This window comes from Protomyctophum bolini (genome assembly GCF_963924005.1).
Source record: "Protomyctophum bolini genome assembly, chromosome: 16".
NCBI classification, from domain to species: domain Eukaryota; kingdom Metazoa; phylum Chordata; class Actinopteri; order Myctophiformes; family Myctophidae; genus Protomyctophum; species Protomyctophum bolini.
The window spans coordinates 42667129-42739217 of NC_137877.1; the positions used below are offsets into that span (position 1 = coordinate 42667129).

At 41.2% G+C, this 72089-nt stretch overlaps 1 protein-coding gene and 1 long non-coding RNA gene across 4 annotated transcripts; both read left to right on the forward strand.

Moving 5' to 3' along the window:
• Positions 1-9633: 9633 nt before the first annotated feature.
• Positions 9634-18383, forward strand: LOC308330662. The gene is made up of 3 exons (XR_013965512.1): positions 9634-9688; positions 12531-12633; positions 18296-18383. It is a non-coding gene; the product is annotated as an uncharacterized lncRNA (long non-coding RNA).
• A 162-nt stretch (positions 18384-18545) lies between these two features.
• LOC308331198 (uncharacterized protein) lies at positions 18546-37933 on the forward strand. Of its 3 annotated transcripts, none has more exons than XM_080786471.1 (17): positions 18546-18651; positions 20334-20447; positions 20649-20762; positions 21024-21137; positions 22814-22927; positions 23129-23242; positions 23504-23617; positions 25296-25409; positions 26779-26892; positions 28603-28661; positions 28961-30237; positions 30562-31064; positions 31686-31859; positions 32344-32517; positions 32599-32754; positions 36189-36238; positions 37202-37933. In XM_080786471.1, the coding sequence occupies exons 1-17, from the start codon at positions 18584-18586 to the stop codon at positions 37888-37890; spliced, it is 4062 nt and encodes a 1353-aa protein (XP_080642597.1). In that variant the 5' UTR covers positions 18546-18583; the 3' UTR covers positions 37891-37933. The 3 variants fall into 3 exon arrangements, with proteins under 3 accessions (XP_080642597.1, XP_080642599.1, XP_080642598.1); XM_080786473.1 differs by having other exon boundaries at positions 23507-23617; XM_080786472.1 differs by having other exon boundaries at positions 21027-21137.
• Positions 37934-72089: the final 34156 nt, after the last annotated feature.

The following is a 72089-nucleotide window of genomic DNA, read 5'->3' on the forward strand; positions in this document are numbered from 1 at the left end:
TCGCACTCAAGCTCCCCTTGAGTGTGATCATGCTGTTCTGCTGCGTTGCTCTGCTGCCATTGGCTTAGGCAGTGTGATTGGCTGCCACTACACTCCCATTGGCTTAGGGCCGATTCATACTCCTATTTTACCGCTGTTTCGGCGCTGTAGTGCCGAAATGATTTAGGCTCGTCAGAAATTTTCAGTAGCACCGAAGAGACGACTTTAGGACGGTACCCGCCCCCCCCCCCCCCCCCCCCCCCCCCGAACCTCAAATGACGTCACATTGTAGGCTCTACAGAGCCGAACCGACTTTTATTCGGCTCTAAAATAGGAGTGTGACCCTTAGGCAGTGTGGCAGCCAATCAGGCTATGTCGTCAGTATGACTAGGATGACGATGTCGTCTACATTTCATGAGCTTTCATTAGTCAGGTTTCACCTGACAAAAAGGGAACATTCCCTGATGGACAGCAATTAATAAATTGTCTAAAATATTAGGTAAAAACATGTCAAATCATGTGTGCATTTCCACCTGACCTGTGGCATAATTGACTCTAATTAGTTATCTTCTACATTAGATCCTTTTTTTCTTTTTTTTGCAATGTTGACCGCACAATTAGCTAAATATTTACCCAGGGTTCTAGCTGAGCACAGGTGCTCATTTTCAGCAATGTTTCAGTATGTATGTAAGGTTACTGAATGATTTCTTTTCTCTTTATCATTCCCCTACTGTTGATTTTCTACAGACTACCACAGCTACTGATCTACAGTATCAAGAGAGATGGCCGCCAAAAAATATGCAGCAATGTCAGAGTACCGGCAGGAGATGGACGAACGACGTGGACTGTTTTATGCGATGTTTCAACCCGTCGTACACTTGAACAGGATAGGTATGTAGCGTTTACATTACTGGTGGTTTTAAGCCTATAGTAAAGTTAGCTAGCTGCAGGTGTGTGTATTCAAGCCTGGCCTGAACGAGTTGAAGCCTCGATCGAAACATTCATTAATCAACAAAGTCCAACCCAGACGAAAATAATAAATAATGCTACAAACGGCTGCGCGTCGGCAGAGGCTCAAATCACTTCAGGATGCGAGAGACGGTAATGTGTTTGTGTCTAACCAACTTCTAGTAGGTGTCTGTTCGGCACTCTGCACAAGCAGTGGGTATTGCCGGCAACCTCACGATAGATATGTACAGTATCACGATACGGCTACAGGCTTTAGTTTAGACATATACTGTACTATTGGTCCGACTGTCATTAGATCGACAACCTACCTCAAACCCTAACCGAAAGCCTGGGAGCACCGCATGTCTGACCGTTGTTTCCGCATGGCGGTCCGTTGGTGTGTCTAAAGATGAATTGCGTATATCGTAACTGTCAGGCAGAAACTGATTCTGATGTTTGTTTAAAAGCCGCCTCACACACAGCATTTCTTGCCATATCAATATGGTACGATAGGATTATCAGCAAGGAATACAACACGATTATTGCCATATCAATTAATTGAACCCACACCTACTCCGCACACATTATAAAACATCCATGACAATAAAAACAACTCGCCAGCCACTAACGGACGAGCAAAACATGTTAGTGGTGTCAACAATAATCGATTCAGCAATGCGATGCGATTCGGCCGTGTGCGATTCTGCATCGGTGCAGCAACGGACAATCGATTATAGCAAAGTCACCTTTTTTGACCCTTGGGAGCATCCGTAGGTCTCTGTTTGTGCATCTAAACCAATCACAGCAACCGGGGTGGGGGGGGGGGGGTGTCCAGGACAGTCTCGTTTGGGATTCGCTTATACAACCATCTGTTTAGTGTAAACACAGAAGTCACACTGCTACATGACACCGGGTGAATAGGGAACTAGGGTCCAGTGCATGTCACTTCATTATTATTAGTCTTCTTCCATGTCAAGTCAAAGTCCATATTATCTTTATTCTTATTATCCTTATTCTACTGCTTCATTCCAGACAAAATTGTGGACCTTAAACAGGAACTTGTAGAACACCTTAAACAGGAGCTTGAAGACCTTAAACAGGAAGCTGAAGACCTCCTTAAACAGGAACCTGAAGACTACCTTAAGCAGGAAGATGAAGACAACCTTAAACAGGAACCTGAAGACCACCTTAAACAGGAGGCTGAAGACAACCTTAAACAGGAACCTGGAGACCTCCTTAAACTAGAACCTGAAGACTACCTTAAACGGGAACCTGGAGACCTCCTTAAACGGGAACCTGGAGACTACCTTAAACGGGAACCTGGAGACCTCCTTAAACTAGAAGCTGAAGACTACCTTAAACAGGAACCTGAAGACCACCTTAAACAGGAACCTGAAGACCACCTTCAGCAGGAACCTGAAGACCATGAAACTGAAGACAACCTGGACACCAGTAAGTTGACTGCAAATCAAAGCTGAGTGCACCTCAATCCATGCCTGACATATAACGCATGTTATAGATATTTGTTTTCTTGTCTGCAAGTTTGCAACCATGCATTTATTAGCTTCCCTCCAACATGGCATAAATAGTGGATCTACCGTTCACAACACGTTGCCACATGACGTTTTGTGAGCTTGTAGGTCGACTTATTGGAAAGTGGTAACTTATTTTTGCCGAACCCTATTTCTTCCTGAAATGAGGGTTCTGGGTGCACGCATAGGTGTGTATCTGGAACTGGAGGAGTTGAGGAACAAGCTAGGGATTCTTTTTTATAATTTATCGACTATCCACGACCATGACATTTCTTGACTAAATCAAACGATTATTTTAACAATTATTTTTAATTGCTGTGGTTTGTTTCTGTATTGTATCAATGCCCTCTGCAAAGGTTTAATAATGTGATTAAATTATCGAGCAGAACACTAGCAGTGTATTGTTGAAGCTCTTCAGTGTATGTAAGGTTGCTGAGTAACTACATATATATATTTATCTAATGGTGATTTCCACAGAGCACCACAGGGAGAGGTCTACACTAGTATCAACAGTGCGACGTGGACTGTTTGATGCAATGTTTCAACCTGTAGTGCAGATGCACAGGATAGGTATGTATGTTTAGATCTAGAGCTGTTCCGATTCCAACGTATTCACTTTCAATACTGACACTACAGCCAAAAACTCTGTAACGACACAAGTTGGGAATGTATGCCCCACCCTGTTATGCAATACTCGTTATACCCGTTGTGTATCGAAACTACGCGGCCCGGGGCTAAATTGTTATTTTCGTTGTAAACACTTTGGGTGCTACGGTATATAACGAATGAGGTGTCTCTTTAAAATATCCACTTGTTTTGTGTTCATTCAACATGTACAGAGACTGCAAACTCGGTACAACAAAAATGTTCTTCTCTCCTCTCTGCACCACAATGTTCAATGTTTTCGTCTCATTTTATATTTTGCCTAGACGTCCTGAACCTCCCTTTGTCTAAAGAGCTTTCCCCTGAAGAGGAGAGGAGCTCCAGTCTGGCCCAGGAGGAACCAGAGCCTCCACAAAATAAAGAAAATCCGGAGGGACTACTTCAACAACCTGAGGAGGCTGCTGGGTTGACATTACTAGCAGTGGAAAGTGAAGCTGATGATGATGAAAACATACAGACGGAGCCTGGAGCCAGCACCTCAACTCAACACACAGAAACACAAGATGATGTAGAGGACGGTGGAAATTCACAACCAACTGCTGATGACCATCTTCTCTCTTCACACGGTTCTGAAACGGCAGATAGTGACGAGTGGGAGGAGACCAGGGAAGGTCAGTCAGCGTTAAACGCACTGAGGTCACACACTAGTCAAGATGCGGAAGGACAGCTGTCCCAGGACCAGAAATCATCAATACAAACTAAATCCATAGGAAAGAAAAGGTTTAGTTGTACCGAGTGTGGCAACATCTTTAAACATAAGAAATCTATGGAGAAGCACGCTAAGATTCATACACAGCCGAACCGCTTTAGTTGTACAGTGTGTGGCAAAATCTTTAAACGTAAGAAATGTATGGAGCAGCACACTAGGATTCATTCAGAGCCCAACCGTTTCAGTTGTACAGATTGTGGGAAAGTGTTTCAAAGCAAGGAAAATCTGGAGAAGCACATTAGGAATCATACAGAGAGGAAACGTTTTAGTTGTACAGAGTGTGGCACAGTGTTTAATCGGAAGGCCGATCTGAATGCACACACACCGATTCATACAGGGAAATATCCCTTTAATTGTACAGTCTGTGGCAAAGGATTTACTGGAAGCAGTCATCTAGAAAATCACATTAGAGTTCACACAGGGGAAAAGCCATTTAGTTGTACAGTTTGTGACAAAGGCTTTACTCAGAGAAGTTCTCTTAAAAGCCACATGATGATTCATACAGGGGAAAAGCCCCATACTTGTACAGTTTGTGGCAAATGTTTTACTAAAAAGTTCTCATTGACAGAACATATGAGAACTCACTCGGGGGAGAAGCCAAAGCCCTTTACTTGTATACATTGTGGCAAAAGCTTTAACGGAGTGAGTGGCCTAAAAACACACATAATGTCTCACACAGGGGAAAGACCCTGTATTTGTACAGTTTGTGGTATAGGTTGTGTTAGGAACAGTGATTTAAAAAGGCACATGAAGATTCATACAGGGGAAAAAACCTTCCTTTGTACAGTTTGTGGCAAAGGCTTTAGCGAAAAGGGTGATCTGAAAAAACACATGCGGTGGCATACAGGGGATAAGCCCTTTAAGTGTACGATTTGTGGCAAAGGCTGGGTTACAACTGGGTTACTAAAAGCGCACATGAGGATGCATACAGGGGAAAAGCCCTTTACTTGCACAGTTTGTGGCATCACATTTAGTCGAAATGATCATTTAAAAGCACACATGAGGGTTCATACAGGGGAAAAGCTGTATACTTGTACAGTATGTGGTAAAGACTATACTCGAATGGATGTTCTAAAGACACACATGAGGACTCATACAGGGGAAAAACCCTTTACTTGTAAAAGTTGTGGTAAAGGCTTTCGTGCAATAGCTACTCTAAATGGACGCACTAGGACTCATACAGGGGAAAAGCCATTTAGTTGTTCAGTTTGTGGAATAGGCTTTAGTCGAATGGATGTTCTAAAGACACACATGAGGACTCATACAGGGGAAAAACCCTTTACTTGTAACATTTGTGGTAAAGGCTTTCGTGCAATAGTTAATCTAAATGGACACACTAGGACTCATACAGGAGAAAAACCATTTAGTTGTACAGTTTGTGGAATAGGCTTTAGTCGAATGGATAATCTAAAAAAACACATGAGGAACCATACAGGGGAAAAGGACTTCACTTGATCAGTTTGTGGTAAAGTCTTCATTTGTAGACCTACTCTGAACAGACAGAACTCTGGTTCAAAATGGACATCTTGAAATACGAAGGTGCTGCAAGTTGAACAATATATCTTAGTTCTTTAACGCTGCTGTCTTCACAAACATACAAGTTTGCAGTCATTCATTCTAATCCAGGATGGAAATGACACGTCATATGAATCACATAATCTAATCTGACAATAGCAACATGCCTAAATAAAACAATTCTATAGACTTTATTCTCCAATTGATAGCTGTTCACTGTGTTGACATGTTTGTCTTGTTTAAACTGTTACATTATCATAACTCATATGGGCAGTGGCAGAGAGACATTTCTTTTTTAGAATCAGATTATTATCACTTATGTGTATTTTATAGGGGTTTTGTGAAAGCGGCAACACACCAAACTGGAATTTTACTTACGCTTTTCAATGGGAACGGAGTGTTTGTTGCCATGTGTGGATTTCTGCATCGTTATAGAATAGATGGATACTTAAATTAGTTGTATTCTGTTTTGTTAATGGATAATTCCGCAGTAGCTGTTTCTTTATCTCAATCTGACGTTAGTATATCTAATAACGAGTGGTACACATTAACCCATTCTGGGCGGGAACCCCTTTTGGTGTTAGCATTACGTTACGCTTTAGCTATTGAAAAATAACAGATCTACAAGCTCATAGCGCGCCACTCGGTGGCGCGCTATGAGCTTGTAGGTCTGCTATTTCTGAAAAATCGAAGAGCGACTGACATAGAAGACATTTTTTGAATCTGATCTCGGGTCAGAATGAAAACTGTCGGGATGTAGAAGACATTTTTAGAATCTGATCTCAGGTCAGAATGGGTTAAATATTACATAACATCCAGGGCGCAGTGCAGCTCAGACCGGCCATGCTGGCCTGTTGGAATGAGACATGTCTGTACGTCTTATTACAAAAGACATGTAGAAAATAATTCGAGCAGTGTCCAAAAAAAAAATATATATATATACATTTCCGCTCAATCTAAGCGATTTTGCCTAAGACCATAAGCACGCCCGGATCTAGATTAACGTCAAATTGCGTTTTACGAAAATGGCTATTCCGGAATGTAAAGGTGCGTTCAGACTTGGATGTTTAGAGCGGCGCGATTACATACAAAATCAATGCAAAAAAGGGGCGAATATACATATTCAGGTCTGAACGCAGCTTTAGAAAAGGGAAAACGAGAGGGACATGTGCATTTTTCTGTTATTTTATTTTAATAAACAAGGTTTCACATTACGTCCTTACGTGTTTTCTATATCCTTAACATTTCTGCTGTTATCTAAAGGTGTGTCGTTCACCCCCTTTAATTCTAAATATGTTGTACTTGTGGGGGCGGGTGGGAGCAGCTCGGGGTGATGTCAAGTAGTGTGGGCGTGTCTCTGGCGTCACAGTTACCCCATTATCACCCAGTGCCATCCTTTCTTTTTATTTATTTTTTTGCTTAGGCCTACTTTAAGTAGTCACAGAATATTCATCTCCACTCCACTGCTATCGCTTCCCCAAACGGAAAAATGAAAAGTTTGAATCATGGGTTTGTCTAATAACTATAATGCCTGTAGGACTGTTGGTATGTCTAACCCATTCTGACCGGGAACTCATTTTGGTGTTATCATCATGTTATGCTTCAGTCTAAAACTGTTCAAATTGAATTAACCGAAACTAGAAAACTAAAACTCAACAACTCAACATAATGCAAATGTAATAAGACTAGAATTAGGCCTACATTTGTTTTCCCACCATTACGGCATCGGCAGTGTGTAAACATTTTCTATTATTGCCTACACCTTTTTCAGCTCTTATAATTCAAGGCATTCCGTGAGAAGATTGACAAAATGTTTCCTACAGTCCTATTTTTACTATTATAAGTTCTTAACGATATTTTCTAATTATGGTCTTGTCACAACACTTAGCCATCAGACCCCATGAGAGAACATTTGTATTGTTACAATGTTTCAACAGAATTTAAACTTTCATAATTACTTTTTTTTTCAAAGCATATTGAAAATAGTAGATGAAAAGCTGACAACGCTGAGAAGCTTGATGAAAGATAGAGTTTCTGTAGATTCAGGTAGATCAGAGGACTGGCTAGCATATCACTCTTTAAGAAACTAAGTGAACACATTATTAAATAAACAGAAAAAAGCCTAAACTACCAATCTAGAATTGAAGAAATTATACATGATGGTAAGAAACGCTGGAGTATTCTCTCTCAAATCATGAGTAGAGATACAGTAAAAATGAGCAAAACACCATCATTTATTGAATCGGGTGAACGCTTCATCACCAAGCCCCAAGAATTAGCTGATTATTTCACAACAATTATTTCATAAGTAAAGTTGATCCTTCACTTTTGTAAACAAACTATAGAAACTATTACCTAAACATAATTCACTGTATGTACATTTACCGTGGCCATTCAGTGTTGTTTCATTTCCAGAGGTCTCTCCCAGCTCCTCTCCTTTGAAAGGTAGGCCTAATCATCATTACTAAGTCCTAATCTGATGCATTTACTTCATATCCTTCAAACCTAAATGACACTACAGAGGAAAAACATACCTTTTATCTCTAGGAAGGTTCCTGGTCCAAACTCAAGGGAACGTACACCCATTACTCCACAAAAGTATCTTTCCAGTGTCCCCTAGCCTCTGAGTTTTTATTTTAAGATGACATGATTTAACTAATTTGTCCATATCTCCACAAAAACACGAGCCTCATTGTCACAACTGTAATTGGAATTGTCAATGTTGTCTTGGTATTTTGCTATTATACATTGTTTAGTAAAAGTAGTATTTGCTGCTGTCAATAAGTTGTACTAACAACTTGCGAGACTTGCGTCCCCTTCAATGTAACATTGAAGTGTAACTTCCTGGCCCAGCTGTACTGCTTGATGTGAAAGCGTCTGAGAGATACCCGCTTGTTGAGCCACACCTGCAACACAGGAATAGGTTAAAAAAAACATTTATGGGGTTCGTAATAATGCTGTTATTTTGGCCAATTTGTTCTGCAAATTTGAGTTTCACATAAAACAATAATAAGATAAAAGACCCTAAGCCATCCAGCCTGTCAAAGTGGGCACTGGGTAGGGGTGAGTTGGGTTCGGGGGGGGTGAGGTCAAGTAGAGAGAGAGAGAGAGAGAGAGGAAGGAAGGACAGGCCAGTTCTGATGAGTCAGATTAACTGACTGTAGTTTAAACTGTAGTTTTACAATGAGTCCACTAGGTGGTGGACCATGAACACATTACATTTAAAAAGAGTATATAGCCTACATAGGGACATGTAAAAATGTGTTTGTAAGAATAAGAGCCATTTGAGCCACCATATTGTTTTCCATGATTCCTGTCAATTTGCCAATCTATGTTGCCATGGTTACAGGTATTTAACCCTGGCCCTAATCAGGCACAGGTGTTACCAGTGGCAGAGGTAAACCAGTTTTTGACTGTGTTCATCATGAGGGCTGGTGATCTGTATCCTCTCCTGTGCGTTTGATGATTTACGTTATGTTTATTTTGTATGACAAAGTATAGGACTTTAAGCAGCTAATAAATATTAATTTCTACTCAACAGACACTTTTGGACATCAGTTATTTGATCACACGTCTGAACTTCCTCGGCAACCCAGTATCACCCAAGTATAGATACAGTGTTTTTACAACCAGTATCACCCAAGTAGGCCTATAGGTTACAGTGTTTTTACTTTAACCAGTATCACCCAAGTATAGGTTACAGTGTTTTTACTTGTGGGCCCGGACCGGTATTGACCATTTGCAGACCCGCAGTCATGTTTCCATCAGAGTTTAGAAGCACTCGTTTTCCCTGAAGCAACGTCCTGCTGCCTCTTGCATTATGTGCTAATTCAAAACAGGTGGTACCCAGGGGCAGTTGAGTGATGTCTAACAAGCGCTTTCAAACTCCAGCACTTAGAAAAATAAGCAGCTGCAAGGACCCAAAGTAGCTCATAACAACATGTCTACAGTGGACTTTTATGAAACAAACACACAGCTGCAATGTTGGTGAGTTTGACGTTGTGTAATACAATCAGAGAGGACTTTTCTGTTTGGATGAATGGGCTGCCATTGCACCTATAGGTAGCACGTTGCCATTAACTTTAATATAATATGGTAAAATGGACGCGGTCTGCGTGATTCTCTCTCTCCCTCTCTGTCACGTCGCAGCCATCAGATCTACAAGCTCACAGCGCGGCGCGATGCGACGCGCTGTGAGCTTGTAGATCTGCTCCTCTAGTGTGGGCGGAACGAGGAAGTGTCTCGTTCCATCCCCCCCAAACAGTCTGAAGATCATTTGGGCGATGTTTTTCCTCTGTGCTCTCCAGCTCTGCTCTGCTCAACAAGGACAAGGTGTACACAGGTATATATAAAAGTATATATTTATGCCGTTAGTATGTTGTGTTTACACTTAACCTGTGGTTAAGAATAAGCCTATACTACATGTATCTCTGAATATTGAATACTTTAGTGTTTCCAATACTAAACTAAGCAACAGCTACATATCCTTAAATATTTTCAACAGCCTGTATTGTATTATGTCTTCTGTAATCTCAGCATCATTGAAATTTTGAAAATGAAGACTTTGTCCTTTTATAAGAAAACAAATAAAGGTTAAATGTACTTTTCTGAGTTTAAGTTAGTTACAGTGCAATATATATATTTTTTAACAATGTATTTATTTTCCTTTTTTACACACACAACTGACAATACAAACATACAAAAAACAACAATGAACATTACAAGACAATTACTGGTATAAAGAAAGCTCCATCCATTAAATGTGACACATTTTTGTTCTTTATATAACTTATATAACGCCCCCACACCTCCTGAAACTTTTCTTGTTTGTCCTTAAGAATGTAATGCAATCTTTTCCAAAGGTAAACATAAACATAATTCCTTGAACCGCTGTGTGATACTTGGTTTGTCTGGCCTCTTCCAGGTCAATGCTATCCTTCTCTTAGCTTGTAAAAGACATATATCGATAAACATTTGTTCATTACTCTTTGTGACAGTGCAATATAATTAGTATTATACACCAAAGACAAGCCCCTTGGCATTTTGTCTGTTGAATTATCCTCCATTTTCAATTAATCTGAACATTAAAGACATGACATACAAATACACACTTCTATGAAAAAAGGAATAACTGTTAAATGAAGTCTGTCTGTCTGTCTGTCTGTCTGTCTGTCTGTCTGTCTGTCTGTCTGTCTGTCTGTCTCTCTCTCTGTCTGTCTCTCTCTGTGTCTCTGTCTGTCTGTTTCTGTCTCTCTCTGTCTCTCAATTTTCAACAGGCTTTATTGGCATGACATTTTACAAGTGTTGCCAAAGCACAATCACAGATATGACAACATAACAACATAATATCAATGAAAAGAAAATAATAATACTTGTTACAGGAATTGACATATTCTGCAGCCAAAACTGCACATTGTTTCTGTTCCCCCAGAAGGAGTGGTAATTTCTCCCTTTCTGTCATACTTCGGAATTCTGGGAAATTTGTTTCAAATTTTGGGAAAAACTCTTTGTGTAGTTTTTACATTGTGTTAAGAAGTGTAATTCTGTCTCTATAGCTCCGTCATCACAGTGTGTAGTTTTTACATTGTGTTAAGAAGTGTAACTCTGTCTCTATAGCTCCGTCATCACAGTGTGTAGTTTTTACATTGTGTTAAGAAGTGTAATTCTGTCTCTATAGCTCCGTCATCACAGTGTGTAGTTTTTACATTGTGTTAAGAAGTGTAATTCTGTCTCTATAGCTCCGTCATCACAGTGTGTAGTTTTTACATTGTGTTAAGAAGTGTAATTCTGTCTCTATAGCTCCGTCATCACAGTGTGTAGTTTTTTTTTGGAAACAGCACACGCAAGTGTAAAGGAATGGCATTTAGCTTCTCTTGCCGTAAAATTAACTGAAATAAAGCGTCATTTAATCGAGGCTTTATGACAGCAGCAAGACGAGTGGTTGCTGCGCGAGGCGCAGCCGCACCGCTCGCTCAACCAAAAAAGCGTCTCTGTCTCTGAGAGTGCAATAAAATTAGGGATGGGCAACTTTGACGGTGGAGAGAGCCACTATATTCCCACACTTACTCCAGAGGGCCACATTGCATATTACTGTCGTAGCAAAAACAGCTGATCTACGGCGACGCGTTTTGAGCTTGTAGATCGGCTAATTTTGAGCTTGTAGATCAGCAATTTTTGCTACGACAGTAATATATGCAATGTGGCCCTCTGGAATTGAAATACTGAATAATTTTTAGCTTTTGTTTTATTAGAATCCTGAAAAGTAAAGCAAAGTAACAAAAAAATTATCGATTTTTCAAATGCATTTAGTTTTAGTTACGATATCTTTATGAACTAAATACAAATACATTGGACACAAAAAGACAATACTAATAATACTAGTCGTTAAGTACTAGTCATTTAATACTAGTCATTAAGTATAATTAAAGCGGGTCATGTTTACATGTTTGGAATTGCAAACAGCTGAAATCAATAGTATTATATCAGTATTCTGATATTAACCTGTGGGCCGCATTAAGTGAAGGTGGGGGCCGCATGTGGCCCCCGGGCCGCCAGTTGCCCACCCTACCGTACTTATTATATTAGTGCAGAAAAGAGACAATAAATCCCGCTTTGGAGAAGATGCGCTCCGAAGGGGTTGTAGTGGCAGGAATCAGGGATGGATAGAATCCTCTTCGCTATAATAGGTGCCAACTTTGCATAACTATTTTTCCATCAAAGTGGTCTTGGACTTCTTGACTTCCTTGTTAACACGTGAGGACGGAGGGGCCGGCTCGCGGACCAAAAGGGGCAGCTTTTCTTTTTAATGACTATTCGATTTTTTTATTTCAAAATCGACTCCCGTGCTTATCGATCGAATGTCGATTAATCTGTTTTTTTGGGGTCAGCCCTACTGTCCGTGCACATTGTCAAAGTCTTTCTCAGGTTTGTATCAGTTACTGTGGTTAGGTGTAGTCTGCCACAGTATACTGTCTGTTTAGAGCCAAATATGTTTCTAATATGTCTCTGTCTCTCTCTCTGTGTCCCTCTCTGTCTCTCTCTCTCTGTCTGTCTCTCTCTCTGTCCCTCTCTCTCTCTCTGTGTCCCTCTCTCTCTGTCTGTCTCTCTCTCTGTCCCTCTCTCTCTCTCTGTCCCTCTCTCTCTGTCTCTCTGTCTCTCCGCCCATCTCCACTTTATCTAATCAGGACACAGAAGTCATTTTATTATCCAGTCCAAAGTCTACAGTACAGAAGCAGAACCAAGGGTGGTGTACAGTACAGAACCATGGGCGGACGGGATTCATGACAGGTAAAGATTCAAACAAACATTTGATGACTACGCATAACATCTTTGTGGTGTGAATTTGGAAGGAAGATGAGATTTCATAAGTTGAAGCAGTGAATTATTATTCATAACTGGGCATGTAACATTTTATTCAAAGGATTTACTCTTGTTTTCTTATTTAAGATTTATGTTCTGGGGCTTTTATGCCTTTATTGATAGGACAGTAACTCACAGCATATGGGGAGTAACACGCAGCAAAGGTCGTCGGGATCGGGATTCGAACCATTGCAGCCTAGGGCGCCCGTACCACCACACCGGTGACCCGGGGTGTCTTGTTTGTCATTTCTATCGTCTACTCGTGCTTATGAGAAACACCACAGACAGTTTGAAGTTGCTCGAAACTCCTTCAACTTGTTTTGTTTCATAAATATGTTAGTAACAACATATCAAAAGGTCCTATAAGAAATCCCAGTGGCGGAACATATTGAAAAATGCTGAAATAGGTCATGAATCACTCATCATGTACTTAATTATCTGTTTTGAATCTCAGGTATGTTTCCATTGGCATTGCATAGTTGACTCATCAACATACAGTACAGTACAGTACAGTGCCACACCTTAATGTTCTGACAACAACTATTTAAGCTACAAAACTAGTTTAGCCTGTAGAACTCTCCTCATGTCCCCAAGTAACACTGTCCTCTGAAAGGCCATCTGCAATAACCTAATATGAAGTATTACTGCACACCCATTCAGCTTTAATAACCTAACCTTTAAATCTGCATTTCACGCTTTGTTTGTATGTACAGGATTTACTACGACGTGGCTCTTTTGTTAACCCATTCTGACCTGAGATCAGATTCATACGAGGTTTCCACTGGACACACACTGGTCTGATTAACCCATTCTGACCTGAGATCAGATTCTAAAAAATGTCAGTCGTTCTTTGATTTTTCAAAAATAGCAGACCTACAAGCTCGTAGCGCGCCACTCGGTGGCGCGCTACGAGCTTGTAGATCTGCTATTTTTCAATAGCTAAAGCATAACATCGTGCTAACACCAAAATGGGTTCCCGGCCAGAATGGGTTAATAACCTAATATGAAGTATACGGCACACCCATTCAGCTTTAATAACCTAATATGAAGTATACTGCAGTAACTGCACACCCATTCAGCTTTGCAGCCAAGTGTCCCTTTCTCTTGCAACTGTACTTACTGTATAAGACCCTTTTATTGAAATCCCAAACATGGAATGTACTGTACTTGGACCATGCATTATGCCACATACAGTAATGCCTGTCTCAGGACGGCCACCTGCCAGTATACAGTGGATAACTTCCCAGTCTTGCTGGGTAAGTTAATTGGGTAACTATATATCTAACTACTTTAACCCTGACATCCTGATTTTGGGCATGTCATTATAGGCTAAGAAGAAACTAAGAAAGGACAATTGCTGATCTACATGGTCACAACATGCCGTAATGTGTTGTGAGCTTAGTTGTAGATTGGCTTTTTTTGATAAGTGACTTATTTTAAAATGTGTAGCGCAGTGGAATAGAGTAGACAATATATGCCACGTCAAGAGTCTATTAGTACTGTAGGCTATACATTTGTGTTCTGGTAATATCATTGATCACTTAATTGTTTTGCATGTCCGTGGCAAAAATAAAACATTAATGCAAATGTCGATCACATTCACAAGCTGGCATAGTGAGGGTGCAGATAGTGCTGTACTATCATGGTTATTGGTGGTGAAGGCAATATACTAATAATGTTAGTCTGGATATATCAAATCCTGTGTTGAGGATCACATGCACTTTATGAACAAAATAACACCCAAACCAGACAATTAATTAAAAGGTTTCATAATTACAGTCTGCTTGAGGTGTAATGCAGCTTTAAACAACATAGCAGACAGTGGCACTGGTACATATCTGAACTCATCATCTTCTCCTCCTACAGTGCGTGTCAACCACATTAATCCCCATAGCAGACATCGGCATGGCCCTTTTGTTTTTCATACCAATCGTCGCATAGAAGCGTCATGGTTTTGTTATGCGTACACACCCATGGCGCTGTGCCAAGATAACTCACAAATCAAGACAAACGCACGCACACGCAGTCAAGTTGTCTACCGATGTTAACCATCTCAAACCCTCACCCTATAACCTAACCTCCCACGGGACAGCACACCTAAACCTAACCTAACCCTTAACGCACCCCTCAACAACCTTAACCCGGTCGTCTTAACGCACCCCTCACCAACCTTAATCCGGTCGTCTTAACGCACCCCTCACCAACCTTATGTCTAACCAAAGGATGTCTCCCGAGCCACTTCCAATGTGATTGAACTAGCCATTTTGTTTCTTAACTTTGTGTCTTATATCTTTATGGGTCCAATAAGCCGTGTCGGTCTGTCTCTGCCCCAAAAAGCAAGAATTTCAAACCCACAAAACGTATAATATTTGTCTCTTTCCTTTCGTTATTTTAATCCATTGGATGATATGCCCCAATCTCTTAACTTCATGTTTTCGTCAACGGACATGGAGAAAACGAATTAGAAAGTAAATAATAAAGCTGTCATTGGTCAAAAGCCAGTGCACCTCACGGGGCCAGAGGGCTGAGCAGAGCCTTCTATAGGCTCTGGGGCCGACAAATATTAGCCCCAATGATGAGTAAATCAACAAAGGTGTGGCAGCGCCAGGAGAGTGTGACCCAACTTGATGTGTTTTTAAGAGTCTGTTTAATTATTTAATAATTTCGTTTCATGAAGGTTCACAATTAATACTGTGAATTAGTTGCACTAGCAAAGTGTAACATGCAGTGAGAGGACGGAACGTTTGTTCTTCTAGCCCAGGTTCTCTGGGGTCACAATATAAGGAGCGCAGCTTTCGGTTCTCTGGGGTCCCAATATAAGGAGCAAATTGAAAATCAAGTCACATGTCAAAATGTATATCCATAACCATTCATTCCTAACGGAGCTAATAAAATACTGGAGGGTGTATAAGGCCGCTACTCGCATACAGTTGTGCCGCCTGCCGTCTGTACATGGCTGTGATGAATGGGACGGCTTCGGGATTTGTTGATTAAAATAGTCTCTTAATGTTTCAATTCAAGTGGTAAAGTTCACGTGGGCATGTCCGTCCATCTTTCTGATGGTGTTGTTGTCTTAAGTTGGTATTCCTGTCATGCGACTTCACCCCACCTCCACTAAGTAAGACTCAGTGCATGTGGATGGAGCTGTTGTGTTTGTATTCCACCTTTTACTCCATCTATCTTGCCCTCTTTTGAAAGTGCCTGTGGTCATTTTTGGGTCTTGTTTTGACTGTTCAAAGAATCAAAACTCACCTTTTATTGCAGAGCAGGGCTAACAACTGTATATACAGCCACCGGACAGACCGGAGCAAATCAGTCTACTCTTAACGTGCAGCCAAGCAGCCCAGTTTAAACACTCGATTTCCTGCCTGCGCCGTGAAGGGGCCTTCACAATACAGCGTCACCCTTTACCTCCCAATGAACTACATGTTACACTGCTTATTATTGACAGGAAATGTAGCTTTATTCGCGGTAACTTAACAGCGTGTTTGTGGGAGAGAGCGAGAGAGAGAGAATACAGTTTAATACCACGCATGCGGGAGCGGCCCCCTGAGCCCTGGCCTGAGGCGACTGCCTCGCCTATATCTCCGCGCCTGCTTGTCATGTCAGGAACAAGGAACTGAAAAACGTTACTCTGAGAAATTGAAACGATAAAGTTCCGTGAGTGCTGGTATTCTCTTGTTTAACAGGTTCTTCCCAGACCGTGCACGCCATAAAAGACATTAAGATGAATTGCAGTCGTGCCTTTTAGATGTGTGGTGAGACGAGAAAAAAGGACGAGACGAGAAAAAAGATGAGGGGGAAAATAGACGAGACGAGACGAGAAAAATAAAGGTTAAATGTACTTTTCTGAGTTTAAGTTAGTGACAGTGCAATATAATTAATATTATACACCAAAGACAAGCCCCTTGGCATTGTATCTGTTGAATTATCCTCCATTTTCAATTAATCTGAACATTAAATACATGACATACAAATACACTCTATGAAAAAAGGAATAACGGTTAAATAAAGTTACGAATTACAATACGATAATTATTGCAGATTTGCAGTTTGGCCACACAGCCTTATTTATATCCTACCAAAACGTTTGAACTGATGCTGGAAAAACATGCAGGGAAGATGGCCCATTTTTTGCATTTCAATTCATTCAGTGAGTGAGAGAGAGAGACAGTCATTTGAATGCTTAGCATAGTAGCCTAAACCCACCATCACAACTTGTTTAGAAGTCAATTCAAAACATTAGCAGCCATCTGACACTCACTGGCAGACAGTTGATCACAGCCTGACAGAAGTGGGTATGGGTAAGGGAGGGAGCAGTGCTCCACCTTGTGGTACCAACTGGCATTGGCTGTGCATCAAAAACGAGGGAACTGTGCTGAAAACATAAACTGTGCTCACAGTAAGACGCACAGAGAGACAGATGTCATTGAATTGAGCATTATATATACACAACAAAGTTCTTCTGAATTCAGGTTCAGGTTCTTCTGAATGTGATCAATTGTGAGGGATTCACTAGACATTATAACCACAGACTGGTTGTTAGAGGGTTTCACTAGACATTATACCCACAGACTGGTTGTTAGAGGGTTTCACTAGGACATTATACCCACAGACTGGTTGTTAGAGGGTTTCACTAGGACATTATACCCACAGACTGGTTGTTAGAGGGTTTCACTAGGACATTATACCCACAGACTGGTTGTTAGAGGGTTTCACTAGGACATTATACCCACAGACTGGTTGTTAGAGGGTTTCACTAGACATTATACCCACAGACTGGTTGTTAGAGGGTTTCACTAGGACATTATACCCACAGACTGGTTGTTAGAGGGTTTCACTAGACATTATACCCACAGACTGGTTGTTAGAGGGTTTCACTAGGACATTATACCCACAGACTGGTTGTTAGAGGGTTTCACTAGACATTATACCCACAGACTGGTTGTTAGAGGGTTTCACTAGACATTATACCCACAGACTGGTTGTTAGAGGGTTTCACTAGACATTATACCCACAGACTGGTTGTTAGAGGGTTTCACTAGACATTATACCCACAGACTGGTTGTTAGAGGGTTTCACTAGACATTATACCCACAGACTGGTTGTTAGAGGGTTTCACTAGGACATTATACCCACAGACTGGTTGTTAGAGGGTTTCACTAGACATTATACCCACAGACTGGTTGTTAGAGGGTTTCACTAGGACATTATACCCACAGACTGGTTGTTAGAGGGTTTCACTAGACATTATACCACAGACTGGTTGTTAGAGGGTTTCACTAGGACATTATACCCACAGACTGGTTGTTAGAGGGTTTCACCAACCTGGGATTCCCCAAAAGGAGGTAAAACACCATATATGCCGGAGAAACCGTTACTTTTACCCATAGAGTGCTGAGTGACATGTCTATTGTATCATGAAAACGCATCCCATGGTTTTGTAAAAGTAACTCTACTGCACCAATAATATTTGTGTCCTTCGATTCATCTACTTTGTGTTGACATAAATAAATGGTTAAATAAATACATGGTGTGCATGCGTGCGTGTGTGCATGCGTGCGTGTGTGCGTGCGTGTAATCTTGACAGGTTTCCTGAAGACCAAAGATGAGTCAGTGTGAGGAGAGAGAGGAGGAGGAGGGAGCTGACAAACATCACATCCACAGACCAGAGTCTCAGTATGTTAATCCTGCTATTTGATTTTACTTATAAACATCACGGTTAATTTTTTTTGTTGTATTAATAACGAAATAAAAAATGACGCTCCTTACGTTAATTCACATATTGTACACATATTGAATAAATGGTCTTCTTCGTTTCTATGATTCCAGAAGTCTGTACCACAGAGCAGGGTCTCCAACACCCAGCCTTCTGTCTATGAAGAGTGACGTGTCTAAAGGAGAACCTCCTAACTTCAGTAATGAACCTGGACCTCCACACACACAGTATGTCAATCCTCCTGTTCAATATACACACTATGGACCTCATTTACAACAGCATTTACGCTCATATCGTGAGCGGAGCGTGAGCATACGGGCATTTACGAGGATTCCCACATTACGTTGGTCGTAAACTCCGCTCAGTTCCACGTCAGCTCAGAGGGTAGTGTACTCGCGATCAATGCATGCGCATATTTATTCAGAAGGCTTTAGGCTTCATGCTGAATCAATGAATAGTTGCCAGACCCATATAAAATATGTAGGCATGTGTCCCCAACATTGGTCAGCACATACATGTTTTTAAAGCAGAGTATCACGCATGGCTTGCGCTTGTATGCCTACAGTATATGCATGCATTCTAGAGGCATTGGTCAAGTTAGCCTACAGAAACTGCCCCGCAGCCGAAGCCCGACACCTTTTTATTTATTTATTAGGATATTTCTAGCATGCGACTCACTCTCAGCAGCCTTCTGCTCGCAGTGCAACGCGTTGTGAGCTTGTAGATCGGCTATGGCAGACTCGCGCTGCATGTTAGAAAACAAACTCACAGTTATAATAAGAACGTGCACTTATCTGCACTGTACAAACCCAACGTTGTTTAGTGTAGTAATGCCTGCAGTATAGGCCTATTTAAATTGTTTTGTTACGGAGCTCCTCTGAGTCAGTTATGACTGTGTGTGTGTGTGTGTGTGTGTGTGTGTGTGTGTGTGTGTGTGTGAGATTCAAGATTCAATAATTTATTTGCCATGTCAACAAATTGATAGGAATTTGTCTTGGTTCATACTCAACATATACAGACAGTCAGACAACCATAGATACACAAACAAGAAGGACAATACAAAAACAAAAACCAGCAGCATAGGAAATTACATTCAGTTTTTTAAAGTGCTATAATTATGCATATACTATGAGTTCAGATGTCTAATGGCTACGGGGTAAGTGCTATCCCTGAAGCGACATGTTGAGCTCTGGATACTTCTATATCTCCTGCCTGATGGGAGGAGATTGAAGAGGTGATGTGCAGGATGGGAGTTGTCTGCAATGATTTTATTTGCCTTCCTAATTATTCTGGTGGAATAGAGTGAGGAAAGTGTAGGGACGCCTGGCTCCTGTGTGTGTGTGTGTGTGTGTCTGTGTGTGTGGGGACGGACGGACGGCAGCATGCTGCCGCTGAACCAAGTCCAATCCGGGTGAAATTCACATCGTAAAATGTATATAACGGCGCGTCATTCGGCCATTCATCGTTTTAAGCCAGCTCACCTTAATTCATTATAATATGGGCAACTGTAGCTGTGTAGGCTGTAGGCTACTACATTGATCTCATCATGAGATCAATCAGGTTTGGTGCCAACTAAAGCCAAATGTCCCGCGGATCATTTTAATAGGAGGACATCATGAAATGAACCTGCACTTATACATCTGACAAAGAGGATTTCATGATTCTGAATCCATTCCAAGCATTAGTTTTGCATGAAAAACTTTCCTTGGACTTAGTGTGTCAGAAACAGCTTTCCATAAAGCAATTATACATTTTGAACTCACAAAAGTGACTACTGGCCAATATCAGCGCGTCTTTTACGGTACTTCTGTTTTTTATTAATACTGAAATAAAAAATGACGCTCCTTACGTTAATTCACATATTGTACACATATTGAATAAATGGTCTTCTTCGTTTCTATGATTCCAGAAGTCTGTACCACAGAGCAGGGTCTCCAACACCCAGCCTTCTGTCTATGAAGAGTGACGTGTCTAAAGGAGAACCTCCTAACTTCAGTAATGAACCTGGACCTCCACACACACAGTATGTCAATCCTCCTGTTCTCCTTTACAACCAACAGCTCCATCTGGTGTCTGAATTGTGTACTCCAAGTCAAATCAAATCATGGAATACAAGCTACTGTTATGCTAATTACTGTCTGTTATTTACTTAGTATTATTTCTAGTAGTATTATTCACTGTCTCTGTTGTTTATGTATTGTTATTTCTGTCTGTATGATTCCAGAAGTGTCCACCACAGAGCAGAGTCGCCAACTCCCAGCCTACTGTCTGTGAAGAGTGACCTGTCTAAAGGAAAACCTCCTGACTTCAGTAATGAACCTGGACCTCCTGATTCACAGTATGTCAACCCTCCTATAAATATATACAACACTATAACACTGTAACACTATAAAATATACACTATTACACTATAACATATTTTATAGTGCCGGTGAGAAGGCGGGCAGCTGTGTTCTGCACTAGCTGTAAACGCCTGAGTGACGCCTGGTCGATGCCAATATACAAAGAGTTGCAATAATCTATTATTGATGAAATCATCGTTAATTCACATATTGTACACATATTGAATAAATGGTCTTCTTCGTTTCTATGATTCCAGAAGTCTGTACCACAGAGCAGGGTCTCCAACACCCAGCCTTCTGTCTATGAAGAGTGACGTGTCTAAAGGAGAACCTCCTAACTTCAGTAATGAACCTGGACCTCCACACACACAGTATGTCAATCCTCCTGTTCAATATACACACTATGGACCTCATTTACAACAGCATTTACGCTCATATCGTGAGCGGAGCGTGAGCATACGGGCATTTACGAGGATTCCCACATTACGTTGGTCGTAAACTCCGCTCAGTTCCACGTCAGCTCAGAGGGTAGTGTACTCGCGATCAATGCATGCGCATATTTATTCAGAAGGCTTTAGGCTTCATGCTGAATCAATGAATAGTTGCCAGACCCATATAAAATATGTAGGCATGTGTCCCCAACATTGGTCAGCACATACATGTTTTTAAAGCAGAGTATCACGCATGGCTTGCGCTTGTATGCCTACAGTATATGCATGCATTCTAGAGGCATTGGTCAAGTTAGCCTACAGAAACTGCCCCGCAGCCGAAGCCCGACACCTTTTTATTTATTTATTAGGATATTTCTAGCATGCGACTCACTCTCAGCAGCCTTCTGCTCGCAGTGCAACGCGTTGTGAGCTTGTAGATCGGCTATGGCAGACTCGCGCTGCATGTTAGAAAACAAACTCACAGTTATAATAAGAACGTGCACTTATCTGCACTGTACAAACCCAACGTTGTTTAGTGTAGTAATGCCTGCAGTATAGGCCTATTTAAATTGTTTTGTTACGGAGCTCCTCTGAGTCAGTTATGACTGTGTGTGTGTGTGTGTGTGTGTGTGTGTGTGTGTGTGTGAGATTCAAGATTCAATAATTTATTTGCCATGTCAACAAATTGATAGGAATTTGTCTTGGTTCATACTCAACATATACAGACAGTCAGACAACCATAGATACACAAACAAGAAGGACAATACAAAAACAAAAACCAGCAGCATAGGAAATTACATTCAGTTTTTTAAAGTGCTATAATTATGCATATACTATGAGTTCAGATGTCTAATGGCTACGGGGTAAGTGCTATCCCTGAAGCGACATGTTGAGCTCTGGATACTTCTATATCTCCTGCCTGATGGGAGGAGATTGAAGAGGTGATGTGCAGGATGGGAGTTGTCTGCAATGATTTTATTTGCCTTCCTAATTATTCTGGTGGAATAGAGTGAGGAAAGTGTAGGGACGCCTGGCTCCTGTGTGTGTGTGTGTGTGTGTCTGTGTGTGTGGGGACGGACGGACGGCAGCATGCTGCCGCTGAACCAAGTCCAATCCGGGTGAAATTCACATCGTAAAATGTATATAACGGCGCGTCATTCGGCCATTCATCGTTTTAAGCCAGCTCACCTTAATTCATTATAATATGGGCAACTGTAGCTGTGTAGGCTGTAGGCTACTACATTGATCTCATCATGAGATCAATCAGGTTTGGTGCCAACTAAAGCCAAATGTCCCGCGGATCATTTTAATAGGAGGACATCATGAAATGAACCTGCACTTATACATCTGACAAAGAGGATTTCATGATTCTGAATCCATTCCAAGCATTAGTTTTGCATGAAAAACTTTCCTTGGACTTAGTGTGTCAGAAACAGCTTTCCATAAAGCAATTATACATTTTGAACTCACAAAAGTGACTACTGGCCAATATCAGCGCGTCTTTTACGGTACTTCTGTTTTTTATTAATACTGAAATAAAAAATGACGCTCCTTACGTTAATTCACATATTGTACACATATTGAATAAATGGTCTTCTTCGTTTCTATGATTCCAGAAGTCTGTACCACAGAGCAGGGTCTCCAACACCCAGCCTTCTGTCTATGAAGAGTGACGTGTCTAAAGGAGAACCTCCTAACTTCAGTAATGAACCTGGACCTCCACACACACAGTATGTCAATCCTCCTGTTCTCCTTTACAACCAACAGCTCCATCTGGTGTCTGAATTGTGTACTCCAAGTCAAATCAAATCATGGAATACAAGCTACTGTTATGCTAATTACTGTCTGTTATTTACTTAGTATTATTTCTAGTAGTATTATTCACTGTCTCTGTTGTTTATGTATTGTTATTTCTGTCTGTATGATTCCAGAAGTGTCCACCACAGAGCAGAGTCGCCAACTCCCAGCCTACTGTCTGTGAAGAGTGACCTGTCTAAAGGAAAACCTCCTGACTTCAGTAATGAACCTGGACCTCCTGATTCACAGTATGTCAACCCTCCTATAAATATATACAACACTATAACACTGTAACACTATAAAATATACACTATTACACTATAACATATTTTATAGTGCCGGTGAGAAGGCGGGCAGCTGTGTTCTGCACTAGCTGTAAACGCCTGAGTGACGCCTGGTCGATGCCAATATACAAAGAGTTGCAATAATCTATTATTGATGAAATCATCGTTAATTCACATATTGTACACATATTGAATAAATGGTCTTCTTCGTTTCTATGATTCCAGAAGTCTGTACCACAGAGCAGGGTCTCCAACACCCAGCCTTCTGTCTATGAAGAGTGACGTGTCTAAAGGAGAACCTCCTAACTTCAGTAATGAACCTGGACCTCCACACACACAGTATGTCAATCCTCCTGTTCAATATACACACTATGGACCTCATTTACAACAGCATTTACGCTCATATCGTGAGCGGAGCGTGAGCATACGGGCATTTACGAGGATTCCCACATTACGTTGGTCGTAAACTCCGCTCAGTTCCACGTCAGCTCAGAGGGTAGTGTACTCGCGATCAATGCATGCGCATATTTATTCAGAAGGCTTTAGGCTTCATGCTGAATCAATGAATAGTTGCCAGACCCATATAAAATATGTAGGCATGTGTCCCCAACATTGGTCAGCACATACATGTTTTTAAAGCAGAGTATCACGCATGGCTTGCGCTTGTATGCCTACAGTATATGCATGCATTCTAGAGGCATTGGTCAAGTTAGCCTACAGAAACTGCCCCGCAGCCGAAGCCCGACACCTTTTTATTTATTTATTAGGATATTTCTAGCATGCGACTCACTCTCAGCAGCCTTCTGCTCGCAGTGCAACGCGTTGTGAGCTTGTAGATCGGCTATGGCAGACTCGCGCTGCATGTTAGAAAACAAACTCACAGTTATAATAAGAACGTGCACTTATCTGCACTGTACAAACCCAACGTTGTTTAGTGTAGTAATGCCTGCAGTATAGGCCTATTTAAATTGTTTTGTTACGGAGCTCCTCTGAGTCAGTTATGACTGTGTGTGTGTGTGTGTGTGTGTGTGTGTGTGTGTGTGTGTGAGATTCAAGATTCAATAATTTATTTGCCATGTCAACAAATTGATAGGAATTTGTCTTGGTTCATACTCAACATATACAGACAGTCAGACAACCATAGATACACAAACAAGAAGGACAATACAAAAACAAAAACCAGCAGCATAGGAAATTACATTCAGTTTTTTAAAGTGCTATAATTATGCATATACTATGAGTTCAGATGTCTAATGGCTACGGGGTAAGTGCTATCCCTGAAGCGACATGTTGAGCTCTGGATACTTCTATATCTCCTGCCTGATGGGAGGAGATTGAAGAGGTGATGTGCAGGATGGGAGTTGTCTGCAATGATTTTATTTGCCTTCCTAATTATTCTGGTGGAATAGAGTGAGGAAAGTGTAGGGACGCCTGGCTCCTGTGTGTGTGTGTGTGTGTGTCTGTGTGTGTGGGGACGGACGGACGGCAGCATGCTGCCGCTGAACCAAGTCCAATCCGGGTGAAATTCACATCGTAAAATGTATATAACGGCGCGTCATTCGGCCATTCATCGTTTTAAGCCAGCTCACCTTAATTCATTATAATATGGGCAACTGTAGCTGTGTAGGCTGTAGGCTACTACATTGATCTCATCATGAGATCAATCAGGTTTGGTGCCAACTAAAGCCAAATGTCCCGCGGATCATTTTAATAGGAGGACATCATGAAATGAACCTGCACTTATACATCTGACAAAGAGGATTTCATGATTCTGAATCCATTCCAAGCATTAGTTTTGCATGAAAAACTTTCCTTGGACTTAGTGTGTCAGAAACAGCTTTCCATAAAGCAATTATACATTTTGAACTCACAAAAGTGACTACTGGCCAATATCAGCGCGTCTTTTACGGTACTTCTGTTTTTTATTAATAATGAAATAAAAAATGACGCTCCTTACGTTAATTCACATATTGTACACATATTGAATAAATGGTCTTCTTCGTTTCTATGATTCCAGAAGTCTGTACCACAGAGCAGGGTCTCCAACACCCAGCCTTCTGTCTATGAAGAGTGACGTGTCTAAAGGAGAACCTCCTAACTTCAGTAATGAACCTGGACCTCCACACACACAGTATGTCAATCCTCCTGTTCTCCTTTACAACCAACAGCTCCATCTGGTGTCTGAATTGTGTACTCCAAGTCAAATCAAATCATGGAATACAAGCTACTGTTATGCTAATTACTGTCTGTTATTTACTTAGTATTATTTCTAGTAGTATTATTCACTGTCTCTGTTGTTTATGTATTGTTATTTCTGTCTGTATGATTCCAGAAGTGTCCACCACAGAGCAGAGTCGCCAACTCCCAGCCTACTGTCTGTGAAGAGTGACCTGTCTAAAGGAAAACCTCCTGACTTCAGTAATGAACCTGGACCTCCTGATTCACAGTATGTCAACCCTCCTATAAATATATACAACACTATAACACTGTAACACTATAAAATATACACTATTACACTATAACATATTTTATAGTGCCGGTGAGAAGGCGGGCAGCTGTGTTCTGCACTAGCTGTAAACGCCTGAGTGACGCCTGGTCGATGCCAATATACAAAGAGTTGCAATAATCTATTATTGATGAAATCAAAGCATGGATAACCATCTACAGCTGTTTTTAGGGGAGGTAGGATTTGACCGTGGCGATGATTGGAAGAAGAGAGTTTTAACGACGGAGCTGATTTGTATATTAAGTTTAAAATCTTTATCAAAAATAAAACCAAGAGGGGGGACAGTGGAACAGTCGGTAGTGTTGTCGCCTCACAGCTAGAAGGTCCTGGGATCGATTCCCGCTGTGGGCGCTGGGGGCGTGTTCTCTCCTCTGCGTCATCAGAGCCCATACCCGAGGCGGGGTTGGCGAAACAGCCTTTCTGTGTGGAGTTTGTATGATCTCCCCGTTTCCCTTAGGGTATAGTACCCTCACATGTTCTCCCCGTGTCCCCTAGGGTAGGTACCCTCACATGTTCTCCCCGTGTCCCCTAGGGTAGGTACCCTCTCATGTTCTCCCCGTGTCCCCTAGGGTAGGTACCCTCACATGTTCTCCCCGTGTCCCCTAGGGTAGGTACCCTCACATGTTCTCCCCGTGTCCCCTAGGGTAGGTACCCTCACATGTTCTCCCCGTGTCCCCTAGGGTACCCTCACAAAAAAATGCAGTAATCCTGGTCGGAATGTGTTAAGGAGATAACTGTTACGATTGCTCAATTCAACAGACCCATTCAGGATTCTAAAAACGCCTTCTCAATCCTGACCTAAGTTTTAAGTGTTTAGAGAGGCACTTGTCTTTATCTCCTTGGGCAAATCATTCCATTGCACCGTTTGTACTACATGGAATACAAGTTACTGTTATGCTAATTACTGTCTGTTATTTACTTAGTATTATTTCTAGTAGTATAATTCACTGTCTCTGTTGTTTATGTATTGTTATTTCTGTCTGTATGATTCCAGAAGTGTCCACCACAGAGCAGAGTCTCCAACTCCCAGCCTTCTGTCTGTGAAGAGTGACCTGTCTAAAGGAAAACCTCCTGACTTCAGTAACGAACCTGGACCTCCTGATTCACAGTATGTCAACCCTCCTATAAATATATACAACACTATAACACTGTAACACTATACAATATACACTATAACATATTTTATAGTGCCGGTGAGAAGGCGGGCAGCTGTGTTCTGCACTAGCTGTAAACGCCTCAGTGACGCCTGGTCGATGCCAATATACAAAGAGTTGCAATAATCTATTCTTGATGAAATCAAAGCATGGATAAGTTTGTATGTTCTCCCCGTTTCCCCTAGGGTAGGTACCCTCACATGTTCTCCCCGTGTCCCCTAGGGTATAGTACCCTCAGCCTCACATGTTCTCCCCGTGTCCCCTAGGGTATAGTACCCTCACATGTTCTCCCCGTGTCCCCTAGGGTAGGTACCCTCACATGTTCTCCCCATGTCCCCTAGCGTAGGTACCCTCACATGTTCTCCCCATGTCCCCTAGGGTAGGTACCCTCACATGTTCTCCCCATGTCCCCTAGGGTAGGTACCCTCACATGTTCTCCCCATGTCCCCTAGGGTAGGTACAGTACCCTCACATGTTCTCCCTGTGTCCCCTAGCGTAGGTACCCTCCTTCTCAATCCTGACCTAAGTTTTAAGTGTTTAGAGATGCACTTGTCTCTCTAAACTCCTCTCTCCTTGGGCAAATCATTCCATGGCACCGTTTGTAGGGATGTCAGGGGGTAACCGGCTAGTAACCAGATTGTTTTTAGTAATAGTACAACATAAACATTACAGAGACTGTAGTTGTCACTGTACAATACTTTAAAACAGTTGTCATGTTGCACACATGCCTAAAATTGCTGTTATTTGCGCCGCCCAGCTTGTCACACTCCAGGCTGCATGAACAGCGCTGCTCGGACGCTGTTTTCTGCCCCCTCAATGTCCCAAAGTTCTCCCCACACTGGCACGGCTTACGGCTATCAAGTTAACCATGTGCTATCGATGTTTGAGGGTTTTCTCGTCAGTGAAAAGTCAACAAACATGCATGCTGATCTTCCTTAATAATAAAAAGAGGCTTAGCCCATGCGTCCAGTGGCTTTATACATAGTTGGGCTATAGGCTGCTCAGATCTGGACTGGACTTATTTATGTTTTGGAATAGAACCGGCGGACCTCTGTACTGTAGACACGCATATGCATGCATGCAGATGCGATGCGTTGTTTATTGATGATTAAGCCTACAACAATTTATTTATATTGTTAAATGTTGCTTTAACAACATTTTGTTTGTCTTTTAAAAAGGAGCATAAATAAATGTATACCATTCGTCTACAAACTTTAATTATGTAGCCTATACATGCATATTACATTTGGGGTAGCCTATTAAAAAAATAAATTAATAAAATCAACAACCGTTAATTAACCGGATAATGCCATCGGCTACCCGGCTGGAAAATTAACCGTTAGATACATATGTATCTATATGTATATATTCTATTGTTTCATCTATATGTATATATTTTATTGTCTTCATCTATATGTATATATTCTATTGTCTTCATCTATATGTATCTATATGTATATATTATATTGTCTTCATCTATATGTATCTATATGTATATATTCTATTGTCTTCATCTATATGTATCTATATGTATATATTCTATTGTCTTCATCTATATGTATCTATATGTATATGTTATATTGTCTTCATCTATATGTATATATTCTATTGTCTTCATCTATATGTATCTATATGTATATATTATATTGTCTTCATCTCCACAGAGAGACATTCAGAAACAGACCTGGACAGAAGACATTCAGTCGAACCACACCTGGACACAGTAAGACTGGACACATTTTACACTGACATTTTATTTCAATGAATGAAATGTTTAAATAGCAGCAGACTCATCAGATTAAATATACTCATTGTATTCCTGTCTCATTGTCCAAATACAAATACTGACGATAAACACATACATTTAGACAAAAAAAACGATCCAATGTTGTTTATTTTAGCCAATTTTCTCATTTGTTTTACTTTTAGTTTACTTTGTAGTTTTAATGCTATGGATTGTTCAATGTAAAGTTGTAAATGAAGCATAATGTTTAACATGTATTAATTGTCTCCTCATATCAGATGTCCGTCTGCCGGGGTATTTAAAGGTCTATAGGGTCACTTTGGACGGTCTTGAACATGTGACATTCGTCACTGAACATCCCTCCCTCTCCAACATCTACACAGACCTCCACCTATCAGCGGGAGTGAGTGAAGGGGTTAATCAGCAACATGAGGTGTGGCAGCTTGAGACCGCCTCCAGCATGAAGACCCTCTATGACGTCCTAATCAAGTGCCGTTCCATCTTTAAGACCGTCCTCCCTGGCAGAGACACACCCAGCAGCAGAGTTCTGACCAATGGCATCGCTGGCATCGGAAAGACATTCTCCGTGCGTAAGTTCGCTCTGGACTGGGCGAGAGGTTTGGAGAACCAAGATATAGATCTCCTGGTTCTCTTCGCATTCCGGGAGCTGAACTTGGTCCGAGATAAGCAGCACAGTCTTCTCTCACTGATCCATGGTTTCCATCCAACGTTAGAGAAGCTCACAGCAGAGCAGCTCGCTGCCTGGAAAGTTGGCTTCATCTTCGATGGTCTCGATGAAAGCAGGTTTCCGCTGAAATTCCAGAACGTTGACGTCGATTCTGACGCCTTCGACAACAATGACGTCGTCTCTGATGTCACGGTGACATCATCGGTGGGCCTGCTGCTGACGAACCTCTTCAAGGGGAATCTGCTCCCCTCGGCTCTCTTCTGGATAACCACTAGACCTGCAGCAGCCAATCAGATCCCTCCTGAATGCGTTGACATGGTGACAGAAATACGAGGGTTCACAGAGCCCCAGAAGGAGGAGTTCTTCAGGAAGATGTTCAGTGATGATGAGGAGCTGGCCAGCACCATCATCTCACACGTGAAGACATCCAAGAGCATCCACATCATGTGTCACATCCCAGTCTTCTGTTGGATGACCGCTACCGTTGTGGAGGACCTGGTGAAGACAGGCAAGAGAGGACAGATGCCCAAGAACCTGACCGGGATGTACAGCCACTTCATATCGCTCATGATAAAAAGGATGATGACAAAGTATGATGAGACTGACAGGGATGTTCTTCTGCAGCTGTGCCTGCTGGCGTTTGTACATCTGAAGAAAGGCAGCGTCACGTTCTACCAAGAAGACCTGGAAGAGTGTGGTCTCGATGTGAACCACGCCGCGCTGTACTCGGGAGTGTGCACAGAGGTCTTCAAAGAAGAGACCGTTCAATCTCAGAGAAAGATCTACAGCTTTGTTCATCTGAGCATCCAGGAGTTCCTGGCTGCAGTCTACCTGATGCACTGTTTCACACAGAAGAAGAACATGAAGGTACTGAAGACATCCCTGGGAGGAGGAGGAGAAGAAGACGTCTTCCTGCAGAGAGCCATCGCAGAATCCCTGAAGTACGACTTCCTGCAGAGAGCCATGGAAATAGGAGGAGGAGGAGGAGAAGAAGAAGACGTCTTCCTGCAGAAAGCCATTGAAGAATCCATGAAGGGTATGGGAGGAGGAGGAGGAGGAGGAGGAGGAGGAGGAGGAGGAGGAGAAGAAGAAGACGTCTTCCTGCAGAAAGCCATTGAAGAATCCATGAAGGGTATGGGAGGAGGAGGAGGAGGAGGAGGAGAAGAAGAAGACAGAACGCAGAACATGGAGGTACTGAAGACATTCCTGGGAGATGATGTCAGTTCCTTGGAGGACTTCCTGCAGAGAGCCAGCGAAAAAGCCCTGAAGAGTAAGAACGGCCACCTGGACCTCTTTGTCCGCTTCCTTCATGGCCTCTCGCTGGAGTCCAACCAGAGTCTGTTAGGAGGCCTGCTGGGTCACACAGAGAACAGTCCAGAGAGCATCCAGAGAGTCATCAACAACCTGAAGGAGATGAAAATGGAAGATGGGAGTCTCTCTCCTGACAGATTCATCAACATCTTCCACTGTCTGATGGAGATGAACGACCACTCAGTACATCAGGAGATCCAACAGTACCTGAAGTCAGCGGACAGATCAAAGACAGAACTGTCTGAGAGCCAGTGTTCAGCTCTGGCCTTCATGCTGCTGACGTCAGAGGAGGTTCTGGAGGAGTTTGACCTGCACCAATATGACACATCAGCATGGGGGACATTCAGACTACTCCCAGCTGTGAGGAACAGCAGAAAGGCTCGGTTAGTAGTCATGTGGATAGAAAACCTGTTGTGTGTGTGTGTGTGTGTGTGTGTGTGTGTGTGTGTGTGTGTGTGTGTGTGTGTGTGTGTGTGTGTGTGTGCGTGCGACAGCATTTTTGCCTAAATGGAACTGACTGACGCACAGAGAACAAAGTATAAATAAGATAACATTCATAGATCAATGCAAGTTACACACTGTAGTATTAAACCATTTTGGGCGGGAACCCATTTTGGTGTTTTAAACATTATGTTATGCTTTAGCTATTGAAAAATAGCAGATCTACAAGCTCATAGCGCGCCACTCGGTGGCGCGCTATGAGCTTGTAGGTCTGCTATTTTAATCGAAGAACGACTGACATAGAAACATAGCTTTTTCAGAAAACTGTCAGGGTGTAGAAGACATTTTTAGAATCTGATCTCAGGTCAGAATGGGTTAATACAGATTATTCTTATATGACCTGTCAATATCTGACCAACTAGACTGTTCTTATATGACCTGTCAATATCTGACCAACTAGACATTGGTACATTTACATTTCACTTTATAGTTCATTTCATTTAACATGAATTTGATCTAATCTGTGTTGATGATCACTGATTTTACATCATCTACATTTACAGACTTGTTGGCGGTCAACTCCAAAAGGCAGAATTTGAGATTGTGGCTTCAGCTCTCAGCTCTAATCCTTCACATCTAAGAGAATTGGACATCAGTTATAATGACATAACGGATCCATCCATGGACCTGCTCTCTGCTGCATTGAAGAGTCCAAACTGTCATCTGGAGATACTGAGGTCACATTATTATTTACATTAGTTCTGTTTTATTATTTATAGTTTGATTCTTAATAATAAGAGTGTTAATAAAGTTGACATCATGGTATCCCACTGATTAGAATAATAATATGGTCAGAGTTTGTGTTGTCTAGTTCACACTCTCACATCACAATTCTACGGTACAGTAACTACAATATGTGATCCATCATGGCTGCTAGGGGATTATCATTATGTGAACTAATGGGGTACAGTGATTACAGTATGTAGTCATGTTGGCACGCACGCACACTTACACACACACACAGACACACACACACACACACACACACACACACACACACACACACACACACACACACACACACACACACACAATTCCTATGTTGGAAGATTAAGATTATGATGATTTACTTCACATTATCCCTGCCTTCTCTTTCCATCTCTTGGGGTCTTTACTCCAAACCTCTGATATTCAGTCCAGATATTTCATGTGTAATTACAGACTTGCTGGCTGTACCTTCACACAGACAGGATTTGAAGTTCTGCTCTCAGCTCTCAGCTCTAATCTTCTCCATCTGAAAGAATTGGACCTCAGTTTCATCTGCCTGCAGGAATCACAACTGCTCCAGCTCTCTGCGTTACTGAAGAGTCCACAGTGTGGACTGCAGATCCTGGGGTAAAGAATGTGTGTTCTCTCTGTGTGGATCTCTACTTGAACATCAATACAGCACTTTGTTAAGTGTGTATTTCTCTGCAGGTTGTCAGGCTGTGGAGTCACAGAGGAAGGCTGTTCTTCTCTGGCTTCAGCTGTGACCTCCAACCCCTCCTCCCAGCTGAAACAGCTGGACTTGAACTTCAGCCACTTAGGAGACTCTGCTCTGAAGAAGCTGTCTGCTGCCCTGGAGACTGTCAAGTGAGTAGACTTGTGTAGAGCGGCCGTCAAAGGTTCCAGGTTAAATTCCCGGCTCCTCCTGGCTGCTACATGTCGAAGTGTCCTTGAGCAAGACTCTCTGAACCCCTAACAGCTCCCGATGAGCATGCATGTTTTCCTCTGCCATCGGTGGGTGAATGTGAACTACATTGTAATGTAAAGCGCTTTATAAATGCAGTTTCCCATATTATCATATCATATTACCATATGATCCATGGTTCATTCTAGCAGAGATTTAATATACAGTAGATAGTGTCTATGTTCCATGGTTCTATAACATAGATTAATATACAGTAGATAGTGTCTATGTTCCATGGTTCTACTACATAGATTAATATACAGTAGATAGTGTCTATGTTCCATGGTTCTATAACATAGATTAATATACAGTAGATAGTGTCTATGTTCCATGGTTCTATAACATAGATTAATATACAGTAGATAGTGTCTATGTTCCATGGTTCTATAACATAGATTAATATACAGTAGATAGTGTCTATGTTCTATAACATAGATTAATATACAGTAGATAGTGTCTATGTTCCATGGTTCTATAACATAGATTAATATACAGTAGATAGTGTCTATGTTCCATGGTTCTATAACATAGATTCATATACAGTAGATAGTGTCTATGTTCCATGGTTCTATAACATAGATTAATATACAGTAGATAGTGTCTATGTTCCATGGTTCTATAACATAGATTAATATACAGTAGATAGTGTCTATGTTCCATGGTTCTATAACATAGATTAATATACAGTAGATAGTGTCTATGTTCCATGGTTCTATAACATAGATTAATATACAGTAGATAGTGTCTATGTTCCATGGTTCTATAACATAGATTAATATACAGTAGATAGTGTCTATGTTCTATAACATAGATTAATATACAGTAGATAGTGTCTATGTTCTATAACATAGATTAATATACAGTAGATAGTGTCTATGTTCCATGGTTCTATAACATAGATTCATATACAGTAGATAGTGTCTATGTTCCATGGTTCTATAACATAGATTAATATACAGTAGATAGTGTCTATGTTCCAGGTATATATATCCGAACATTGATATATTATTGTTTTAGGGTCTATTTTTTATGTCCAATGTATTTGTATTTGGTTCATAAAGTTAACATAACTATAACTAAATGCATTTGAAATTAAATAAAAATGTTACTTTTCAGGATTCCAATTAAAAAATAGCAAAACAATAATTCACGATTTCAGTTCAAATAATAGCAAAAATAGCTGATCCACAAGCTCAAAACGCGTCACATTGCGGCGTGTTTTGAGCTTGTAGATTGGCTGTTTTTGCTACGACAGTAGTGTGCAATGTAATGTGTAATATGTGTCCCTCTGGGGTGAGGGTGGAAATATAGCAGAACTCTGACTAGGGAGATAGGTGGGTTATTGTTCTGAGTTTTAATTCATGTAGAATGTAATTAGATGTAATTACTTACCTCTGTCATCGGTGTATGAATGTGTGTGAATGGGTGAATGTAATGCACATGTAGTAAATCGCCTTGGATAAATGTGCTATATAAATGCACCATTTACAGACAGTACATGTGAGGGACTTTAATAGTTTATTTTAAACCAAAAAGGCTCTTTCACTCACTTATGCCGCAGTGTGCCAGTGATCACCCTCCTTATTTGTGCCTAAGGTTGCCTATAGACTATTTTAAAATAGCCAATCACAAGCTCCGTTGTAACCAAATGGACCCAAAACAATCTCAGATTTAAAGGCGCAATAGACCACTAGATGTTGCTCTCTGAACACCTCTGTTTCATGAGGGTTCTTGCTTGACTCACATCTGTTCTGTAGGGCAGCAATATTATGCAGTTTGCAACGCTGCAATATGGTAGCCTGGCCAGTGTTCATTTTGACAGCTAATTCCAATTTAGTCTTTTGAATAACACACGCTTTAGTTTTAGTCCTATTTTACTCATCTGAAATCGTCTAGTCTTAGTCTAGTCTTAGTGTTAGTCAATAAACCTGGTGGCAGCTTCCTCCAAGCGTTCCTTTAGGGGGGAAAGTACAAAGTTTTATAACATTAATATACAGTATGTGTTCCATGGTTCTAAACATTTTGAATGTACAGTGATTGATACAGACAGTGATTTACAGTGAGTGTTATGATGTTCACCATGATATACTAGAATGATAAACAGCATCTAAATCTAAACGGTGTTCTAAATGACATCATAGTCTAAAGACATGAGGATAGAAGTATTGATATATTTAACACTAGAATTTCGTAATGAACGCAACACGGGGGGTACCCCCTTAGAGTATATATGATATACTCATATATATACTTCATATACTGTATACTCTAAGGGTACCCTTTAGTATTCATTCATCAATCAGTCTCTGACACCTGTCAATCACCCTAGTCCCAGACCATCAATCCGTCACTGACACCTGTCAATCACCCTAGTACCAGACCATCAATCAGTCACTGACACCTGTCAATCACCCTAGTACCAGACCATCAATCAGTCACTGACACCTGTCAATCACCCTAGTACCAGACCATCAATCAGTCACTGACACCTGTCAATCACCCTAGTACCAGACCATCAATCAGTCACTGACACCTGTCAATCACCCTAGTACCAGACCATCAATCAGTCACTGACACCTGTCAATCACCCTAGTACCAGACCATCAATCAGTCACTGACACCTGTCAATCACCCTAGTACCAGACCATCAATCAGTCACTGACACCTGTCAATCACCCTAGTACCAGACCCTTTCACATACAGATAGGAAAGAATAAGACTCTCACGACCCACATGCATTCATATCACACGTATACAAATAACATGCACAGAAAATAAAGCAGAACAACATTAATAATGTGCTTTTGTCACAAGTGTTATAAATAATATCTCTAATTGAACACAGAGAAAGACTGTTGGTTTGAACTAGAAACATGTGCTCCTCAGAACACAGGTCTCCGCCAGGACGGGTAGCTTATTGTGGGCCAGCAATGTTTCACAGGCAATCGTTCATGATTTGAAGCATTTTGTTCAAAACGAGACACTCCTCAATCTAATCCAAATCTGAGACCACAGAGATATGGTACCAATGTGTGTGATGTTTGGACAGAGTCTTAATCACATGACCACAGAGATATGGTACCAATGTGTGTGATGTTTGGACAGAGTCTTAATCACATGACCACAGAGATATGGTACCAATGTGTGTGATGTTTGGACAGAGTCTTAATCACATGACCACAGAGATATGGTACCAATGTGTGTGATGTTTGGACAGAGTCTGTGGGAGAATGATGACAAAATGTGTTTAGTAAATATTTGGTGGGACTAAAACAGGCCGATGTGAGACATTAAGCAGCAGGTTTTGACTTGAGTCATTGTTGTTCTCTTCCTACAGTGTGAATCATGGAGGAGAACACTGGACTAAACCTCAACTCCTTACAACACGTGAGTCTGTCTGTCTGTCTGGGATCTATCCTCGGACCCTCCTTTTCCCTCTACACCAAATCTGCTAGGGGCGTTCCAGGGGGTCCGTGGAGGGTTCCAGGGGGTCTGTGGGGCGTTCCAGGGGGTCCGTCGAGGGTTCCAGGGGGTCTGTGGGGGGTTCCAGGGGGTCCGTGGAGGGTTCCAGGGCGTCCGTGGAGGGTTCCAGGGGTCCGTGGAGGGTTCCAGGGGTCCGTGGAGGGTTACAGGGGGTCCGTGGAGGGTTCCAGGGGCTCTGTGGAGGGTTCCAGGGGGTCTGTGGAGGGTTCCAGGGGGTCTGTGGGGCGTTCCAGGGGGTCCGTGGGGGGTTCCAGGGGGTCCGTGGAGGTTTCCAGGGGGTCCGTGGAGGGTTCCAGGGGGTCCGTGGGGGGTTCCAGGGGGTCCGTGGGGGGTTCCAGGGGGTCTGTGGAGGGTTCCAGGGGGTCCTTGGGGGGTTCCATGGGTCCGTGGGGGGTTCCAGGGGTCTGTGGAGGGTTCCAGGGGGTCCGTGGAGGGTTCCAGGGGGTCTGTGGGGGGTTCCAGGGGGTCCGAGGAGGGTTACAGGGGGTCCGTGGGTCGTGGGTCGTTCTTCGATTTTTCAAAAATAGCAGACCTACAAACTCATAGCACGCCACTCGGTGGCGTGCTATGAGCTTGTAGGTCTGCTATTTTTCAATGGCTAAAGCATAACATGATGCTAACACCAAAAGGGGTTCCCGCCCAAAAATGGGTTAAACACTTTATCCATATGTTATACGTTGGCTATTTAAAAATAGCAGATCTACAAGCTCGCAGCGCATCACTGCATGCCGCGCTTTGAGCTTGTACATCTGATACTGTGTGTGTGTGTGTGTGTGTGTGTGTGTGTGTGTGTGTGTGTGTGTGGTCCGTGCACGTATCATTCAGTGAAGGATGTATTTAATGTGTACTGTGTTGTTTTCTCATCAGATTTCCAGCGTCTCACTCTGGACACAAACACAGCACACTGTGACCTCTCTCTGTCTGAGAACAACAGGAAGGTGACCCGTCAGGATGGTCAGGGTCATTCATATCCTGACCATCCTGACAGGTTTGAGGGACTGCCTCAGGTCCTGAGTTCAGAGAGTCTAGATGAACGCTGCTACAGTGAGGTACAGTTCAGTGGAGTGGTTAGGATAGGAGTGGCTGACGGAGACATCGGTAGGAAAGGAGCCGAACGGGACTGTCTGCTTGGAGGGAATGAACATTCCTGGAGTCTGGTCTGTGCTGATGGTCAGCGTGGTGACGTTTACTATGTCACACACAATAGTAAGACGACTGTCCTTCCTATCCGTCGCCCTGGCTCCAACAGAGTAGCCGTATATCTGGACCGTCCCGCTGGGACTCTGTCCTTCTACAGAGTGTTAGAGGACACTCTGACTCACCTGTACACCGTCCAGAACACGTTCACTGAACCGCTCTACGCTGGGTTTGGGTTGGACACTGACTCCTCTGTGTCTCTGTGTGAGGACAGACAGGCTGTGAGGACAGACAGACTAGCTGTGAGGACAGACAGACAGGCTGTGAGGACAGACAGACAGGCTGTGAGGACAGACAGACAGACAGGCTGTGAAGACAGACAGACAGGCTGTGAGGACAGACAGACAGACAGGCTGTGAGGACAGACAGACAGTGTGTTGTATCATAATGTAATAATCAGGAACAGGTGTGGTGGGGGGGGTGTTTACATAATCAATATGTTGTGGTTTCCAATCACCTCAAGGGAACATGCACACACACACACACACACACACACAGTGTGATGTGCATTGGGTTCAAATGCAACCAAATGGACCGCGACGGGGCACGGCACCTCCAATAAACATCCACCCAATCCACTTCTCTCCACCTGAGTCGTTCCCTGAGAGACTTTGAGAAGTTCTGATGCATCCTATATTATACATGATGTGTTGTCCAGTGTAGTCGTCTATATATCTATATATTTGTTGTTATATTTGAGATGTGTTGATTAAAAACATATTTACATTTCATGCTGTTGAACGCCTTCTTTGACCCTCTTATGACCCTTCTTTGAGGAGCGCTAGTCCCTCCTATGAGCAGCTTTTCAGGGTGAGTGTGACCCTCCTATCAGCAGCTTTTCAGGGTGAGTGTGACCCTCCTATGAACAGCTGTTCAGGGTGAGTGTGACCCTCCTATCAGCAGCTTTTCAGGGTGAGTGTAACCCTCCTATGAGCAGCTGTTCAGGGTGAGTGTGACCCTCCTATGAACAGCTGTTCAGGGTGAGTGTGACCCTCCTATCAGCAGCTTTTCAGGGTGAGTGTGACCCTCCTATGAGCAGCTGTTCAGGGTGAGTGTGACCCTCCTATGAACAGCTGTTCAGGGTGAGTGTGATCCTCCTATGAACAGCTGTTCAGGGTGAGTGTGACCCTCCTATGAACAGCTGTTCAGGGTGAGTGTGACCCTCCTATCAGCAGCTTTTCAGGGTGAGTGTAACCCTCCTATGAGCAGCTGTTCAGGGTGAGTGTGACCCTCCTATGAACAGCTGTTCAGGGTGAGTGTGACCCTCCTATCAGCAGCTTTTCAGGGTGAGTGTGACCCTCCTATGAGCAGCTGTTCAGGGTGAGTGTGACCCTCCTATGAACAGCTGTTCAGGGTGAGTGTGATCCTCCTATGAACAGCTGTTCAGGGTGAGTGTGACCCTCCTATGAACAGCTGTTCAGGGTGAGTGTGACCCTCCTATGAACAGCTGTTCAGGGTGAGTGTGACCCTCCTATGAACAGCTGTTCAGGGTGAGTGTGACCCTCCTATGAACAGCTGTTCAGGGTGAGTGTGACCCTCCTATGAACAGCTGTTCAGGGTGAGTGTGACCCTCCTATGAGCAGCTGTTCAGGGTGAGTGTGACCCTCCTATGAACAGCTGTTCAGGGTGAGTGTGACCCTCCTATGAACAGCTGTTCAGGGTGAGTGTGACCAGAACGCAAACATTGAAGCTAAAAGTGAGGGCAGGAAGATTGAAGACGGAAACGGTGAGGACACAACATTGCGATTGGCCGGAATGACATTCCGGATGATTTGATTGGTTGAACACGGAAAGTGATGTAGGATGAATGATAAGAGCGCCCCTCACTTCACACAGGTGTGATTAAAATGTTCACTATGTAATATATCTGATACATATTCAAATATTTGAGGCACGATTTAAAAAAAATAGCAGATCTACAAGCTCATAGTGCGGCACTCGGTGCACCCCTCTGTAATTAAATAATTACTCGCTGACTTATGTGCTTCAACTCAGTACTCAACTACTTACATAACTACTCATTAAATGTATCTCTTGTATATACACATCATCCATATAAAAAATATCCATTTTAAACACATAAGCACCTGAATTATCCATTTTCCTTCTCCCTGTATTTCGTGAAAATCACATTTTACTTTAAACAGATTTATGCTAGAACATTGTTTCTGCTCATCCCTCAAACTGTTCCACAGTTACACCCCTAATCCAAACACAAACACTTTTATTGTGGTATTTCTGTTTAACGTTAAAAAAATTAAAAAAATCCCTCAAATTATAACCCCCCCCCCCCCCCTCCCTATCCTGAAACAAATTCTGAATATTTGCTGGTAAATTATGGTTCCTATATAGCCTTGTACATTATTATTGCTGTTTGATAAGCTACAAAGTCAGTGAATTAGAGCAGTTTTGACTGTAAAAATAGAGAATTAGTATGTTCCAGATAGCTGACCGTATGAATGGTTGATACTGAATACTGAACTGAATTCTGATAGTTATTTCCATATAATGAAAATATGGCAATACTAATTGAATTGAACAGTAGAGAGTGTGAAGTGACTTGGAATGGAGAACCTGCTTTGCCTTATTTATGACTGCTATACTTTGTACTTGACGTTAGTAAATAATGTGTGGTTTCCAGCTAAGCCTGTCATCTATTGTCACGCCCAGAAATGTATTTCCACGGACCATATAATAATATAATAAATGTAATAAATGTATTTCCACGGACCCGGTCAATATAATAATATAATAAATGTATTTCCATGGACCCGGTCAATATAGCAATCCCATCAATATGTATATGTACCTGTGTGTTAGTCCTTTGGTTACCAAATAGTATAAACACATTTAAAGATAGTTTATTATAATCAAACCATGACTTTAATTTACTTAATTCTTCATTGATGTCAACCTGCAGTTTATCCAGATTATCACCAGAGCAAAATACAGTGCAGTGTCGTCTGCAGAAAGTACTATAGTGACAGCAGCTTTGATATACTTTGTAAATATCATTGATATAAAGAATAAATAGTTTGGGCCCCAGTACTGACCCCTGGGGGACACCACAAGTCATTTCCAGACAACTTGAGCAATAGTTGCCCGGCTTCACAAACTGTCTGTTGCCGTCTGTCCAAGTAACTTTTAATCCAGTTTATTGCAATGCCTCTGATACCAGTTTTCTCCAGTTTATGTACAGTACTAATGTGTTGTGTTGTGATGGATAGTGTCAAAAGCTTTTTTGAGGTAAATGAATATTCCTATTGCATACTGCCGATTATCAATTGCGTCTGTGATTCTTTCTATGGATTCCATCAGTGTCTGAGATGTTGATCTGTTCTTTCTGAAACCATATTGACTCTCTGAGAGTATATTGAATCTGTCCGAGAATGAATCTATGAAGTCTGCTGTTAAAACGTTTCTCCAATATCTTTGAGAATTGTGGCAGTAATGAGACAGGTCTGTAGTTTGTGAAGTGGTGTTTGCTCCCATTTTTATACAGTGGAATGACCTTTGCTAAATCATTTATTGGTCTGGAAATGAACCTGTTTGCAATGATATACATTAGGCCTACATATGTGTGTAAATGGCCTAGAAATCCCCCCAATGACCTGCTTGACCAGTGACATGTGTCAATATCATTATAGTCGGTAGATGTTTTGTTTTGACTGTTTTTGACTATGTCCAAAATGTCCAATTTCCTTCACTTCACTCAAGCAAACATTCCCCCCCACATGTTCACCATCTGATCCTCGGTCCTGAATTCTACTGCCTAGATCAGGGCCCACATTAACAAAACACTGATTGAATTGAAGCGATCTGCCATGTAGTTTTCAATGTCATTCTCAACAAAATATTTAGGTAAGCTGTTTTGTTTGGCACCATCTCTTATAATACCGTGTAATATTTCCCATATCTCTTTAATATTGTTTTTGTGCTTATCCTTATAATACGAGTTAACTTATTTTTGTATTTTTTTATATTTATCATCACACTAGTCGATACATAGAAGGGATTTTTGTCCAGCGTCCACTTTATAAAGTCCATGCAATGCAGTGAATAGCATTTATGATCCATTTAGATAACTTTTTAATTACTTATCTTTACACAGAAACATTACTTTTTACATTTTTACATAATGTGTGTCTTATAGCATCGTTTAAATGCTTAATTTATAGGAGTTTTTTTTTGCAAATTAATATTTTTTTCAATACTCTAGAGGGTACTCTTATTTTGAAGAGATCGTCTTGAATTTGCTAGCTGATTAGATTTGCCAGAAAATAGTGCCGGGCAAATAGCTTGCAGGTGTGAGAGCAACTTTGATTGACAGTTTGCCACAAGACTCCTCTCCACACCTCAGCAGGTAAATATAATAAAGTGTTTCAATTAGAAATGACAACATTGGTTGTTGTTGTTGTTGTTGATTTGACCACCAATGAATATTCAACACAATTATTTTAAAGAATTTCTTTTTAGACAACTGAAATACAAATATATATTATAAACCAACTGTGGCAGTCTGTTTGTATATAGTTACGTGTTCAAGGCATGTGTGCAAATCCCTCCTGAAAATGGCACACGTTTTACAAGAAAAAAAAGCTTCTTTTTATTTCCCAAACCTTTTAATTCCTATATCACCTGTTTTTCATTGTTCTGTGAAGCACTATTGTGTGTGTGTCACTGTGTGTGTGCGTGTGTGTGTGTGTGTGTGTGTGTGTGTGCGACTGTGCGCGCGTGCGTGTTTACGTGCGTGCGCGAGTCGCACTACAAAAAGATAACCTGCTTGCGTTGTCGAAACAACATTACCCAAAATGCAATGCTTTGAGTTGTCGGAACAACATTACCCAACATGCACTGCTTTGAGTTCTCGGAACAACATTACCCAACATGCATTGGTTCCGTTTCCGCATCTCGCGGGCTTTGTTTTTGCTATGGCGGTCGGCTTCGAAATCCGAATCTCCCTGTTGTCTTTCTTTAAACTTATTTTCGATGTTTATATAATGCAAAAATATTTTCTCCTGGTGCTACATTACGGGTAACTACCGGCATGTGTTATTATAGTTTGGCATTGTTACTTTGCAACTTCTCCAAGCCTGTTTGTTGTATAGCCTGTAGATATAATTTGTTGCTAAACTGAGTTTCACAAACACTGGGGGGTTAAAGTAGGAGTTAACCTTCAGTAAACGGTTTAAGTGGATAGGAGCATTTGGTACTATAGACATACTGTCTACAGTTGACTAGTTATATGACATTGCATCATGTTGTTATTTAACCAGGGGGATCCACCCTTGTTAGCCTTATCTTCACGGGACATGATATGCCTAATAAACGTTTGTTGTTGCAACTTGCCAGAGCAACAAACACTCCTTTTTAAACTGCCAACATATCCCTTTGCACTGGTATGACAACGAGCTGTATAATTAACTAAAACCATAAGCAGTTCCACCGTAAAACCTCTTTATTTCTCTTCCGTCTGGAGGAGACGGGTTAACTTGACTCATTGACTCCTCAACCTGTCACTATAATCTGTGTTTCTAATCCCCCCCCCCCCACCCCGGGATTAGGCAGAGGTTGTCGTCGAGGAGGCCAGCGTGATGATGTCATCTCCAGGTGGGCTGTACTCCTCCTCCTCGCAGTCAGACTACCTCGCCCGCTGGATGCCGGGCGGCAGCAGCTCCTCGCGCTCCGGGGTGATCCTGAACGCCGCCTCCTCGCCGGTCCTGGCCCAGTCCCTGAGGTCCCACAGCGTGGCGTGGCGGGCTCCGCCACGGGCCCCCAACGCCATGATGACGACGACGATGCCGATGGGCCCCGAAGACGACGACGACAACGACGACTCCTTCGCCTCGGACTTCGCTCCCCTGCCCGGCTCTCCCCCCTCCTTCGCCTCGGACTTCGCTCCCCTGCCCGGCTCTCCCCCCTCCTTCGCCTCGGACTTCGCTCCCCTGCCCGGCTCTCCCCCCTCCTTCGCCTCGGACTTCGCTCCCCTGCCCGCCGGCTCTCCCGGCTGCAGTAGCAGCAGCAGCTGTGCGAGTGTGGATTCTGATTCTGCTGTTCTGCAGGACGACGCACCCGGACCGCCGCCGACCCGGTCGCCGACCCGGTCCTCCTCCTCCTCGGAGAGAACGGTGTTTAAGGGTGGCGTGCAGCCGCCTGTGCCGTTCGGAGAGGTGCTGGCGAGCCAATTTAACCAATCGGAGGAGCTACCCCTGAGGGTGAAGCTGGAACAGGTGAGGAGAAGACCAGTGTTGTTTTTGCCAGCCGATTTTGATTTTAGTTTTTAGTCATTAGTCTCTTGAATAGTTTTCATTTAGTTTCGGTCACATTTTAGTCACCTGGAATGTGTTGGTGTTAGTCTGGTTTTAGTCGACTAAAATATCATACTGTTTTAGTCGACTAAATCTACAGTTGATTTAGTCGACTAAAATGTATTTTGGCGGGCCTTGATGCCGTCGTAATGACTGTTTTTTTTTCACTTGCTGAAAATAGCTGATCTACAAGCTGACAACGCGTCGCAGCAACCAAGTGTAAAATGACTTATAGTGGATCTCTTGTCCACTAGTCCCTTCCTAACATTTTAGTCTAGTTTTTATTTGTTGACGAAATCGTCCGTATGTTTAGTCTTAGTTTTAGTCATCATAGCTTAGTTTTAATTTAGTTTCCATTTAGTTTTTGTCGGTGGAGAAAGGTAGTCGACGAACACTTTTCGTCTTCGTTTTAGTCGACGAAATCAACACTGGTGAGGACAGACAACAGTAGCGCCCCCTTTTTTTTCCGGGACCCTAGTTTACATTTTCTGTTTAGGTAAACTAGAGTCCCGAAAGGGGCCTATAGGACAGACGGGTGTTCTTACTTTTTCAGTCTGTGAACTAAAATTGAGATCACGGGGGTTTTATCACCCTGCTTTATTTTGTTCTTATACTAATTAAAGTACTACTGTACTTAATTTGTACTATACTTGAAAATAGTGTGTTATTTTACATTGTCTAAAATGTAGGCTTTTTAGTTTGGGTTCTATATAGAGAGGAGAGAATAGACTTGAAGCCTGAGGGAGGAGGTCTCACAACTGAAACGTTAAATAAAATAAAAATCACACCCGTCTGAAGTAAGTGGTGCATCTCCGTGTGGGTCCCTGAAACTTCCAGACCCACAGGAACGCGCCCAAGGTGCCGGCCCGGTTCCGGCAAGCTGCCCCGTGTCCGAAACGGTCGAGAAATGACCGTTATTGTGTGGGGGTCCCTGTACTGTACTGTACTGTACTGTACTGTACTGTCACACCCGAAATCATCATATATATAGTTAACCCATTCTGACCTGAGATCAGATTCATACGAGGTTTCCGCTGGACACACGCTGGTCTGATTAACCCATTCTGACCTGAGATCAGATTCTAAAAATGTCAGTTGTTCTTCGATTTTTCAAAAATAGCAGACCTACAAGCTCGTAGCGCGCCACTCGGTGGCGCGCTATGAGCTTGTAGATCTGCTATTTTTCAATAGCTAAAGCATAACATGATTGCTAACATCAAAATGGGTTCCCGGTCAGAATGGGTTAATGTGTGTGTATGTGTGTTAGGCTGTGCAGCAGTGACACTTATATTCTCTCCTCCCTATGCTGCCTTGGCTTTATCACCTACACACTACACGCCTGCTTGGAAAGGAAGCAAAGCAGGTGTGCGCTTAGTCTCTTCTTCACTATAGGTTTAGGTTCTACAAATACTACTGTTTGCATGTAAACAAACGCTGCATAAGGAGATTATGGGCCGCAGGAGGAGAAGAGTACATGACATGTGTTCTACTTCTAGGAAATGTCCATGTAGTGAGAAGTTCAAGTCTGTGACTGAGCCGACCTCATTAGCATGACGATCCACGACACGACACCCATGTGCAGTCTTACTGAGCGGACATGTTTTATTAAGACACGACACCCATGTGCAGTTTTACTGAGCGGACATGTTTTATTAAGACACGACACCCATGTGCAGTCTTACTGGGGCGGACATGTTTTATTAAGACACGACACCCATGTGCAGTCTTATTGAGCGGACATGTTTTATTAAGACACGACACCCATGTGCAGTTTTACTGAGCGGACATGTTTTATTCATTTGACCCATGTGCAGTTTTACTGAGCGGACATGTCTTAAGACACGACACCCATGTGCAGTCTTACTGAGCGGACATGTTTTATTAAGACACGACACCCATGTGCAGTCTTACTGAGCGGACATGTTTTATTAAGACACGACACCCATGTGCAGTTTTACTGAGCGGACATGTTTTATTAAGTCACGACACCCATGTGCAGTCTTACTGAGCGGACATGTTTTATTAAGACACGACACCCATGTGCAGTCTTACTGAGCGGACATGTTTTATTAAGACACGACACCCATGTGCAGTCTTACTGGGGCGGACATGTTTTATTAAGACACGACACCCATGTGCAGTCTTACTGAGCGGACATGTTTTATTAAGACACGACACCCATGTGCAGTCTTACTGAGCGGACATGTTTTATTAAGACACGACACCCATGTGCAGTCTTACTGAGCGGACATGTTTTATTAAGACACGACACCCATGTGCAGTCTTACTGGGGCGGACATGTTTTATTAAGACACGACACCCATGTGCAGTCTTACTGAGCGGACATGTTTTATTAAGACACGACACCCATGTGCAGTCTTACTGGGGCGGACATGTTTTATTAAGACACGACACCCATGTGCAGTCTTACTGAGCGGACATGTTTTATTAAGACACGACACCCATGTGCAGTCTTACTGAGCGGACATGTTTTATTAAGACACGACACCCATGTGCAGTCTTACTGAGCGGACATGTTTTATTAAGACACGACACCCATGTGCAGTCTTACTGAGTGGACATGTTTTATTAAGACACGACACCCATGTGCAGTCTTACTGAGCGGACATGTTTTATTAAGACACGACACCCATGTGCAGTCTTACTGAGCGGACATGTTTTATTAAGACACGACACCCATGTGCAGTTTTACTGAGCGGACATGTTTTATTCATTACCCATGTGCAGTTTTACTGAGCGGACATGTTTTATTCATTACCCATGTGCAGTTTTACTGAGCGGACATTGTCTTAAGACACGATACCCATGTGCAGTCTTACTGAGCAGACATGTCCTATTCATTACCCATGTGCAGTCTTACTGAGTGGACATGTTTTATTCATTTGACCCATGTGCAGTCTTACTGAGGCGGACATGTCTTATTCATTAGAATTTCTATTGCATGGAGAGGCACATATAATAAGGTGTGTCGTATTTATTCAATGTTTTTTTTATACTTCTGCTCCAAGTCCACGATATTCCCAACTAGTACTTTGACTGTTTGTCTTGCTGCCTGACGTGAGAGATCTCTTATCTGTTATGTGATCTATCTACAATTGTGTGTGTGTGTGTGTGTGTGTGTGTGTGACTGTGTGTGTGTGTGTGTGTGTGTGTGTGTGTGTGTGTGTGTGTGTGTCTGTGTGTGTTTTTTGTAGTTGCGTCAGTGGCAGCAACACATGCAGGAACAGCTCAGAGCCAATCAGCTTGAAGAGCTTCACCGTCTGCAGGAAGACCAGCAAAGGCTTCTGGGAAGAGACGGGTCACATGACTGTGGTATGGCTTCATATAAATGATAGACGGGTCACATGACTGTGGTATGGCTTCATATACATGATGGACGGGTCACATGACTGTGGTATGGCTTCATATAAATGATAGACGGGTCACATGACTGTGGTATGGCTTCATATACATGATGGACGGGTCACATGACTGTGGTATGGCTTCATATACATGATAGACGGGTCACATGACTGTGGTATGGCTTCATATAAATGATAGACGGGTCACATGACTGTGGTATGGCTTCATATAAATGAGAGACGGGTCACATGACTGTGGTATGGCTTCATATAAATGAGAGACGGGTCACATGACTGTGGTATGGCTTCATATAAATGATAGACGGGTCACATGACTGTGGTATGGCTTCATATAAATGATAGACGGGTCACATGACTGTGGTATGGCTTCATATAAATGATAGACGGGTCACATGACTGTGGTATGGCTTCACATAAATGTCATGGATTTATTTATTTTCTTTCAATTAACCCATTTTGGACTGCGGTCCATTAAAAAAAAGTCTTCTAAATCCTAATAGTTTTCAGAAAAACCCATGTTTCTATGTGAGCGGTGCTCAACCTTTTTCATGTCAAGGACCCCCAGAATTATCTCTATATTGGGCCACGGACCCCGAGAAGCAAATATTTTAGTTAAAAATGTTCGCTCTGAAATATATATTCAAAGATTTCCACCACATTTCCACGACTTTTCAAAAACAGCAGATCTACAAGCTCGTAGCGCGACACTCGGTGGCGTGCTGTGAGCTTGTAGATCTGCTATTTTTCAATAGCTAAATTATAACAATGCTAACACAAAAAGGGGTTCCCGCCCCAAATGGGTCAATTGAAAAAGTTTCTTTATTCCCTCTTAATATTAACAAATTAGCTAAATTTATTTATTTAAGCCATATTTTGTATTATACAAAACACGCAACATTTACTATACATAATTAAAAAATAATATTATTATAATCGATTATTTCTTTCTCTTAATTAAATACATTATTATTTCTGATTACCCGATTACACCTGTGAATGTTATCCTACTAAATGTCAATGTTATCCTCAAATAAATGTTAATGTCGTTGGTATTAAATGTCACATTACACACAAATTTAATTATGAAATGTTAATGTCGTTGGTATTAAATGTCACATTACACAGAGATTTAATTAATACATGTTATTGTCGTTGGTATTAAATGTCACATTACACACAGATTTAATTATGAAATGTTAATGTCGTTGGTATTAAATGTCACATTACACAGATATTTAATTAATACATGTTATTGTCGTTGGTATTAAATGTCACATTACACAGAGATTTAATTATTAAATGTTAATGTCGTTGGTATTAAATGTCACATTACACAGAGATTTAATTATTAAATGTTAATGTCGTTTGTATTAAATGTCACATTACACAGAGATTTAATTATTAAATGTTAATGTCGTTGGTATTAAATGTCACATTACACAGAGATTTAATTATTAAATGTTAATGTCGTTGGTATTAAATGTCACATTACACAGAGATTTAATTATTAAATGTTAATGTCGTTGGTATTAAATGTCACATTACACAGAGATTTAATTATTAAATGTTAATGTCGTTGGTATGAAATGTCACATTACACAGAGATTTAATTAATAAATGTTAATGTCGTTGGTATTAAATGTCACATCACACAGAGACTTCAGAGCTGTCGGGAACAGAAGGAGACCGGAGCAGCGTCCAAGGTAGCTCTCCCTGCAGAGAACCCGTGCTCCGTTCCAGAGAAGTTGTTCCATTCCACGTGTTCCGTTCCACAGAAGATGACCAAGAGCAGAGCTTTGATGATAGTAGTCATTACGAGGACTGTGACTCGACATTAGTATCCCATCACAGAGATCAAGACAAACACTCACATGACAGGTACATGTTTTATCTGTTTAACCCATGACAGGTACATGTATTATCTGTTTAACCCAGGGTTGGCTACACATTTTTTTACTTGAGAGCTACTTTCAAAATGACCAGCTCAACAAGGTCTACCCGGCCAAAAAATGTTCTTATTCCGTTTTCTTTTTAGGTTTTGTGATCTACCTTTTGTGCACCCCTGGTTTAACCCATTAAAGCAGTGGTTTTCAACCCCTGGTTTTAACCCATTAAAGCAGTGGTTTTCAACCCTGGTTTAACCCATTAAAGCAGTGGTTTTCACCCCTGGTTTTAACCCATTAAAGCAGTGGTTTTCACCCCTGGTTTAACCCATTAAAGCAGTGGTTTTCAACCCTGGTTTAACCCATTAAAGCAGTGGTTTTCAACCCCTGGTTTAACCCATTAAAGCAGTGGTTTTCAACCCTGGTTTAACCCATTAAAGCAGTGGTTTTCAACCCCTGGTTTTAACCCATTAAAGCAGTGGTTTTCAACCCTGGTTTAACCCATTAAAGCAGTGGTTTTCAACCCCTGGTTTAACCCATTAAAGCAGTGGTTTTCAACCCTTTTCATATCAAGGCCCCTTTCGGCATTAGTTTGGGTCTGAACTATCCCTTCAAGACGCTCCAAATCGGTTGTTCTCAAACCTTTTCGAGCCAAGGAGGACCCCCAAAATTATGTATTTAGCCGCAAGCTAAAATCTCGTGCCAGCCTAGATAGATACCCCCCAGAAGATTTGTGTTAAAACCAGTAAGACGCGCAAACGCGGGAAGCGAACGCAGCTCGTACATATTTGGGTTTTGGACGTATAGCTGCTTTGGGGACTCCTTATATGGTTATGGCTGAGTCATGGTGACACAAATCACTCAGCTCCATATATGGGCACAAAAGCGGGACAGACAGACAGACACACAGACAGACAGACATGATCTGCTAGGTCTCATTGCGAACGCAGTGAGCACTTACTATGAGACCTAGTAGTAAGTGCTCACTGCATTCGCAATCACTGCGTTCGCAATCACTGCGTTCGCAACAAAACAAAAATGTACGCGTGCCGTGCCTAATATACCCGAATGTTTGAACACGGCTCCGTGTGTGTGTGTGTGTGTGTCCTCTCTCCAGGCCCATCAAGCCAGGCATTGGGGGTCAGACCCAGACGTTTGAGGAGCTGTTGGAGGAACAGCTGAGGTTGGAAGAACAGAGGCTGAATTCTGCCCAGCAGCAACAGGTTACTCACAAATTGAAAATGTTTTGTGTGTGTTTTGTGTGTGTGTGCATGTGTGTGTGTGTGTGTGAGAGAGAACCTTTCAGACCACATTTACAAAAATTAAAAAAAACGAAATCACTGTGAACCTTTACTGTTTGCAGTGAGTCATTTTTTAGCTAATAATGGTATGTGTGCTTCCCATAACCCAATCGTGAAATACAGTAATACGTACTGTAAATGTTTTTGTTTTTGTTTTGTGTGCTTTCATTGTTCATTTGTTTATTTAAAAGGATCCCCGTAACACTGTTTGTACATCTCTGTAAATACATGATCATTAATTCCTATTAATACAGAATTGGCAAATTAACCCATTCTGGGTGGGTGGGAACCCCCTTTTTGGTGTTGGCATTATGTTATGCTTTAGCTATTGAAAAATAGCAGATCTACAAGCTCATAGCGCGCCACCGAGTGGCGCGCTACAAGCTTGTAGGTCTGCTATTTTTGAAAATTCGAAGAACGAACTGACATAGAAACATAGCTTTTTCAGAAAAAATGTAGAAGACAGTTTTTAGAATCTGATCTCAGGTCAGAATGGAAAACTGTCGGGATGTAGAAGACATTTTTCAGAATCTGATCTCAGGTCAGATTTGTTCAACATGCCTTTCCCTGTGTTGATCCCCGCAGAGCCAGAAAGCAGCCGAGGCTGTGAGATGCCCTCCTAAGAGAGCCTTCCTGAGGCGTGGCGAGGGCCTTTCCAGACTACCTAAAAACAACCGCAAAGCTTCCTTACCCAACGGCACCACCGGGGAGACGCTGAGGGAGCCCAACCCGCAACCCCAAAGGGACAGAGCGGTCCCTCGTAGAAAGTCCGAGCCCGCAATGACCCAGAAAGCCACCAACAGCGGAGCCCAACAGCTTCCTCCTCCTGTCCAGCGCAAAACCGCCGTGCTCAACAAGGAGAACCGACCCAGAGGTCCCTCCTGCTCGCTGCCTAGTCGAGAGGTCCGAGCCAACGGCAAGCCCGTGGCGCCGAGGTCCACCAAAGTCCTGGGCAGCCACCAGAGACAGAACACGGAGGGAACGGCCCCGAGGAAACCCGGGATTCGCGGCGGCGGTGGCGGCGACGACGACAGGCGCCCGCCGCCGAACGCCGTCACGAAAGAAACGGTGGCTGTCGTCGTCGCCAGAGAGGACACGTCGCACGGCACCCGACAGAGGAGAACGGCGTCGGAAGGAGGAGGGGTCCACCACGGGGAAGGAGGGGTCCACCACGGGGAAGAAGACGACTCTTCCTTTGAGCTGGCGCTGCGAGAGAAGCTGCAGCGTTGGGATTCTGCCCGCGGGATGGAGAGCATGGAGCTGGGAGAGTTTGAGCTGCTCGAGGAGGCTGCGGAGGAGCTCTCCTTCTCCTCCAACTCCTCCTTCGTCATGAAGGTTTCTGTTCTTTTATTAATAATAATAATAATAATAATGATGATGATGATGAGGAGGAGGCTGCGGAGGAGCTCTCCTTCTCCTCCAACTCCTCCTTCGTCATGAAGGTTTCTGTTCTTTTATTATTAATAATAATAATAATAATGATGATGATGAGGAGGAGGAGGAGGAGGAGGCTGCAGAGGAGCTCTCCTTCTCCTCCAACTCCTCCTTCGTCATGAAGGTTTCTGTTCTTTTATTATTAATAATGATGATGATGAGGAGGAGGAGGAGGAGGCTGCGGAGGAGCTCTCCTTCTCCTCCAACTCCTCCTTCGTCATGAAGGTGCCTGTTCTTTTATTAATAATAATAATAATAATAATAATAATGATGATGATGAGGAGGAGGAGGAGGAGGAGGAGGAGGAGGCTGCGGAGGAGCTCTCCTTCTCCTCCAACTCCTCCTTCGTCATGAAGGTTTCTGTTCTTTTATTATTAATAATAATAATAATGATGATGAGGAGGAGGAGGAGGAGGAGGAGGCTGCAGAGGAGCTCTCCTTCTCCTCCAACTCCTCCTTCGTCATGAAGGTTTCTGTTCTTTTATTATTAATAATGATGATGATGAGGAGGAGGAGGAGGAGGAGGATGCGGAGGAGCTCTCCTTCTCCTCCAACTCCTCCTTCGTCATGAAGGTTTCTGTTCTTTTATTATTAATAATAATAATAATGATGATGATGAGGAGGAGGAGGAGGAGGATGCGGAGGAGCTCTCCTTCTCCTCCAACTCCTCCTTCGTCATGAAGGTTTCTGTTCTTTTATTATTAATAATGATGATGATGAGGAGGAGGAGGAGGAGGAGGATGCGGAGGAGCTCTCCTTCTCCTCCAACTCCTCCTTCGTCATGAAGGTTTCTGTTCTTTTATTAATAATAATAATAATAATAATAATAATAATGATTATGATGAGGAGGAGGAGGAGCTCTCCTTCTCCTCCAACTCCTCCTTCGTCATGAAGGTGCCTGTCAAAATGACCAGCTCAACATGATCTACCCACCAAAAACATATAAATACCATTGCTGAAAATGGCTTTGGAATAGTGGAGCTGGCATTATATATTTAAGACAAATGCACTTGGAATGGGAAAGGGGAGAAATTAAAGTGGTAGAGTTTTTTTTCTTTTTTTGTATTTCATTTGTAATCTACTGACATTTGTGCACTGCAGCAACACGTTTGGAAACAAAGCATTGCATTGAGCTGACGGGCCCTTTTTTATGTCCGTCAATCAAGTGGCAGATGCCAAAAATTGTTTTTAGATATTCAATTAAATTCAATTATTAAATATTCTCTAGGGGCATGTCATGTGATCTACCTTTTGGGCACCCCTGCTGTAGCATGATACAAGTTGGGTGTGAAACGCAGCCACCAGAGAGAAACTATTTATAGGTAGTATTGATGATGACCGTTAACAATTTTATTGCGTTCTTTCCAGAGTAGGTCTCGTTTACGTCGTATCTGTGTAGTAATCCCAGACAGATTGGGAGCCAGAATAGAAGACAAAACTACTATCTGTTTCCCCTGGTACATAAGTGTAACTGGTTTTGACAACTTTCTCGTTTCTTTTTTTGGTCTCCTCTCCCAGTTTCCTATTTGTGTTTTTCTGACCGTATAGACTGCTACTGGCCGATGGTTACAGACTCTCCCTTTTCTCTCCTCGACTCTCAGGTCCTTCAGATGGATCAGAAACACCGCCGGCTCCTGGGAGGAGGAGCCAAGGGCCTCTACCAGCGCCGCCTCTCGTCCACGCCCATCAAGTCACCCAGGCCTTCCCCTCCTAAGGCGCTGCTGCAGAGGTCCAATAGTCTGGGCAGCACCTCCAAAGGCAACACCGCGGACTCACAGGCAAACAAAATGGCTGCAGATGATTATGATGATGATGATGACGACGAAGAGACCGACGCACCGAAGCACGGACCGGGATCGTCTTCCGACGCCTCTTTCTGCACCAACTCGGAGTTCGGGGACGACCAGGAAGTAGCGGTTCAACCGCCGGCCCCACCACCACCGCCGCCGCCGCCTACCTTTCCTAGCGGCGACCAAATCTGCTTCCAGGAGGCGCCCCTGGTGGCCAACCTGCCGTACGACAAGCGGTCGTACCAGGACCGTGACGACGGCAGCAGCGGCGGCGGCAGCGGGAGGCGGGAGGCGTTTTCAGACGCGGGGGGAGGCGACCACGGAGACGGCTCCACGCTGACGGAGGACAAAGACGACGTGTTTGACGATGACGACACGTGGCACGATGTCGAGGAGGAGGAGGAGGAGGCCGGCGGCGGCGGCCTGGCCAATGACAGCAGAGGACCCAGCCCCGTGTCCATGCCGACGACCAATGGGAGCGCTCCTCCTCCTCCGGAGAGGGCTCTGAAGAGGAAGGTGGCGATGAACAAAGGGGCGGGGCTGGAGAACGGCTCGGCCGTTCGGGAGCTGGATTGTGTTCCTCCTCCCAGCTCATGACGAGGCTGTTCCCCTCGCTGAAGCCCCCCCTCCCCCCGCCCCAGACTGTGCCCCCGCCGCGGCCCCGCCCCCAACCCGCCGCAGCGGCTGCTGCTGAAGACGCCCCGGGTGAGACAAACAGGGTTAGATGTAGGCCTGACGTTCGCTCTGAATGAAGAATATATATTCAAAGATAGTAGTCTTATATGATGGTCGGACGGTACCAAATCTGACCACTAGTGGCGCTAGTGAGCAATTAATGCATAATTTGCATAATTAATTATGCAAATTAGTAATTAAAATTCTCGACATTCCATGAATTCCATATATATAATTAGCATAATCATAACTAATAAATATCCATAAATATAAATATCCATAAATATAATTAGCATATAATAGTTTATAATTAAATAATAATAAAAACTAATGATAGTTATTTATAAATGCATGATGTGTGTTTTAAAAAGCTGATCTCATCTCTCTCTCTCCCTGCGTCACCATGTGCCATGCCTCCCCAAAAGCCAGCAGAGATGCTGACTCGAAGGTGTGAAAAACAAACAAATGTAAATTTGTTTGTTTGTCCCTGGGGGTGAGGTGGGGGGATGGGCTCCCAGTCTTTGTGGAATGCCATGGGCCAGACATGCAAATTAAATGAAGCGCGGGGGTGGGGTGGGGGGATGGGTTCTAACCAGGTGCCAGACATGCAAATTAGATAAACAAGGGGGGGATGGGCTCTAACCAGGTGCCAGGTGCGACATGCAAATTAAATGAAGAGCGGGGGTGGGTTGGGGGGGGTGGGTTCTAACCAGGTGCCAGACATGCAAATTAGATAAACAAGGGGGGGATGGGCTCTAACCAGGTGCCAGGTGCGACATGCAAATTAAATGAAGAGAGGGGGTGGGTTGGGGGGATGGGCTCCCCCCTTTGTGGAATGCCAGGTGCCAGACATGCAAATTAGATAATCACAGAGGTGGGGGCTCCACTCTTTGAAGTGAATTGTATGCATAAATTAACCAAGTTAGTATTTAAATTCCTTACATACATTGACAGGGGGTGTGTGATTGGCTTATATTTGTGAGACCCCCAGTGGTCCTTGAATGTAATTCTTGGGTAAGTCAAGGATATCCCACCTAGTGGTCAATTTCTATATATATGTATATATAATTACCCTGCAGTACCTACTATGCCCTGATTTCAGTCACCTAGGGTAAATGCTTTCAAGCAATGGTCAGGGGGCTACCGGTGGTCTTTGAGAGGGTACAGGTGACCCCCACCAGCTAAATCATGGAGAGTTGGTAACCAAATAGGCTCCTTATAGATCTTTAACTCTATACTTTTCAATATTTTGTGTTTTTTGAATTTTGTATGTTTCATGTTGTCCTAATGTGGCTGGTTTATTGTCTGTCTTGTATTATTTTTGGTGTTTTGTGCTGTGTCTTTGAATTTTTTATGTTTCATGTTGTCCAAATGGCGTTGGGTATTGTATATCTTGTATTATTTTTTGTGTTTTGTGTTGTGTCTTTGAATTTTGCATGCTTCATGTGGTACTAGGTGTTTGGGTTATTGTCTGTCTTGTATTATTTTTGGTGTTTTGTGTTGGGATCTTTGAATTTTTTTATGGTTCATGTTGTCCAAATGTGGTTGGGTATTGTATATCTTGTATTATTTTTTGTGTTTTGTGTCCAAATGGGGTTGGGTATTGTATATCTTGTATTATTTTTGGTGTTTTGTGTTGTGTCTTTGAATTTTGTATGCTTCATGTGGTACTAGGTGTTTGGGTTATTGTCTGTCTTGTATTATTTTTGGTGTTTTGTGTTGGGGTCTTTGAATTTTTTATGTTTCATGTTGTCCAAATGGGGTTGGGTATTGTATATCTTGTATTATTTTTTGTGTTTTGTGTTGTGTCTTTGAATTTTTGCATGCTTCATGTGGTACTAGGTGTTTGGGTTATTGTCTGTCTTGTATTATTTTTGGTGTTTTGTGTTGGGATCTTTGAATTTTTTATGTTTCATGTTGTCCAAATGGGGTTGGGTATTGTATATCTTGTATTATTTTTTGTGTTTTGTGTTGTGTCTTTGAATTTTGCATGATTCATGTGGTACTAGGTGTTTGGGTTATTGTCTGTCTTGTATTATTTTTGGTGTTTTGTGTTGGGATCTTTGAATTTTTTATGTTTCATGTTGTCCAAATGGGGTTGGGTATTGTATATCTTGTATTATTTTTTGTGTTTTGTGTTGTGTCTTTGAATTTTTGCATGCTTCATGTGGTACTAGGTGTTTGGGTTATTGTCTGTCTTGTATTATTTTTGGTGTTTTGTGTTGGGGTCTTTGAATTTTTTATGTTTCATGTTGTCCAAATGGGGTTGGGTATTGTATATCTTGTATTATTTTTGGTGTTTTGTGTTGTGTCTTTGAATTTTGTATGCTTCATGTGGTACTAGGTGATGGGGTTATTGTCTGTCTTGTATTATTTTTGGTGTTTTGTGTTGGGATCTTTGAATTTTTTATGTTTCATGTTGTCCAAATGGGGTAGGGTATTGTATATCTTGTATTATTTTTGGTGTTTTGTGTTGTGTCTTTGAATTTTGTATGCTTCATGTGGTGCTAATGTGTTTGGGTTATTGTCTGTCTTGTATTATTTTTGGTGTTTTGGGTTGTGTCTTTGAATTTTTTATGTTTCATGTTGTCCAAATGGGGTTGGGTATTGTATATATTGTATTATTTTTTGTGTTTTGTGTTGTGTCTTTGAATTTTGCATGCTTCAGGTGGTACTAGGTGTTTGGGTTATTGTCTGTCTTGTATTATTTTTGGTGTTTTGTGTTGTGTCTTTGATTTTTTTTTATGTTTCATGTTGTCCAAAGGGGGTTGGGTATTGTATATATTGTATTATTTTTTGTGTTTTGTGTTGTGTCTTTGAATTTTGTATGCTTCAGGTGGTACTAGGTGTTTGGGTTATTGTCTGTCTTGTATTATTTTTGGTGTTTTGTGTTGTGTCTTTGAATTTTTTATGTTTCATGTTGTCCAAATGGGGTAGGGTATTGTATATCTTGTATTATTTTTTGTGTTTTGTGTTGTGTCTTTGAATTTTGTATGCTTCATGTGGTGCTAATGTGTTTGGGTTATTGTCTGTCTTGTATTATTTTTGGTGTTTTGGGTTGTGTCTTTGAATTTTTTATGTTTCATGTTGTCCAAATGGGGTTGGGTATTGTATATATTGTATTATTTTTTGTGTTTTGTGTTGTGTCTTTGAATTTTGCATGCTTCAGGTGGTACTAGGTGTTTGGGTTATTGTCTGTCTTGTATTATTTTTGGTGTTTTGTGTTGTGTCTTTGATTTTTTTTTATGTTTCATGTTGTCCAAAGGGGGTTGGGTATTGTATATATTGTATTATTTTTTGTGTTTTGTGTTGTGTCTTTGAATTTTGCATGCTTCAGGTGGTACTAGGTGTTTGGGTTATTGTCTGTCTTGTATTATTTTTGGTGTTTTGTGTTGTGTCTTTGAATTTTTTTATGTTTCATGTTGTCCTAATAGGTTGGGTATTGTATATCTTGTATTATTTTTTGTGTTTTGTGTTGTGTCTTTGAATTTTGTATGCTTCATGTGGTACTAGGTGTTTGGGTTATTGTCTGTCTTGTATTATTTTTGGTGTTTTGTGTTGGGATCTTTGAATTTTTTATGTTTCATGTTGTCCAAATGGGGTTGGGTATTGTATATCTTGTATTATTTTTGGTGTTTTGTGTTGTGTCTTTGAATTTTGCATGCTTCAGGTGGTACTAGGTGTTTGGGTTATTGTCTGTCTTGTATTTATTTTTGGTGTTTTGTGTTGGGATCTTTGAATTTTTTATGTTTCATGTTGTCCAAATGGGGTTGGGTATTGTATATCTTGTATTATTTTTTGTGTTTTGGGTTGTGTCTTTGAATTTTGCATGCTTCATGTGGTACTAGGTGTTTGGGTTATTGTCTGTCTTGTATTATTTTTGGGGTTTTGTGTTGGGATCTTTGAATTTTTTATGTTTCATGTTGTCCAAATGGGGTTGGGTATTGTATATCTTGTATTATTTTTTGTGTTTTGGGTTGTGTCTTTGAATTTTGCATGCTTCATGTGGTACTAGGTGTTTGGGTTATTGTCTGTCTTGTATTATTTTTGGTGTTTTGTGTTGGGATCTTTGAATTTTTTATGTTTCATGTTGTCCAAATGGGGTTGGGTATTGTATATCTTGTATTATTTTTTTGTGTTTTGTGTTGTGTCTTTGAATTTTGCATGCTTCATGTGGTACTAGGTGTTTGGGTTATTGTCTGTCTTGTATTATTTTTGGTGTTTTGTGTTGGGATCTTTGAATTTTTTATGTTTCATGTTGTCCAAATGGCGTTGGGTATTGTATATCTTGTATTATTTTTTGTGTTTTGTGTTGTGTCTTTGAATTTTGCATGCTTCATGTGGTACTAGGTGTTTGGGTTATTGTCTGTCTTGTATTATTTTTGGTGTTTTGTGTTGGGATCTTTGAATTTTTTTATGGTTCATGTTGTCCAAATGTGGTTGGGTATTGTATATCTTGTATTATTTTTTGTGTTTTGTGTCCAAATGGGGTTGGGTATTGTATATCTTGTATTATTTTTGGTGTTTTGTGTTGTGTCTTTGAATTTTGTATGCTTCATGTGGTACTAGGTGTTTGGGTTATTGTCTGTCTTGTATTATTTTTTGGTGTTTTGTGTTGGGGTCTTTGAATTTTTTATGTTTCATGTTGTCCAAATGGGGTTGGGTATTGTATATCTTGTATTATTTTTTGTGTTTTGGGTTGTGTCTTTGAATTTTGCATGCTTCATGTGGTACTAGGTGTTTGGGTTATTGTCTGTCTTGTATTATTTTTGGTGTTTTGTGTTGGGATCTTTGAATTTTTTATGTTTCATGTTGTCCAAATGGGGTTGGGTATTGTATATCTTGTATTATTTTTGGTGTTTTGTGTTGTGTCTTTGAATTTTGTATGCTTCATGTGGTACTAGGTGTTTGGGTTATTGTCTGTCTTGTATTATTTTTGGTGTTTTGTGTTGGGATCTTTGAATTTTTTATGTTTCATGTTGTCCAAATGGGGTTGGGTATTGTATATCTTGTATTATTTTTGGTGTTTTGTGTTGTGTCTTTGAATTTTGTATGCTTCATGTGGTACTAGGTGTTTGGGTTATTGTCTGTCTTGTATTATTTTTGGTGTTTTGTGTTGGGATCTTTGAATTTTTTATGTTTCATGTTGTCCAAATGGGGTTGGGTATTGTATATCTTGTATTATTTTTGGTGTTTTGTGTTGTGTCTTTGAATTTTGTATGCTTCATGTGGTACTATGTGTTTGGGTTATTGTCTGTCTTGTATTATTTTTGGTGTTTTGTGTTGGGATCTTTGAATTTTTTATGTTTCATGTTGTCCAAATGGGGTTGGGTATTGTATATCTTGTATTATTTTTTGTGTTTTGTGTTGTGTCTTTGAATTTTGCATGCTTCATGTGGTACTAGGTGTTTGGGTTATTGTCTGTCTTGTATTATTTTTGGTGTTTTGTGTTGGGATCTTTGATTTTTTTATGTTTCATGTTGTCCAAATGGGGTTGGGGATTGTATATCTTGTATTATTTTTGGTGTTTTGTGTTGTGTCTTTGAATTTTGTATGCTTCATGTGGTACTAGGTGTTTGGGTTATTGTCTGTCTTGTATTATTTTTGGTGTTTTGTGTTGGGATCTTTGAATTTTTTATGTTTCATGTTGTCCAAATGGGGTTGGGTATTGTATATCTTGTATTATTTTTTGTGTTTTGGTGTTGTGTCTTTGAATTTTGCATGCTTCATGTGGTACTAGGTGTTTGGGTTATTGTCTGTCTTGTATTATTTTTGGTGTTTTGTGTTGGGATCTTTTTATATATTATATTAATACAACAGGCCGCCTGTTTGTATTAATAATATTTTGAAGTACCACATGAAACATACAAAATTCAAAGACACAGCACAAAACACCATAAATAATACAAGACATACAATAATCCAAACACATTAATACCACATGAAGCATACAAAATTCAAAGACACAACACAAAACACCATAAATAATACAAGACATACAATAACCCAAACACATTAGTACCACATGAAGCATACAAAATTCAAAGACACAACACAAAACACCAAAAATAATACAAGATATACAATACCCAACCCCATTTGGACAACATGAAACATAAAAAATTCAAAGATCCCAACACAAAACACCAAAAATAATACAAGACAGACAATAACCCAAACACATAGTACCACATGAAACATGCAAAATTCAAAGACACAACACAAAACACAAAAAATAACTCAAGATATACAATACCCAACCCCATTTGGACAACATGAAACATAAAAAATTCAAAGATCCCAACACAAAACACCAAAAATAATACAAGACAGACAATAACCCAAACACCTAGTACCACATGAAGCATGCAAAATTCAAAGACACAACACCAAAACACAAAAAATAATACAAGATATACAATACCCAACCCCATTTGGACAACATGAAACATAAAAAATTCAAAGATCCCAACACAAAACACCAAAAATAATACAAGACAGACAATAACCCAAACACCTAGTACCACATGAAGCATACAAAATTCAAAGACACAACACAAAACACCAAAAATAATACAAGATATACAATCCCCAACCCCATTTGGACAACATGAAACATAAAAAAATCAAAGATCCCAACACAAAACACCAAAAATAATACAAGACAGACAATAACCCAAACACCTAGTACCACATGAAGCATGCAAAATTCAAAGACACAACACAAAACACAAAAAATAATACAAGATATACAATACCCAACCCCATTTGGACAACATGAAACATAAAAAATTCAAAGATCCCAACACAAAACACCAAAAATAATACAAGACAGACAATAACCCAAACACATAGTACCACATGAAGCATACAAAATTCAAAGACACAACACAAAACACCAAAAATAATACAAGATATACAATACCCAACCCCATTTGGACAACATGAAACATAAAAAATTCAAAGATCCCAACACAAAACACCAAAAATAATACAAGACAGACAATAACCCAAACACCTAGTACCACATGAAGCATACAAAATTCAAAGACACAACACAAAACACCAAAAATAATACAAGATATACAATACCCAACCCCATTTGGACAACATGAAACATAAAAAATTCAAAGATCCCAACACAAAACACCAAAAATAATACAAGACAGACAATAACCCAAACACCTAGTACCACATGAAGCATACAAAATTCAAAGACACAACACAAAACACCAAAAATAATACAAGATATACAATACCCAACCCCATTTGGACAACATGAAACATAAAAAATTCAAAGATCCCAACACAAAACACCAAAAATAATACAAGACAGACAATAACCCAAACACCTAGTACCACATGAAGCATGCAAAATTCAAAGACACAACCCAAAACACAAAAAATAATACAAGATATACAATACCCAACCCCATTTGGACAACATGAAACATAAAAAATTCAAAGACCCCAACACAAAACACCAAAAAATAATACAAGACAGACAATAACCCAAACACCTAGTACCACATGAAGCATACAAAATTCAAAGACACAACACAAAACACCAAAAATAATACAAGATATACAATACCCAACCCCATTTGGACACAAAACACCAAAAATAATACAAGATATACAATACCCAACCCCATTTGGACAACATGAAACATAAAAAATTCAAAGATCCCAACACAAAACACCAAAAATAATACAAGACAGACAATAACCCAAACACCTAGTACCACATGAAGCATACAAAATTCAAAGACACAACACAAAACACCAAAAATAATACAAGATATACAATACCCAACCCCATTTGGACAACATGAAACATAAAAAATTCAAAGATCCCAACACAAAACACCAAAAATAATACAAGACAGACAATAACCCAAACACCTAGTACCACATGAAGCATACAAAATTCAAAGACACAACACAAAACACCAAAAATAATACAAGATATACAATACCCAACCCCATTTGGACAACATGAAACATAAAAAATTCAAAGATCCCAACACAAAACACCAAAAATAATACAAGACAGACAATAACCCAAACACCTAGTACCACATGAAGCATGCAAAATTCAAAGACACAACCCAAAACACAAAAAATAATACAAGATATACAATACCCAACCCCATTTGGACAACATGAAACATAAAAAATTCAAAGACCCCAACACAAAACACCAAAAAATAATACAAGACAGACAATAACCCAAACACCTAGTACCACATGAAGCATACAAAATTCAAAGACACAACACAAAACACCAAAAATAATACAAGATATACAATACCCAACCCCATTTGGACACAAAACACAAAAAATAATACAAGATATACAATACCCAACCACATTTGGACAACATGAACCATAAAAAAATTCAAAGATCCCAACACAAAACACCAAAAATAATACAAGACAGACAATAACCCAAACACCTAGTACCACATGAAGCATGCAAAATTCAAAGACACAACACAAAACACAAAAAATAATACAAGATATACAATACCCAACGCCATTTGGACAACATGAAACATAAAAAATTCAAAGATCCCAACACAAAACACCAAAAATAATACAAGACAGACAATAACCCAAACACCTAGTACCACATGAAGCATGCAAAATTCAAAGACACAACACAAAACACAAAAAAATAATACAAGATATACAATACCCAACCCCATTTGGACAACATGAAACATAAAAAATTCAAAGATCCCAACACAAAACACCAAAAATAATACAAGACAGACAATAACCCAAACACCTAGTACCACATGAAGCATGCAAAATTCAAAGACACAACCCAAAACACAAAAAATAATACAAGATATACAATACCCAACCCCATTTGGACAACATGAAACATAAAAAATTCAAAGATCCCAACACAAAACCCCAAAAATAATACAAGACAGACAATAACCCAAACACCTAGTACCACATGAAGCATGCAAAATTCAAAGACACAACCCAAAACACAAAAAATAATACAAGATATACAATACCCAACCCCATTTGGACAACATGAAACATAAAAAATTCAAAGATCCCAACACAAAACACCAAAAATAAATACAAGACAGACAATAACCCAAACACCTAGTACCACCTGAAGCATGCAAAATTCAAAGACACAACACAAAACACCAAAAATAATACAAGATATACAATACCCAACCCCATTTGGACAACATGAAACATAAAAAATTCAAAGATCCCAACACAAAACACCAAAAATAATACAAGACAGACAATAACCCAAACACCTAGTACCACATGAAGCATACAAAATTCAAAGACACAACACAAAACACAAAAAATAATACAAGATATACAATACCCAACCTATTAGGACAACATGAAACATAAAAAAATTCAAAGACACAACACAAAACACCAAAAATAATACAAGACAGACAATAACCCAAACACCTAGTACCACCTGAAGCATGCAAAATTCAAAGACACAACACAAAACACAAAAAATAATACAATATATACAATACCCAACCCCCTTTGGACAACATGAAACATTAAAAAAAATCAAAGACACAACACAAAACACCAAAAATAATACAAGACAGACAATAACCCAAACACCTAGTACCACCTGAAGCATGCAAAATTCAAAGACACAACACAAAACACAAAAAATAATACAATATATACAATACCCAACCCCATTTGGACAACATGAAACATAAAAAATTCAAAGACACAACCCAAAACACCAAAAATAATACAAGACAGACAATAACCCAAACACATTAGCACCACATGAAGCATACAAAATTCAAAGACACAACACAAAACACAAAAAATAATACAAGATATACAATACCCTACCCCATTTGGACAACATGAAACATAAAAAATTCAAAGACACAACACAAAACACCAAAAATAATACAAGACAGACAATAACCCAAACACCTAGTACCACCTGAAGCATACAAAATTCAAAGACACAACACAAAACACAAAAAATAATACAATATATACAATACCCAACCCCCTTTGGACAACATGAAACATAAAAAAAAATCAAAGACACAACACAAAACACCAAAAATAATACAAGACAGACAATAACCCAAACACCTAGTACCACCTGAAGCATGCAAAATTCAAAGACACAACACAAAACACAAAAAATAATACAATATATACAATACCCAACCCCATTTGGACAACATGAAACATAAAAAATTCAAAGACACAACCCAAAACACCAAAAATAATACAAGACAGACAATAACCCAAACACATTAGCACCACATGAAGCATACAAAATTCAAAGACACAACACAAAACACCAAAAATAATACAAGATATACAATACCCTACCCCATTTGGACAACATGAAACATAAAAAATTCAAAGATCCCAACACAAAACACCAAAAATAATACAAGACAGACAATAACCCCATCACCTAGTACCACATGAAGCATACAAAATTCAAAGACACAACACAAAACACCAAAAATAATACAAGATATACAATACCCAACCCCATTTGGACAACATGAAACATAAAAAATTCAAAGACCCCAACACAAAACACCAAAAATAATACAAGACAGACAATAACCCAAACACCTAGTACCACATGAAGCATGCAAAAATTCAAAGACACAACACAAAACACAAAAAATAATACAAGATATACAATACCCAACCCCATTTGGACAACATGAAACATAAAAAATTCAAAGATCCCAACACAAAACACCAAAAATAATACAAGACAGACAATAACCCAAACACCTAGTACCACATGAATCATGCAAAATTCAAAGACACAACACAAAACACAAAAAATAATACAAGATATACAATACCCAACCCCATTTGGACAACATGAAACATAAAAAATTCAAAGATCCCAACACAAAACACCAAAAATAATACAAGACAGACAATAACCCAAACACCTAGTACCACATGAAGCATGCAAAAATTCAAAGACACAACACAAAACACAAAAAATAATACAAGATATACAATACCCAACCCCATTTGGACAACATGAAACATAAAAAATTCAAAGATCCCAACACAAAACACCAAAAATAATACAAGACAGACAATAACCCAAACACCTAGTACCACATGAAGCATGCAAAATTCAAAGACACAACCCAAAACACAAAAAATAATACAAGATATACAATACCCAACCCCATTTGGACAACATGAAACATAAAAAATTCAAAGATCCCAACACAAAACACCAAAAATAATACAAGACAGACAATAACCCAAACACCTAGTACCACATGAAGCATGCAAAATTCAAAGACACAACCCAAAACACAAAAAATAATACAAGATATACAATACCCAACCCCATTTGGACAACATGAAACATAAAAAATTCAAAGATCCCAACACAAAACACCAAAAATAATACAAGACAGACAATAACCCAAACACCTAGTACCACCTGAAACATACAAAATTCAAAGACACAACACAAAACACCAAAAATAATACAAGATATACAATACCCAACCCCATTTGGACAACATGAAACATAAAAAATTCAAAGATCCCAACACAAAACACCAAAAATAATACAAGACAGACAATAACCCAAACACCTAGTACCACATGAAGCATGCAAAATTCAAAGACACAACACAAAACACAAAAAATAATACAAGATATACAATACCCAACCCATTAGGACAACATGAAACATAAAAAAATTCAAAGACACAACACAAAACACCAAAAATAATACAAGACAGACAATAACCCAAACACCTAGTACCACATGAAGCATACAAAATTCAAAGACACAACACAAAACACCAAAAATAATACAAGATATACAATACCCAACCCCATTTGGACAACATGAAACATAAAAAATTCAAAGATCCCAGCACAAAACACCAAAAATAATACAAGACAGACAATAACCCAAACACCTAGTACCACATGAAGCATGCAAAATTCAAAGACACAACCCAAAACACAAAAAATAATACAAGATATACAATACCCAACCCCATTTGGACAACATGAAACATAAAAAATTCAAAGATCCCAACACAAAACACCAAAAATAATACAAGACAGACAATAACCCAAACACCTAGTACCACATGAATCATGCAAAATTCAAAGACACAACACAAAACACAAAAAATAATACAAGATATACAATACCCAACCCCATTTGGACAACATGAAACATAAAAAATTCAAAGATCCCAACACAAAACACCAAAAATAATACAAGACAGACAATAACCCAAACACCTAGTACCACATGAAGCATGCAAAAATTCAAAGACACAACACAAAACACAAAAAATAATACAAGATATACAATACCCAACCCCATTTGGACAACATGAAACATAAAAAATTCAAAGATCCCAACACAAAACACCAAAAATAATACAAGACAGACAATAACCCAAACACCTAGTACCACATGAAGCATGCAAAATTCAAAGACACAACCCAAAACACAAAAAATAATACAAGATATACAATACCCAACCCCATTTGGACAACATGAAACATAAAAAATTCAAAGATCCCAACACAAAACACCAAAAATAATACAAGACAGACAATAACCCAAACACCTAGTACCACATGAAGCATGCAAAATTCAAAGACACAACCCAAAACACAAAAAATAATACAAGATATACAATACCCAACCCCATTTGGACAACATGAAACATAAAAAATTCAAAGATCCCAACACAAAACACCAAAAATAATACAAGACAGACAATAACCCAAACACCTAGTACCACCTGAAACATACAAAATTCAAAGACACAACACAAAACACCAAAAATAATACAAGATATACAATACCCAACCCCATTTGGACAACATGAAACATAAAAAATTCAAAGATCCCAACACAAAACACCAAAAATAATACAAGACAGACAATAACCCAAACACCTAGTACCACATGAAGCATGCAAAATTCAAAGACACAACACAAAACACAAAAAATAATACAAGATATACAATACCCAACCCATTAGGACAACATGAAACATAAAAAAATTCAAAGACACAACACAAAACACCAAAAATAATACAAGACAGACAATAACCCAAACACCTAGTACCACATGAAGCATACAAAATTCAAAGACACAACACAAAACACCAAAAATAATACAAGATATACAATACCCAACCCCATTTGGACAACATGAAACATAAAAAATTCAAAGATCCCAGCACAAAACACCAAAAATAATACAAGACAGACAATAACCCAAACACCTAGTACCACATGAAGCATGCAAAATTCAAAGACACAACCCAAAACACAAAAAATAATACAAGATATACAATACCCAACCCCATTTGGACAACATGAAACATAAAAAATTCAAAGACCCCAACACAAAACACCAAAAATAATACAAGACAGACAATAACCCAAACACCTAGTACCACATGAAGCATACAAAATTCAAAGACACAACACAAAACACCAAAAATAATACAAGATATACAATACCCAACCCCATTTGGACACAAAACACAAAAAATAATACAAGATATACAATACCCAACCACATTTGGACAACATGAACCATAAAAAAATTCAAAGATCCCAACACAAAACACCAAAAATAATACAAGACAGACAATAACCCAAACACCTAGTACCACATGAAGCATGCAAAATTCAAAGACACAACACAAAACACAAAAAATAATACAAGATATACAATACCCAACGCCATTTGGACAACATGAAACATAAAAAATTCAAAGACACAGCACAAAACACCAAAAATAATACAAGACAGACAATAAACCAGCCACATTAGGACAACATGAAACATACAAAATTCAAAAAACACAAAATATTGAAAAGTATAGAGTTAAAGATCTATAAGGAGCCTATTTGGTTACCAACTCTCCATGATTTAGCTGGTGGGGGTCACCTGTACCCTCTCAAAGACCACCGGTAGCCCCCTGACCATTGCTTGAAAGCATTTACCCTAGGTGACTGAAATCAGGGCATAGTAGGTACTGCAGGGTAATTATATATACATATATATAGAAATTGACCACTAGGTGGGATATCCTTGACTTACCCAAGAATTACATTCAAGGACCACTGGGGGTCTCACAAATATAAGCCAATCACACACCCCCTGTCAATGTATGTAAGGAATTTAAATACTAACTTGGTTAATTTATGCATACAATTCACTTCAAAGAGTGGAGCCCCCACCTCTGTGATTATCTAATTTGCATGTCTGGCACCTGGCATTCCACAAAGGGGGGAGCCCATCCCCCCAACCCACCCCCTCTCTTCATTTAATTTGCATGTCGCACCTGGCACCTGGTTAGAGCCCATCCCCCCCTTGTTTATCTAATTTGCATGTCTGGCACCTGGTTAGAACCCACCCCCCCCAACCCACCCCCGCTCTTCATTTAATTTGCATGTCGCACCTGGCACCTGGTTAGAGCCCATCCCCCCCTTGTTTATCTAATTTGCATGTCTGGCACCTGGTTAGAACCCATCCCCCCACCCCACCCCCGCGCTTCATTTAATTTGCATGTCTGGCCCATGGCATTCCACAAAGACTGGGAGCCCATCCCCCCACCTCACCCCCAGGGACAAACAAACAAATTTACATTTGTTTGTTTTTCACACCTTCGAGTCAGCATCTCTGCTGGCTTTTGGGGAGGCATGGCACATGGTGACGCAGGGAGAGAGAGAGATGAGATCAGCTTTTTAAAACACACATCATGCATTTATAAATAACTATCATTAGTTTTTATTATTATTTAATTATAAACTATTATATGCTAATTATATTTATGGATATTTATATTTATGGATATTTATTATTTATGATTATGCTAATTATATATATGGAATTCATGGAATGTCGAGAATTTTAATTACTAATTTGCATAATTAATTATGCAAATTATGCATTAATTGCTCACTAGCGCCACTAGTGGTCAGATTTGGTACCGTCCGACCATCATATAAGACTACTAAAGATTTGTGCCGCATTTTCCCGATTATTTTCAAAAAATAACAGACCTAGAAGCTCGTAGAGCACCACTCGGTGGCGCGCTATGAGCTTGTAGATCTGCTATTTTTCAATAGCTAAATTATAACGTAATATTCTATGCATGTCACCCTAGCATCTCTATGAGATGAGATTCAATTTATTGTCAATGTACAGTACAAGTACAGCACAGCACAATACTATCACTATATTTGTACAAGAATGCAAATCTAAGAAATCTTCCCCCAATTCCGTGTTTACACGCCTGATGTCTGGGTGTGCATTTGTGAACATTTTCAAAAACAACCACTGTAGTGAAGATTTTCACAAAAGGATGGTGTATATACTTAGGCCTTTTCTACTATGATCTGGCTTCAGGTTGCTTGGTGCAATGCTGCATGAGTTGTATGAAGTAATGTTATGATACATGTGTCCTTTTCAGTTTTCACCTTTTCTATCACTGTAATCGGTGTCATGTACTGTATATTGATCTAGTAGTTTTAGAATTGGAGAAATGAATGGAGGACCATACCACATGATTTCTGAAGCCTAGTGTCCATGTCTGTGTCCACCAGGCAAGCAGGTTCAGTCCAGACTGAGGGAGAGGCTGGTGGAGCTGGAGTTGGAGATTGAGCGCTTCAAGAAGGAGAACGCTGCCCTCACCAGACTCCGACAGGACAACGAGAAACTACAGGAGAACCTCAGGTACTACAAACCGTTTTTACAAACCGTACTACACAGACTGTTTTTACAAACCGTACTACAGACTGTTTTTACAAACCGTACTACAGACTGTTTTTACAAACCGTACTACAGACCGTTTTTACAAACCGTACTACAGACTGTTTTTACAAACCGTACTACAGACTGTTTTTACAAAACGTACTACACAGACTGTTTTTACAAACCGTACTACACAGACTGTTTTTACAAACCGTACTACAGAGCGGGGTCGAGGGGGCTGGGGACCAAAAGTTGCTGAAGCCCCTGGCAGAAAGTTAACGGGGGGCAGCGGCGGAGCCTCAGTGGAGGCGAACTGCAGCGGCGGAGCCTCAGTGGAGGCGAACTGCAGCGGCGGAGCCTCAGTGGAGGCGATCTGCAGCGGCGGAGCCTCAGTGGAGGCGATCTGCAGCGGCGGAGCCTCAGTGGAGGCGATCTGCAGCGGCGGAGCCTCAGTGGAGGCGATCTGCAGCGGCGGAGCCTCAGTGGAGGCGAGCTGCAGCGGCGGAGCCTCAGTGGAGGCGGGCTGCAGCGGCGGAGCCTCAGTGGAGGCGAGCTGCAGCGGCGGAGCCTCTGTGTCGCTGAGCTCTGGCAGTGTGTCGCTGTGTGCCAGCGACGGCATCTGGGGCCGCGACTGGGCGTCGCTGGGCCGCGGTGGCCGCGTCTCTGCGGCGCTGGGCGGCGATGGCCGCGACTCGGCGACACTGGGCGGCGATGGCCGCGACTCGGCGACACTGGGCGGCGATGGCCGCGACTCGGCGACACTGGGCGGCGATGGCCGCGACTCGGCGACACTGGGCGGCGATGGCCGCGACTCGGCGACACTGGGCGGCGATGGCCGCGACTCGGCGACACTGGGCGGCGATGGCCGCGACTCGGCGCCACTGGGCGGCGGTGGCCGCGTCTCGGCGACACTGGGCGGCGGTGGCCGCGTCTCGGCGACACTGGGCAGTGAGGAGTGTTGACGTCGTCGATAGCCATGGCGACCACGCCCCCTCCCCCGGTTCCCCCAAGCCAAGCGAGTCCCAATGAATGGATCCGAAGCTGAAGCTGTCTCAGCGTCGGCTGGCTCAGGGAACACAGGGTCAACAGGGGTAGGTTCAGGACAGACAGGCTGAAGGCCTACAGACCCCAGCCTGATTGACTGGATCGCAGGCTGGTGAGCAGGTAGGGAAGCAGACTGAGGAGCAGGTTGGGAAGCAGGGCAAGCTGGAGTGACAGGTTCAGGCTTGGATAGCAAAGATGCTAACAAAGTTCTTAATTGCCTGGCTGTTCCATCCACCAGTTGTGCAAACTGTGGATTATTTTTCATAAACTGAAAAGTCTCTTTCAAGGCCAACCTGAGAGCCATCTCTTGCTGCTTAACACAAGTTGTTGCTTTAACTGCATTAACGTAGCTGTCAATGACTTGCAGATCCTCATCAATCCCCTGGAGTTCTGCTGGGTCCATGTTGGTCAGATTATACTGTCACGGTGAGACATGTGATGGATCAAATGCAGAACCAAGAGCAGGCAGGCAGGCAGATAAAGTAGAATGATGATTTATTCACAACTAGACAGGACATACAACGGCAGGACACTGTGACAACAAACTATAATCTGACAAGGGAACATTGAACACTGGGAGGTATAAATAGACACAAAGACTAACTAGACACAGGTGCAACATAACTACAATCAACACATGATTGGTTGACACTAAACAGGTTACAGGACACAGGTGGAGACTGGTGAGACAAGGCAGGCAACAACAAATGGAGCAGACAAGAAACACCAGGAACACAACTACACAATAAGAGTACACCACAGACAGATATCGTGACACCAAGGCCCAATCCCAATTTGTTTTTTAACCCTACCCCTCAGCCCTTGCCCCTTCCCCTTGTCCCTACATAATGAGTGTCAAGGGGTAGGGAGATAAATCATCCCCCTAGGAATTGGAACGTCCCTAAATATTGAACGTCCCTTGTAGATATTGATATACAACCTGTTCTCAGAA

Coding starts and splice junctions, on each gene's coding strand:
- LOC308331198 (XM_080786471.1), top strand. CDS start 18,584: ATGAAGAGTGACGTGTCTAAAGGAGAACCTCCTAACTTCAGTAATGAA. Junction 26,893..28,602: donor CCTGGACCTCCTGATTCACA/GTATGTCAACCC, acceptor TCATCTCCACAG/AGAGACATTCAGAAACAGAC. Junction 32,518..32,598: donor TGTGGACTGCAGATCCTGGG/GTAAAGAATGTG, acceptor ATTTCTCTGCAG/GTTGTCAGGCTGTGGAGTCA.